This window comes from Rhinoderma darwinii, unplaced genomic scaffold, assembly GCF_050947455.1.
Source record: "Rhinoderma darwinii isolate aRhiDar2 unplaced genomic scaffold, aRhiDar2.hap1 Scaffold_4604, whole genome shotgun sequence".
Lineage (NCBI taxonomy): Eukaryota > Metazoa > Chordata > Amphibia > Anura > Rhinodermatidae > Rhinoderma > Rhinoderma darwinii.
In genome coordinates this window covers 14,595-86,683 of record NW_027464002.1, presented here as the reverse complement: position 1 = coordinate 86,683, position 72,089 = coordinate 14,595, and the positions used below count along the sequence as shown (strand labels likewise).

The window sequence follows — 72,089 nt, the reverse complement described above, 5'->3', positions numbered from 1 at the left end:
TGGGCAGGATGGGAGATGGATACTTTGTATTTACCTAACTGAGCACTGCAACATTGTATCCCTGGACACAGGAGGGGGAGGGGCCCTATGTTAGGGGAAGGGGTGCTTCTGTTTGTCCCCTCCCCCCCCCACATACAGGAAGCGCTGGGCAGTGGTCTCCTGTAGGGTTACACAGCAGGAGGGGACATGACGGGGTCTGATAAACAGGAGCAGGCGAAGGTCAGAGGTCACATCTGTCAATCATCACACACATCAAGCTGCTGCCTCCTAAGTCCGGGGTTGTGTTGTAACACAATATTGAGCTCTGCTACATCTAGTTACATTTCTGTAATGATCATCAGGGGGGGGGGGCTCAATCTTCTCCTCATTGGGTGCAGGAATTTCTTAATGATAATTCCAATTTGTGAATGAGACTACGGCCGGCTGTTCACGCAGATCTCCGACCAATCAGAATATCTCAACTGCTCCTCATCTTCCTCATCTCTTTTTATTTTAATCAAATAAATCTTTCCTGTTCCCTATGATCCTGATGATGATGATGACCAGCGCTGGACACGTGGCCACTTCTCCTGTTATCAGTACACAGGACCAGCGCTGGACTCGTGGCCACTTCTCCTGTTATCAGTACACAGGACCAGCGGTGGGCTCGTGGTCACTTCTCCTGTTATCAGTACACAGGACCAGCGCTGGACTCGTGGTCACTTCTGCTGTTATCAGTACACAGGACCAGCGCTGGACTCGTGGTCACTTCTGCTATTATCAGTACACAGGACCAGCGCTGGACTCGTGGCCACTTCTGCTGTTATCAGTACACAGGACCAGCGCTGGACTCGTGGTCACTTCTCTTGTTATCAGTACACAGTACCAGCGCTGGACTCAAGGTCACTTCTCCTGTTATCAGTACACAGGACCAGCGCTGGACTCGTGGTCACTTCTGCTGTTATCAGTACAGAGGACCAGCGCTGGACTCGTGGCCACTTCTCCTGTTATCAGTACACAGGACCAGCGCTGGACTCGTGGCCACTTCTCCTGTTATCAGTACACAGGACCAACGCTGGACTCGTGGCCACTTCTCCTGTTATCAGTACACAGGACCAACGCTGGACTCGTGGTCACTTCTGCTGTTATCAGTATACAGGACCAGCGCTGGACTCGTGGCCACTTCTCCTGTTATCAGTACACAGGACCAGCGCTGGACTCGTGGTCACATCTGCTGTTATCAGTACACAGGACCAGCGCTGGACTCGTGGTCACTTCACCTGTTATCAGTACACAGGACCAACGCTGGACTCGTGGTCACATCTGCTGTTATCAGTACACAGGACCAGCGCTGGACTCGTGGTCACTTCACCTGTTATCAGTACACAGGACCAGCGCTGGACTCGTGGTCACTTCTCCTGTTATCAGTACACAGGACCAGCGCTGGACTCGTGGCCACTTCTGCTGTTATCAGTACACAGGACCAGCGCTGGACTCGTGGTCACTTCTCTTGTTATCAGTACACAGGACCAGCGCTGGACTCGTGGTCACTTCTGCTGTTATCAGTACAGAGGACCAGCGCTGGACTCGTGGCCACTTCTCCTGTTATCAGTACACAGGACCAGCGCTGGACTCGTGGCCACTTCTCCTGTTATCAGTACACAGGACCAACGCTGGACTCGTGGTCACTTCTGCTGTTATCAGTATACAGGACCAGCGCTGGACTCGTGGTCACTTCTGCTGTTATCAGTACACAGGACCAGCACTGGACTCGTGGCCACTTCTGCTGTTATCGGTACACAGGACCAGCGCTGGACTCGGGGTCACTTCTCTTGTTATCAGTACACAGGACCAGCGCTGGACTCAAGGTCACTTCTCCTGTTATCAGTACACAGGACCAGCGCTGGACTCGTGGTCACTTCTGCTGTTATCAGTACACAGGACCAGCACTGGACTCATGGCCAGTTCTCCTATTGTTAGTACACAGGATCAGCGCTGGACTCGTGGTCACTTCTCTTGTTATTAGTACACAGGACCAGCACTGGACTCGTGGCCACTTCTGCTGTTATCGGTACACAGGACCAGTGCTAGACTCGTGGTCACTTCTCCTGTTATCAGTACACAGGACCAGCACTGGACTCGTGGTCACTTCTCCTGTTATCAGTACACAGGACAAGCGCTGGACTCATGGCCAGTTCTCCTATTGTTAGTACACAGGATCAGCGCTGGACTCGTGGTCACTTCTCTTGTTATTAGTACACAGGACCAGCGCTGGACTCGTGGCCACTTCTGCTGTTATCAGTACACAGGACCAGCGGTGGACTCGTGGCCACTTCTGCTGTTATCAGTACACAGGACCAGCGGTGGGCTCGTGGTCACTTCTCTTGTTATCAGTACACAGGACCAGCGCTGGACTCGTGGTCACTTCTCCTGTTATCAGTACACAGGACCAGCCCTGGACTCGTGGTCACTTCTGCTGTTATCAGTACACAGGACCAGCGCTGGACTCGTGGTCACTTCTGCTATTATCAGTACACAGGACCAGCGCTGGACTCGTGGCCACTTCTGCTGTTATCAGTACACAGGACCAGCGCTGGACTCGTGGTCACTTCTCTTGTTATCAGTACACAGGACCAGCGCTGGACTCAAGGTCACTTCTCCTGTTATCAGTACACAGGACCAGCGCTGGACTCGTGGTCACTTCTGCTGTTATCAGTACAGAGGACCAGCGCTGGACTCGTAGCCACTTCTCCTGTTATCAGTACACAGGACCAGCGCTGGACTCGTGGCCACTTCTCCTGTTATCAGTACACAGGACCAACGCTGGACTCGTGGCCACTTCTCCTGTTATCAGTACACAGGACCAACGCTGGACTCGTGGTCACTTCTGCTGTTATCAGTATACAGGACCAGCGCTGGACTCGTGGCCACTTCTCCTGTTATCAGTACACAGGACCAGCGCTGGACTCGTGGTCACATCTGCTGTTATCAGTACACAGGACCAGCGCTGGACTCGTGGTCACTTCACCTGTTATCAGTACACAGGACCAACGCTGGACTCGTGGTCACTTCTGCTGTTATCAGTACACAGGACCAGCGGTGGGCTCGTGGTCACTTCTCTTGTTATCAGTACACAGGACCAGCGCTGGACTCGTGGTCACTTCTCCTGTTATCAGTACACAGGACCAGCGCTGGACTCGTGGCCACTTCTGCTGTTATCAGTACACAGGACCAGCGCTGGACTCGTGGCCACTTCTCCTGTTATCAGTACACAGGACCAGCGCTGGACTCGAGGTCACTTCTCCTGTTATCAGTACACAGGACCAGCGCTGGACTCGTGGCCACTTCTCCTGTTATCAGTACACAGGACCAACGCTGGACTCGTGGTCACTTCTGCTGTTATCAGTATACAGGACCAGCGCTGGACTCGTGGCCACTCCTCCTGTTATCAGTACACAGGACCAGTGCTGGACTCGTGGTCACTTCTGCTGTTATCAGTACACAGGACCAGCGCGGGACTCGTGGCCACTTCTCCTGTTATCAGTACACAGGACCAGCACTGGACTCGTGGTCACTTCTGATGTTATGAGTACACAGAACCAGCACTGGACTCGTGGTCACTTTTCCTGTTATCAGTACACAGGACCATCGCTGGACTCGTGGTCACTTCTGCTGTTATCATTACACAGGACCAGCGCTGGACTCGTGGTCACTTCTGCTGTTATCAGTACAGAGGACCAGCGCTGGACTCGTGGCCACTTCTCCTGTTATCAGTACACAGGACCAGCGCTGGACTCGTGGCCACTTCTCCTGTTATCAGTACACAGGACCAATGCTGGACTCGTGGCCACTTCTCCTGTTATCAGTACACAGGACCAACGCTGGACTCGTGGCCACTTCTCCTGTTATCAGTACACAGGACCAGCGCTGGACTCGTGGCCACTTCTCCTGTTATCAGTACACAGGACCAATGCTGGACTCGTGGCCACTTCTCCTGTTATCAGTACACAGGACCAGCGCTGGACTCGTGGCCACTTCTGCTGTTATCAGTACACAGGACCAGCGCTGGACTCGTGGTCACTTCTCGTTATCAGTACACAGGACCAGCGCTGGACTCGTGGTCACTTCTGCTGTTATCAGTACAGAGGACCAGCGCTGGACTCGTGGCCACTTCTCCTGTTATCAGTACACAGGACCAGCGCTGGACTCGTGGCCACTTCTCCTGTTATCAGTACACAGGACCAACGCTGGACTCGTGGTCACTTCTGCTGTTATCAGTATACAGGACCAGCGCTGGACTCGTGGTCACTTCTGCTGTTATCAGTACACAGGACCAGCACTGGACTCGTGGCCACTTCTGCTGTTATCGGTACACAGGACCAGCGCTGGACTCGGGGTCACTTCTCTTGTTATCAGTACACAGGACCAGCGCTGGACTCAAGGTCACTTCTCCTGTTATCAGTACACAGGACCAGCGCTGGACTCGTGGTCACTTCTGCTGTTATCAGTACACAGGACCAGCACTGGACTCATGGCCAGTTCTCCTATTGTTAGTACACAGGATCAGCGCTGGACTCGTGGTCACTTCTCTTGTTATTAGTACACAGGACCAGCACTGGACTCGTGGTCACTTCTGCTGTTATCGGTACACAGGACCAGTGCTAGACTCGTGGTCACTTCTCCTGTTATCAGTACACAGGACCAGCACTGGACTCGTGGTCACTTCTCCTGTTATCAGTACACAGGACCAGCGCTGGACTCATGGCCAGTTCTCCTATTGTTAGTACACAGGATCAGCGCTGGACTCGTGGTCACTTCTCTTGTTATTAGTACACAGGACCAGCGCTGGACTCGTGGTCACTTCTCCTGTTATCAGTACACAGGACCAGCACTGGACTCGTGGCCACTTCTGCTGTTATCAGTACACAGGACCAGCGGTGGACTCGTGGCCACTTCTGCTGTTATCAGTACACAGGACCAGCGGTGGGCTCGTGGTCACTTCTCTTGTTATCAGTACACAGGACCAGCGGTGGACTCGTGGCCACTTCTGCTGTTATCAGTACACAGGACCAGCGGTGGGCTCGTGGTCACTTCTCTTGTTATCAGTACACAGGACCAGCCCTGGACTCGTGGTCACTTCTGCTGTTATCAGTACACAGGACCAGCGCTGGACTCGTGGTCACTTCTGCTATTATCAGTACACAGGACCAGCGCTGGACTCGTGGCCACTTCTGCTGTTATCAGTACACAGGACCAGCGCTGGACTCGTGGTCACTTCTCTTGTTATCAGTACACAGGACCAGCGCTGGACTCAAGGTCACTTCTCCTGTTATCAGTACACAGGACCAGCGCTGGACTCGTGGCCACTTCTCCTGTTATCAGTACACAGGACCAACGCTGGACTCGTGGCCACTTCTGCTGTTATCAGTACACAGGACCAGTGCTGGACTCGTGGCCACTTCTCCTGTTATCAGTACACAGGACCAGCGCTGGACTCGTGGTCACATCTGCTGTTATCAGTATACAGGACCAGCGCTGGACTCGTGGTCACTTCACCTGTTATCAGTACACAGGGCTGACGATGGACTCGTGGTCACTTCTGATGTTATCAGTACACAGGACCAGCGCTGGACTCGTGGCCACTTCTCCTGTTATCAGTACACAGGACCAGCGCTGGACTCGTGGCCACTTCTGCTGTTATCAGTACACAGGACCAGCGCTGGACTCGTGGTCACTTCTGCTGTTATCAGTACACAGGACCATCGCTGGACTCGTGGCCACTTCTGCTGCTATCAGTACACAGGACCAGTACTGGACTCGTGGTCACTTCTGCTGTTATCATTACACAGGACCAACGCTGGACTCGTGGTCACTTCTGCTGTTATCAGTACAGAGGACCAGCGCTGGACTCGTGGCCACTTCTCCTGTTATCAGTACACAGGACCAACGTTGGACTCGTGGCCACTTCTCCTGTTATCAGTACACAGGACTAGTGCTGGACTCGTGGTCACTTCTGCTGTTATCAGTACACAGGACCAGTGCTGGACTCGTGGCCACTTCTCCTGTTGTCAGTACACAGGACCAGTGCTGGACTCGTGGCCACTTCTCCTGTTATCAGTACACGGGACCAGCGCTGGACTCGTGGCCACTTCTCCTGTTGTCAGTACAGAGGACCAGCGCTGGACTCGTCGTCACTTCTGCTGTTATCAGTACACAGGACCAGCTCTGGACTCGTGGTCACTTCTCCTGCTATCAGTACACAGGACCAGTGCTGGACTCGTGGCCACTTCTCCTGTTATCAGTACACAGGACCAGCGCTGGACTCGTGGCCACTTCTGCTGTTATCAGTACACAGGACCAGCGCTGGACTCGTGGTCACTTCTGCTGTTATCAGTACACAGGACCATCGCTGGAATAGTGGCCACTTCTGCTGCTATCAGTACACAGGACCAGTACTGGACTCGTGGTCACTTCTGCTGTTATCATTACACAGGACCAACGCTGGACTCGTGGTCACTTCTGCTGTTATCAGTACAGAGGACCAGCGCTGGACTCGTGGCCACTTCTCCTGTTATCAGTACACAGGACCAGTGCTGGACTTGTGGCCACTTCTCCTGTTATCAGTACACAGGACCAACGCTGGACTCGTGGCCACTTCTCCTGTTATCAGTACACAGGGCCGACGATGGACTCGTGGTCACTTCTGATGTTATCAGTACACAGGACCAGCGCTGGACTCGTGGCCACTTCTCCTGTTATCAGTACACAGGACCAGCGCTGGAATCGTGGTCACTTCTGCTGTTATCAGTACACAGGACCAGCGGTGGACTCGTGGTCACTTCTCCTTTTATCAGTACACAGGACCAGCGCTGGACTCGTGGTCACTTCTGATGTTATGAGTACACAGAACCAGCACTAGACTCGTGGTCACTTCTCCTGTTATCAGTACACAGGACCAATGCTGGACTCGTGGTCACTTCTCCTGTTATCAGTACACAGGACCATCGCTGGACTCGTGGTCACTTCTGCTGTTATCAGTACACAGGACCAGTGCTGGACTCGTGGCCACTTCTCCTGTTATCAGTACACAGGACCAGCGCTGGACTCGTGGCCACTTCTGCTGTTATCAGTACACAGGACCAGCGCTGGACTCGTGGTCACTTCTGCTGTTATCAGTACACAGGACCATCGCTGGACTCGTGGCCACTTCTGCTGCTATCAGTACACAGGACCAGTACTGGACTCGTGGTCACTTCTGCTGTTATCAGTACACAGGACCAGTGCTGGACTCGTGGCCACTTCTCCTGTTATCAGTACACAGGACCAGCGCTGGACTCGTGGCCACTTCTCCTGTTGTCAGTACAGAGGACCAGCGCTGGACTCGTCGTCACTTCTGCTGTTATCAGTACACAGGACCAGCTCTGGACTCGTGGTCACTTCTCCTGCTATCAGTACACAGGACCAGTGCTGGACTCGTGGCAACTTCTCCTGTTATCAGTACACAGGACCAGCGCTGGACTCGTGGTCACTTCACCTGTTATCAGTACACAGGGCTGACGATGGACTCGTGGTCACTTCTGATGTTATCAGTACACAGGACCAGCGCTGGACTCGTGGCCACTTCTCCTGTTATCAGTACACAGGACCAGCGCTGGACTCGTGGCCACTTCTGCTGTTATCAGTACACAGGACCAGCGCTGGACTCGTGGTCACTTCTGCTGTTATCAGTACACAGGACCATCGCTGGACTCGTGGCCACTTCTGCTGCTATCAGTACACAGGACCAGTACTGGACTCGTGGTCACTTCTGCTGTTATCATTACACAGGACCAACGCTGGACTCGTGGTCACTTCTGCTGTTATCAGTACAGAGGACCAGCGCTGGACTCGTGGCCACTTCTCCTGTTATCAGTACACAGGACCAACGTTGGACTCGTGGCCACTTCTCCTGTTATCAGTACACAGGACTAGTGCTGGACTCGTGGTCACTTCTGCTGTTATCAGTACACAGGACCAGTGCTGGACTCGTGGCCACTTCTCCTGTTGTCAGTACACAGGACCAGTGCTGGACTCGTGGCCACTTCTCCTGTTATCAGTACACGGGACCAGCGCTGGACTCGTGGCCACTTCTCCTGTTGTCAGTACAGAGGACCAGCGCTGGACTCGTCGTCACTTCTGCTGTTATCAGTACACAGGACCAGCTCTGGACTCGTGGTCACTTCTCCTGCTATCAGTACACAGGACCAGTGCTGGACTCGTGGCCACTTCTCCTGTTATCAGTACACAGGACCAGCGCTGGACTCGTGGCCACTTCTGCTGTTATCAGTACACAGGACCAGCGCTGGACTCGTGGTCACTTCTGCTGTTATCAGTACACAGGACCATCGCTGGAATAGTGGCCACTTCTGCTGCTATCAGTACACAGGACCAGTACTGGACTCGTGGTCACTTCTGCTGTTATCATTACACAGGACCAACGCTGGACTCGTGGTCACTTCTGCTGTTATCAGTACAGAGGACCAGCGCTGGACTCGTGGCCACTTCTCCTGTTATCAGTACACAGGACCAGTGCTGGACTTGTGGCCACTTCTCCTGTTATCAGTACACAGGACCAACGCTGGACTCGTGGCCACTTCTCCTGTTATCAGTACACAGGGCCGACGATGGACTCGTGGTCACTTCTGATGTTATCAGTACACAGGACCAGCGCTGGACTCGTGGCCACTTCTCCTGTTATCAGTACACAGGACCAGCGCTGGAATCGTGGTCACTTCTGCTGTTATCAGTACACAGGACCAGCGGTGGACTCGTGGTCACTTCTCCTTTTATCAGTACACAGGACCAGCGCTGGACTCGTGGTCACTTCTGATGTTATGAGTACACAGAACCAGCACTAGACTCGTGGTCACTTCTCCTGTTATCAGTACACAGGACCAATGCTGGACTCGTGGTCACTTCTCCTGTTATCAGTACACAGGACCATCGCTGGACTCGTGGTCACTTCTGCTGTTATCAGTACACAGGACCAGTGCTGGACTCGTGGCCACTTCTCCTGTTATCAGTACACAGGACCAGCGCTGGACTCGTGGCCACTTCTGCTGTTATCAGTACACAGGACCAGCGCTGGACTCGTGGTCACTTCTGCTGTTATCAGTACACAGGACCATCGCTGGACTCGTGGCCACTTCTGCTGCTATCAGTACACAGGACCAGTACTGGACTCGTGGTCACTTCTGCTGTTATCAGTACACAGGACCAGTGCTGGACTCGTGGCCACTTCTCCTGTTATCAGTACACAGGACCAGCGCTGGACTCGTGGCCACTTCTCCTGTTGTCAGTACAGAGGACCAGCGCTGGACTCGTCGTCACTTCTGCTGTTATCAGTACACAGGACCAGCTCTGGACTCGTGGTCACTTCTCCTGCTATCAGTACACAGGACCAGTGCTGGACTCGTGGCAACTTCTCCTGTTATCAGTACACAGGACCAGCGCTGGACTCGTGGCCACTTCTGCTGTTATCAGTACACAGGACCAGCGCTGGACTCGTGGTCACTTCTGCTGTTATCAGTACACAGGACCATCGCTGGAATCGTGGCCACTTCTGCTGCTATCAGTACACAGGACCAGTACTGGACTCGTGGTCACTTCTGCTGTTATCATTACACAGGACCAACGCTGGACTCGTGGTCACTTCTGCTGTTATCAGTACAGAGGACCAGCGCTGGACTCGTGGCCACTTCTCCTGTTATCAGTACACAGGACCAGCGCTGGACTTGTGGCCACTTCTCCTGTTATCAGTACACAGGACCAACGCTGGACTCGTGGCTACTTCTCCTGTTATCAGTACACAGGGCCGACGATGGACTCGTGGTCACTTCTGATGATATCAGTACACAGGACCAGCGCTGGACTCGTGGCCACTTCTCCTGTTATCAGTACACAGGACCAGCGCTGGAATCGTGGTCACTTCTGCTGTTATCAGTACACAGGACCAGCGGTGGACTCGTGGTCACTTCTCCTTTTATCAGTACACAGGACCAGCGCTGGACTCGTGGTCACTTCTGATGTTATGAGTACACAGAACCAGCACTAGACTCGTGGTCACTTCTCCTGTTATCAGTACACAGGACCAATGCTGGACTCGTGGTCACTTCTCCTGTTATCAGTACACAGGACCATCGCTGGACTCGTGGTCACTTCTGCTGTTATCAGTACACAGGACCATCGCTGGAATCGTGGCCACTTCTCCTGCTATCAGTACACAGGACCAGTACTGGACTCGTGGTCACTTCTGCTGTTATCATTACACAGGACCAACGCTGGACTCGTGGTCACTTCTGCTGTTATCAGTACAGAGGACCAGCGCTGGACTCGTGGCCACTTCTCCTGTTATCAGTACACAGGACCAGCGGTGGGCTCGTGGTCACTTCTCCTGTTATCAGTACACAGGACCAGCGCTGGACTCGTGGTCACTTCTGCTGTTATCAGTACACAGGACCAGCGCTGGACTCGTGGTAACTTCTGCTATTATCAGTACACAGGACCAGCGCTGGACTCGTGGCCACTTCTGCTGTTATCAGTACACAGGACCAGCGCTGGACTCGTGGTCACTTCTCTTGTTATCAGTACACAGTACCAGCGCTGGACTCAAGGTCACTTCTCCTGTTATCAGTACACAGGACCAGCGCTGGACTCGTGGTCACTTCTGCTGTTATCAGTACAGAGGACCAGCGCTGGACTCGTGGCCACTTCTCCTGTTATCAGTACACAGGACCAGCGCTGGACTCGTGGCCACTTCTCCTGTTATCAGTACACAGGACCAACGCTGGACTCGTGGCCACTTCTCCTGTTATCAGTACACAGGACCAACGCTGGACTCGTGGTCACTTCTGCTGTTATCAGTATACAGGACCAGCGCTGGACTCGTGGCCACTTCTCCTGTTATCAGTACACAGGACCAGCGCTGGACTCGTGGTCACATCTGCTGTTATCAGTACACAGGACCAGCGCTGGACTCGTGGTCACTTCACCTGTTATCAGTACACAGGACCAACGCTGGACTCGTGGTCACATCTGCTGTTATCAGTACACAGGACCAGCGCTGGACTCGTGGTCACTTCACCTGTTATCAGTACACAGGACCAGCGCTGGACTCGTGGTCACTTCTCCTGTTATCAGTACACAGGACCAGCGCTGGACTCGTGGCCACTTCTGCTGTTATCAGTACACAGGACCAGCGCTGGACTCGTGGTCACTTCTCTTGTTATCAGTACACAGGACCAGCGCTGGACTCGTGGTCACTTCTGCTGTTATCAGTACAGAGGACCAGCGCTGGACTCGTGGCCACTTCTCCTGTTATCAGTACACAGGACCAGCGCTGGACTCGTGGCCACTTCTCCTGTTATCAGTACACAGGACCAACGCTGGACTCGTGGTCACTTCTGCTGTTATCAGTATACAGGACCAGCGCTGGACTCGTGGTCACTTCTGCTGTTATCAGTACACAGGACCAGCACTGGACTCGTGGCCACTTCTGCTGTTATCGGTACACAGGACCAGCGCTGGACTCGGGGTCACTTCTCTTGTTATCAGTACACAGGACCAGCGCTGGACTCAAGGTCACTTCTCCTGTTATCAGTACACAGGACCAGCGCTGGACTCGTGGTCACTTCTGCTGTTATCAGTACACAGGACCAGCACTGGACTCATGGCCAGTTCTCCTGTTATCAGTACACAGGACCATCGCTGGACTCGTGGCCACTTCTGCTGCTATCAGTACACAGGACCAGTACTGGACTCGTGGTCACTTCTGCTGTTATCAGTACACAGGACCAGTGCTGGACTCGTGGCCACTTCTCCTGTTATCAGTACACAGGACCAGCGCTGGACTCGTGGCCACTTCTCCTGTTGTCAGTACAGAGGACCAGCGCTGGACTCGTCGTCACTTCTGCTGTTATCAGTACACAGGACCAGCTCTGGACTCGTGGTCACTTCTCCTGCTATCAGTACACAGGACCAGTGCTGGACTCGTGGCAACTTCTCCTGTTATCAGTACACAGGACCAGCGCTGGACTCGTGGCCACTTCTCCTGTTATCAGTACACAGGACCAGCGCTGGAATCGTGGTCACTTCTGCTGTTATCAGTACACAGGACCAGCGGTGGACTCGTGGTCACTTCTCCTTTTATCAGTACACAGGACCAGCGCTGGACTCGTGGTCACTTCTGATGTTATGAGTACACAGAACCAGCACTAGACTCGTGGTCACTTCTCCTGTTATCAGTACACAGGACCAATGCTGGACTCGTGGTCACTTCTCCTGTTATCAGTACACAGGACCATCGCTGGACTCGTGGTCACTTCTGCTGTTATCAGTACACAGGACCAGTACTGGACTCGTGGTCACTTCTGCTGTTATCATTACACAGGACCAACGCTGGACTCGTGGTCACTTCTGCTGTTATCAGTACAGAGGACCAGCGCTGGACTCGTGGCCACTTCTCCTGTTATCAGTACACAGGACCAGCGCTGGACTCATGGCCAGTTCTCCTATTGTTAGTACACAGGATCAGCGCTGGACTCGTGGTCACTTCTCTTGTTATTAGTACACAGGACCAGCGCTGGACTCAAGGTCACTTCTCCTGTTATCAGTACACAGGACCAGCGCTGGACTCGTGGCCACTTCTCCTGTTATCAGTACACAGGACCAACGCTGGACTCGTGGCCACTTCTGCTGTTATCAGTACACAGGACCAGTGCTGGACTCGTGGCCACTTCTCCTGTTATCAGTACACAGGACCAGCGCTGGACTCGTGGTCACATCTGCTGTTATCAGTATACAGGACCAGCGCTGGACTCGTGGTCACTTCACCTGTTATCAGTACACAGGGCTGACGATGGACTCGTGGTCACTTCTGATGTTATCAGTACACAGGACCAGCGCTGGACTCGTGGCCACTTCTCCTGTTATCAGTACACAGGACCAGCGCTGGACTCGTGGCCACTTCTGCTGTTATCAGTACACAGGACCAGCGCTGGACTCGTGGTCACTTCTGCTGTTATCAGTACACAGGACCATCGCTGGACTCGTGGCCACTTCTGCTGCTATCAGTACACAGGACCAGTACTGGACTCGTGGTCACTTCTGCTGTTATCATTACACAGGACCAACGCTGGACTCGTGGTCACTTCTGCTGTTATCAGTACAGAGGACCAGCGCTGGACTCGTGGCCACTTCTCCTGTTATCAGTACACAGGACCAACGTTGGACTCGTGGCCACTTCTCCTGTTATCAGTACACAGGACTAGTGCTGGACTCGTGGTCACTTCTGCTGTTATCAGTACACAGGACCAGTGCTGGACTCGTGGCCACTTCTCCTGTTGTCAGTACACAGGACCAGTGCTGGACTCGTGGCCACTTCTCCTGTTATCAGTACACGGGACCAGCGCTGGACTCGTGGCCACTTCTCCTGTTGTCAGTACAGAGGACCAGCGCTGGACTCGTCGTCACTTCTGCTGTTATCAGTACACAGGACCAGCTCTGGACTCGTGGTCACTTCTCCTGCTATCAGTACACAGGACCAGTGCTGGACTCGTGGCCACTTCTCCTGTTATCAGTACACAGGACCAGCGCTGGACTCGTGGCCACTTCTGCTGTTATCAGTACACAGGACCAGCGCTGGACTCGTGGTCACTTCTGCTGTTATCAGTACACAGGACCATCGCTGGAATAGTGGCCACTTCTGCTGCTATCAGTACACAGGACCAGTACTGGACTCGTGGTCACTTCTGCTGTTATCATTACACAGGACCAACGCTGGACTCGTGGTCACTTCTGCTGTTATCAGTACAGAGGACCAGCGCTGGACTCGTGGCCACTTCTCCTGTTATCAGTACACAGGACCAGTGCTGGACTTGTGGCCACTTCTCCTGTTATCAGTACACAGGACCAACGCTGGACTCGTGGCCACTTCTCCTGTTATCAGTACACAGGGCCGACGATGGACTCGTGGTCACTTCTGATGTTATCAGTACACAGGACCAGCGCTGGACTCGTGGCCACTTCTCCTGTTATCAGTACACAGGACCAGCGCTGGAATCGTGGTCACTTCTGCTGTTATCAGTACACAGGACCAGCGGTGGACTCGTGGTCACTTCTCCTTTTATCAGTACACAGGACCAGCGCTGGACTCGTGGTCACTTCTGATGTTATGAGTACACAGAACCAGCACTAGACTCGTGGTCACTTCTCCTGTTATCAGTACACAGGACCAATGCTGGACTCGTGGTCACTTCTCCTGTTATCAGTACACAGGACCATCGCTGGACTCGTGGTCACTTCTGCTGTTATCAGTACACAGGACCAGTGCTGGACTCGTGGCCACTTCTCCTGTTATCAGTACACAGGACCAGCGCTGGACTCGTGGCCACTTCTGCTGTTATCAGTACACAGGACCAGCGCTGGACTCGTGGTCACTTCTGCTGTTATCAGTACACAGGACCATCGCTGGACTCGTGGCCACTTCTGCTGCTATCAGTACACAGGACCAGTACTGGACTCGTGGTCACTTCTGCTGTTATCAGTACACAGGACCAGTGCTGGACTCGTGGCCACTTCTCCTGTTATCAGTACACAGGACCAGCGCTGGACTCGTGGCCACTTCTCCTGTTGTCAGTACAGAGGACCAGCGCTGGACTCGTCGTCACTTCTGCTGTTATCAGTACACAGGACCAGCTCTGGACTCGTGGTCACTTCTCCTGCTATCAGTACACAGGACCAGTGCTGGACTCGTGGCAACTTCTCCTGTTATCAGTACACAGGACCAGCGCTGGACTCGTGGCCACTTCTGCTGTTATCAGTACACAGGACCAGCGCTGGACTCGTGGTCACTTCTGCTGTTATCAGTACACAGGACCATCGCTGGAATCGTGGCCACTTCTGCTGCTATCAGTAGACAGGACCAGTACTGGACTCGTGGTCACTTCTGCTGTTATCATTACACAGGACCAACGCTGGACTCGTGGTCACTTCTGCTGTTATCAGTACAGAGGACCAGCGCTGGACTCGTGGCCACTTCTCCTGTTATCAGTACACAGGACCAGCGCTGGACTTGTGGCCACTTCTCCTGTTATCAGTACACAGGACCAACGCTGGACTCGTGGCTACTTCTCCTGTTATCAGTACACAGGGCCGACGATGGACTCGTGGTCACTTCTGATGATATCAGTACACAGGACCAGCGCTGGACTCGTGGCCACTTCTCCTGTTATCAGTACACAGGACCAGCGCTGGAATCGTGGTCACTTCTGCTGTTATCAGTACACAGGACCAGCGGTGGACTCGTGGTCACTTCTCCTTTTATCAGTACACAGGACCAGCGCTGGACTCGTGGTCACTTCTGATGTTATGAGTACACAGAACCAGCACTAGACTCGTGGTCACTTCTCCTGTTATCAGTACACAGGACCAATGCTGGACTCGTGGTCACTTCTCCTGTTATCAGTACACAGGACCATCGCTGGACTCGTGGTCACTTCTGCTGTTATCAGTACACAGGACCATCGCTGGAATCGTGGCCACTTCTCCTGCTATCAGTACACAGGACCAGTACTGGACTCGTGGTCACTTCTGCTGTTATCATTACACAGGACCAACGCTGGACTCGTGGTCACTTCTGCTGTTATCAGTACAGAGGACCAGCGCTGGACTCGTGGCCACTTCTCCTGTTATCAGTACACAGGACCAGCGGTGGGCTCGTGGTCACTTCTCCTGTTATCAGTACACAGGACCAGCGCTGGACTCGTGGTCACTTCTGCTGTTATCAGTACACAGGACCAGCGCTGGACTCGTGGTCACTTCTGCTATTATCAGTACACAGGACCAGCGCTGGACTCGTGGCCACTTCTGCTGTTATCAGTACACAGGACCAGCGCTGGACTCGTGGTCACTTCTCTTGTTATCAGTACACAGTACCAGCGCTGGACTCAAGGTCACTTCTCCTGTTATCAGTACACAGGACCAGCGCTGGACTCGTGGTCACTTCTGCTGTTATCAGTACAGAGGACCAGCGCTGGACTCGTGGCCACTTCTCCTGTTATCAGTACACAGGACCAGCGCTGGACTCGTGGCCACTTCTCCTGTTATCAGTACACAGGACCAACGCTGGACTCGTGGCCACTTCTCCTGTTATCAGTACACAGGACCAACGCTGGACTCGTGGTCACTTCTGCTGTTATCAGTATACAGGACCAGCGCTGGACTCGTGGCCACTTCTCCTGTTATCAGTACACAGGACCAGCGCTGGACTCGTGGTCACATCTGCTGTTATCAGTACACAGGACCAGCGCTGGACTCGTGGTTACTTCACCTGTTATCAGTACACAGGACCAACGCTGGACTCGTGGTCACATCTGCTGTTATCAGTACACAGGACCAGCGCTGGACTCGTGGTCACTTCACCTGTTATCAGTACACAGGACCAGCGCTGGACTCGTGGTCACTTCTCCTGTTATCAGTACACAGGACCAGCGCTGGACTCGTGGCCACTTCTGCTGTTATCAGTACACAGGACCAGCGCTGGACTCGTGGTCACTTCTCTTGTTATCAGTACACAGGACCAGCGCTGGACTCGTGGTCACTTCTGCTGTTATCAGTACAGAGGACCAGCGCTGGACTCGTGGCCACTTCTCCTGTTATCAGTACACAGGACCAGCGCTGGACTCGTGGCCACTTCTCCTGTTATCAGTACACAGGACCAACGCTGGACTCGTGGTCACTTCTGCTGTTATCAGTATACAGGACCAGCGCTGGACTCGTGGTCACTTCTGCTGTTATCAGTACACAGGACCAGCACTGGACTCGTGGCCACTTCTGCTGTTATCGGTACACAGGACCAGCGCTGGACTCGGGGTCACTTCTCTTGTTATCAGTACACAGGACCAGCGCTGGACTCAAGGTCACTTCTCCTGTTATCAGTACACAGGACCAGCGCTGGACTCGTGGTCACTTCTGCTGTTATCAGTACACAGGACCAGCACTGGACTCATGGCCAGTTCTCCTATTGTTAGTACACAGGATCAGCGCTGGACTCGTGGTCACTTCTCTTGTTATTAGTACACAGGACCAGCACTGGACTCGTGGCCACTTCTGCTGTTATCGGTACACAGGACCAGTGCTAGACTCGTGGTCACTTCTCCTGTTATCAGTACACAGGACCAGCACTGGACTCGTGGTCACTTCTCCTGTTATCAGTACACAGGACAAGCGCTGGACTCATGGCCAGTTCTCCTATTGTTAGTACACAGGATCAGCGCTGGACTCGTGGTCACTTCTCTTGTTATTAGTACACAGGACCAGCGCTGGACTCGTGGCCACTTCTGCTGTTATCAGTACACAGGACCAGCGGTGGACTCGTGGCCACTTCTGCTGTTATCAGTACACAGGACCAGCGGTGGGCTCGTGGTCACTTCTCTTGTTATCAGTACACAGGACCAGCGCTGGACTCGTGGTCACTTCTCCTGTTATCAGTACACAGGACCAGCCCTGGACTCGTGGTCACTTCTGCTGTTATCAGTACACAGGACCAGCGCTGGACTCGTGGTCACTTCTGCTATTATCAGTACACAGGACCAGCGCTGGACTCGTGGCCACTTCTGCTGTTATCAGTACACAGGACCAGCGCTGGACTCGTGGTCACTTCTCTTGTTATCAGTACACAGGACCAGCGCTGGACTCAAGGTCACTTCTCCTGTTATCAGTACACAGGACCAGCGCTGGACTCGTGGTCACTTCTGCTGTTATCAGTACAGAGGACCAGCGCTGGACTCGTAGCCACTTCTCCTGTTATCAGTACACAGGACCAGCGCTGGACTCGTGGCCACTTCTCCTGTTATCAGTACACAGGACCAACGCTGGACTCGTGGCCACTTCTCCTGTTATCAGTACACAGGACCAACGCTGGACTCGTGGCCACTTCTCCTGTTATCAGTACACAGGACCAGCGCTGGACTCGTGGTCACTTCACCTGTTATCAGTACACAGGACCAACGCTGGACTCGTGGTCACTTCTGCTGTTATCAGTACACAGGACCAGCGGTGGGCTCGTGGTCACTTCTCTTGTTATCAGTACACAGGACCAGCGCTGGACTCGTGGTCACTTCTCCTGTTATCAGTACACAGGACCAGCGCTGGACTCGTGGCCACTTCTGCTGTTATCAGTACACAGGACCAGCGCTGGACTCGTGGCCACTTCTCCTGTTATCAGTACACAGGACCAGCGCTGGACTCGAGGTCACTTCTCCTGTTATCAGTACACAGGACCAGCGCTGGACTCGTGGCCACTTCTCCTGTTATCAGTACACAGGACCAACGCTGGACTCGTGGTCACTTCTGCTGTTATCAGTATACAGGACCAGCGCTGGACTCGTGGCCACTCCTCCTGTTATCAGTACACAGGACCAGTGCTGGACTCGTGGTCACTTCTGCTGTTATCAGTACACAGGACCAGCGCTGGACTCGTGGTCACTTCACCTATTATCAGTACACAGGACAAACGCTGGACTCGTGGTCACTTCTGCTGTTATCAGTACACAGGACCAGCGCGGGACTCGTGGCCACTTCTCCTGTTATCAGTACACAGGACCAGCACTGGACTCGTGGTCACTTCTGATGTTATGAGTACACAGAACCAGCACTGGACTCGTGGTCACTTTTCCTGTTATCAGTACACAGGACCATCGCTGGACTCGTGGTCACTTCTGCTGTTATCATTACACAGGACCAGCGCTGGACTCGTGGTCACTTCTGCTGTTATCAGTACAGAGGACCAGCGCTGGACTCGTGGCCACTTCTCCTGTTATCAGTACACAGGACCAGCGCTGGACTCGTGGCCACTTCTCCTGTTATCAGTACACAGGACCAATGCTGGACTCGTGGCCACTTCTCCTGTTATCAGTACACAGGACCAACGCTGGACTCGTGGCCACTTCTCCTGTTATCAGTACACAGGACCAGCGCTGGACTCGTGGCCACTTCTCCTGTTATCAGTACACAGGACCAATGCTGGACTCGTGGCCACTTCTCCTGTTATCAGTACACAGGACCAGCGCTGGACTCGTGGCCACTTCTGCTGTTATCAGTACACAGGACCAGCGCTGGACTCGTGGTCACTTCTCTTGTTATCAGTACACAGGACCAGCGCTGGACTCGTGGTCACTTCTGCTGTTATCAGTACAGAGGACCAGCGCTGGACTCGTGGCCACTTCTCCTGTTATCAGTACACAGGACCAGCGCTGGACTCGTGGCCACTTCTCCTGTTATCAGTACACAGGACCAACGCTGGACTCGTGGTCACTTCTGCTGTTATCAGTATACAGGACCAGCGCTGGACTCGTGGTCACTTCTGCTGTTATCAGTACACAGGACCAGCACTGGACTCGTGGCCACTTCTGCTGTTATCGGTACACAGGACCAGCGCTGGACTCGGGGTCACTTCTCTTGTTATCAGTACACAGGACCAGCGCTGGACTCAAGGTCACTTCTCCTGTTATCAGTACACAGGACCAGCGCTGGACTCGTGGTCACTTCTGCTGTTATCAGTACACAGGACCAGCACTGGACTCATGGCCAGTTCTCCTATTGTTAGTACACAGGATCAGCGCTGGACTCGTGGTCACTTCTCTTGTTATTAGTACACAGGACCAGCACTGGACTCGTGGTCACTTCTGCTGTTATCGGTACACAGGACCAGTGCTAGACTCGTGGTCACTTCTCCTGTTATCAGTACACAGGACCAGCACTGGACTCGTGGTCACTTCTCCTGTTATCAGTACACAGGACCAGCGCTGGACTCATGGCCAGTTCTCCTATTGTTAGTACACAGGATCAGCGCTGGACTCGTGGTCACTTCTCTTGTTATTAGTACACAGGACCAGCGCTGGACTCGTGGTCACTTCTCCTGTTATCAGTACACAGGACCAGCACTGGACTCGTGGCCACTTCTGCTGTTATCAGTACACAGGACCAGCGGTGGACTCGTGGCCACTTCTGCTGTTATCAGTACACAGGACCAGCGGTGGGCTCGTGGTCACTTCTCTTGTTATCAGTACACAGGACCAGCGGTGGACTCGTGGCCACTTCTGCTGTTATCAGTACACAGGACCAGCGGTGGGCTCGTGGTCACTTCTCTTGTTATCAGTACACAGGACCAGCCCTGGACTCGTGGTCACTTCTGCTGTTATCAGTACACAGGACCAGCGCTGGACTCGTGGTCACTTCTGCTATTATCAGTACACAGGACCAGCGCTGGACTCGTGGCCACTTCTGCTGTTATCAGTACACAGGACCAGCGCTGGACTCGTGGTCACTTCTCTTGTTATCAGTACACAGGACCAGCGCTGGACTCAAGGTCACTTCTCCTGTTATCAGTACACAGGACCAGCGCTGGACTCGTGGCCACTTCTCCTGTTATCAGTACACAGGACCAACGCTGGACTCGTGGCCACTTCTGCTGTTATCAGTACACAGGACCAGTGCTGGACTCGTGGCCACTTCTCCTGTTATCAGTACACAGGACCAGCGCTGGACTCGTGGTCACATCTGCTGTTATCAGTATACAGGACCAGCGCTGGACTCGTGGTCACTTCACCTGTTATCAGTACACAGGGCTGACGATGGACTCGTGGTCACTTCTGATGTTATCAGTACACAGGACCAGCGCTGGACTCGTGGCCACTTCTCCTGTTATCAGTACACAGGACCAGCGCTGGACTCGTGGCCACTTCTGCTGTTATCAGTACACAGGACCAGCGCTGGACTCGTGGTCACTTCTGCTGTTATCAGTACACAGGACCATCGCTGGACTCGTGGCCACTTCTGCTGCTATCAGTACACAGGACCAGTACTGGACTCGTGGTCACTTCTGCTGTTATCATTACACAGGACCAACGCTGGACTCGTGGTCACTTCTGCTGTTATCAGTACAGAGGACCAGCGCTGGACTCGTGGCCACTTCTCCTGTTATCAGTACACAGGACCAACGTTGGACTCGTGGCCACTTCTCCTGTTATCAGTACACAGGACTAGTGCTGGACTCGTGGTCACTTCTGCTGTTATCAGTACACAGGACCAGTGCTGGACTCGTGGCCACTTCTCCTGTTGTCAGTACACAGGACCAGTGCTGGACTCGTGGCCACTTCTCCTGTTATCAGTACACGGGACCAGCGCTGGACTCGTGGCCACTTCTCCTGTTGTCAGTACAGAGGACCAGCGCTGGACTCGTCGTCACTTCTGCTGTTATCAGTACACAGGACCAGCTCTGGACTCGTGGTCACTTCTCCTGCTATCAGTACACAGGACCAGTGCTGGACTCGTGGCCACTTCTCCTGTTATCAGTACACAGGACCAGCGCTGGACTCGTGGCCACTTCTGCTGTTATCAGTACACAGGACCAGCGCTGGACTCGTGGTCACTTCTGCTGTTATCAGTACACAGGACCATCGCTGGAATAGTGGCCACTTCTGCTGCTATCAGTACACAGGACCAGTACTGGACTCGTGGTCACTTCTGCTGTTATCATTACACAGGACCAACGCTGGACTCGTGGTCACTTCTGCTGTTATCAGTACAGAGGACCAGCGCTGGACTCGTGGCCACTTCTCCTGTTATCAGTACACAGGACCAGCGCTGGACTTGTGGCCACTTCTCCTGTTATCAGTACACAGGACCAACGCTGGACTCGTGGCCACTTCTCCTGTTATCAGTACACAGGGCCGACGATGGACTCGTGGTCACTTCTGATGTTATCAGTACACAGGACCAGCGCTGGACTCGTGGCCACTTCTCCTGTTATCAGTACACAGGACCAGCGCTGGAATCGTGGTCACTTCTGCTGTTATCAGTACACAGGACCAGCGGTGGACTCGTGGTCACTTCTCCTTTTATCAGTACACAGGACCAGCGCTGGACTCGTGGTCACTTCTGATGTTATGAGTACACAGAACCAGCACTAGACTCGTGGTCACTTCTCCTGTTATCAGTACACAGGACCAATGCTGGACTCGTGGTCACTTCTCCTGTTATCAGTACACAGGACCATCGCTGGACTCGTGGTCACTTCTGCTGTTATCAGTACACAGGACCAGTGCTGGACTCGTGGCCACTTCTCCTGTTATCAGTACACAGGACCAGCGCTGGACTCGTGGCCACTTCTGCTGTTATCAGTACACAGGACCAGCGCTGGACTCGTGGTCACTTCTGCTGTTATCAGTACACAGGACCATCGCTGGACTCGTGGCCACTTCTGCTGCTATCAGTACACAGGACCAGTACTGGACTCGTGGTCACTTCTGCTGTTATCAGTACACAGGACCAGTGCTGGACTCGTGGCCACTTCTCCTGTTATCAGTACACAGGACCAGCGCTGGACTCGTGGCCACTTCTCCTGTTGTCAGTACAGAGGACCAGCGCTGGACTCGTCGTCACTTCTGCTGTTATCAGTACACAGGACCAGCTCTGGACTCGTGGTCACTTCTCCTGCTATCAGTACACAGGACCAGTGCTGGACTCGTGGCAACTTCTCCTGTTATCAGTACACAGGACCAGCGCTGGACTCGTGGCCACTTCTGCTGTTATCAGTACACAGGACCATCGCTGGAATCGTGGCCACTTCTGCTGCTATCAGTACACAGGACCAGTACTGGACTCGTGGTCACTTCTGCTGTTATCATTACACAGGACCAACGCTGGACTCGTGGTCACTTCTGCTGTTATCAGTACAGAGGACCAGCGCTGGACTCGTGGCCACTTCTCCTGTTATCAGTACACAGGACCAGCGCTGGACTTGTGGCCACTTCTCCTGTTATCAGTACACAGGACCAACGCTGGACTCGTGGCTACTTCTCCGGTTATCAGTACACAGGGCCGACGATGGACTCGTGGTCACTTCTGATGATATCAGTACACAGGACCAGCGCTGGACTCGTGGCCACTTCTCCTGTTATCAGTACACAGGACCAGCGCTGGAATCGTGGTCACTTCTGCTGTTATCAGTACACAGGACCAGCGGTGGACTCGTGGTCACTTCTCCTTTTATCAGTACACAGGACCAGCGCTGGACTCGTGGTCACTTCTGATGTTATGAGTACACAGAACCAGCACTAGACTCGTGGTCACTTCTCCTGTTATCAGTACACAGGACCAATGCTGGACTCGTGGTCACTTCTCCTGTTATCAGTACACAGGACCATCGCTGGACTCGTGGTCACTTCTGCTGTTATCAGTACACAGGACCATCGCTGGAATCGTGGCCACTTCTCCTGCTATCAGTACACAGGACCAGTACTGGACTCGTGGTCACTTCTGCTGTTATCATTACACAGGACCAACGCTGGACTCGTGGTCACTTCTGCTGTTATCAGTACAGAGGACCAGCGCTGGACTCGTGGCCACTTCTCCTGTTATCAGTACACAGGACCAGCGCTGGACTTGTGGCCACTTCTCCTGTTATCAGTACACAGGACCAACGCTGGACTCGTGGCCACTTCTCCTGTTATCAGTACACAGGGCCGACGATGGACTCGTGGTCACTTCTGATGTTATCAGTACACAGGACCAGCGCTGGACTCGTGGCCACTTCTCCTGTTATCAGTACACAGGACCAGCGCTGGAATCGTGGTCACTTCTGCTGTTATCAGTACACAGGACCAGCGGTGGACTCGTGGTCACTTCTCCTTTTATCAGTACACAGGACCAGCGCTGGACTCGTGGTCACTTCTGATGTTATGAGTACACAGAACCAGCACTAGACTCGTGGTCACTTCTCCTGTTATCAGTACACAGGACCAATGCTGGACTCGTGGTCACTTCTCCTGTTATCAGTACACAGGACCATCGCTGGACTCGTGGTCACTTCTGCTGTTATCAGTACACAGGACCAGTGCTGGACTCGTGGCCACTTCTCCTGTTATCAGTACACAGGACCAGCGCTGGACTCGTGGCCACTTCTGCTGTTATCAGTACACAGGACCAGCGCTGGACTCGTGGTCACTTCTGCTGTTATCAGTACACAGGACCATCGCTGGACTCGTGGCCACTTCTGCTGCTATCAGTACACAGGACCAGTACTGGACTCGTGGTCACTTCTGCTGTTATCATTACACAGGACCAACGCTGGACTCGTGGTCACTTCTGCTGTTATCAGTACAGAGGACCAGCGCTGGACTCGTGGCCACTTCTCCTGTTATCAGTACACAGGACCAGCGCTGGACTTGTGGCCACTTCTCCTGTTATCAGTACACAGGACCAACGCTGGACTCGTGGCCACTTCTCCTGTTATCAGTACACAGGACTAGTGCTGGACTCGTGGTCACTTCTGCTGTTATCAGTACACAGGACCAGTGCTGGACTCGTGGCCACTTCTCCTGTTGTCAGTACACAGGACCAGTGCTGGACTCGTGGCCACTTCTCCTGTTATCAGTACACAGGACCAGCGCTGGACTCGTGGCCACTTCTCCTGTTGTCAGTACAGAGGACCAGCGCTGGACTCGTCGTCACTTCTGCTGTTATCAGTACACAGGACCAGCTCTGGACTCGTGGTCACTTCTCCTGCTATCAGTACACAGGACCAGTGCTGGACTCGTGGCAACTTCTCCTGTTATCAGTACACAGGACCAGCGCTGGACTCGTGGCCACTTCTGCTGTTATCAGTACACAGGACCAGCGCTGGACTCGTGGTCACTTCTGCTGCTATCAGTACACAGGACCAGTACTGGACTCGTGGTCACTTCTGCTGTTATCATTACACAGGACCAACGCTGGACTCGTGGTCACTTCTGCTGTTATCAGTACAGAGGACCAGCGCTGGACTCGTGGCCTCTTCTCCTGTTATCAGTACACAGGACCAGCGCTGGACTTGTGGCCACTTCTCCTGTTATCAGTACACAGGACCAACGCTGGACTCGTGGCTACTTCTCCTGTTATCAGTACACAGGGCCGACGATGGACTCGTGGTCACTTCTGATGATATCAGTACACAGGACCAGCGCTGGACTCGTGGCCACTTCTCCTGTTATCAGTACACAGGACCAGCGCTGGAATCGTGGTCACTTCTGCTGTTATCAGTACACAGGACCAGCGGTGGACTCGTGGTCACTTCTCCTTTTATCAGTACACAGGACCAGCGCTGGACTCGTGGTCACTTCTGATGTTATGAGTACACAGAACCAGCACTAGACTCGTGGTCACTTCTCCTGTTATCAGTACACAGGACCAATGCTGGACTCGTGGTCACTTCTCCTGTTATCAGTACACAGGACCATCGCTGGACTCGTGGTCACTTCTGCTGTTATCATTACACAGGACCAGCGCTGGACTCGTGGTCACTTCTGCTGTTATCAGTACAGAGGACCAGCGCTGGACTCGTGGCCACTTCTCCTGTTATCAGTACACAGGACCAGCGCTGGACTCGTGGCCACTTCTCCTGTTATCAGTACACAGGACCAACGCTGGACTCGTGGCCACTTCTCCTATCAGTACACAGGACCAGCGCTGGACTCGTGGTCACTTCTCCTGTTATCAGTACACAGGACCAGCACTGGACTCATGGTCACTTCTGCTGTTATCAGTACACAGGACCAGCACTGGACTCATGGTCACTTCTCTTGTTATCAGTACACAGGACCAGCGCTGGACTCGTGGTCACTTCTCTTGTTATCAGTACACAGGACCAGCGCTGGACTCATGGTCACTTCTGCTGTTATCAGTACACAGGACCAGCGCTGGACTCGTGGCCACTTCTGCTGTTATCAGTACACAGGACCAGCACTGGACTCGTGGCCACTTCTGCTGTTATTAGTATACAGGACTAGCGCTGGACTCGTGGTCACCTATTCTGTTGTCCGTACACACGACCAGCGCTGGACTCGTGGCCACTTCTCCTGTTATCAGTACACAGGACTAGTGCTGGACTCGTGGTCACTTCTGCTGTTATCAGTACACAGGACCAGTGCTGGACTCGTGGCCACTTCTCCTGTTGTCAGTACACAGGACCAGTGCTGGACTCGTGGCCACTTCTCTTATTATCAGTACACAGGACCAGCGCTGGACTCGTGGCCACTTCTCCTGCTATCAGTACACAGGACCAGTGCTGGACTCGTGGCTACTTCTCCTGTTATCAGTACACAGGACCAGCGCTGGACTCGTGGTCACTTCTCCTGTTATCAGTACACAGGACCAGCGCTGGACTCGTGGCCACTTCTGCTGTTATCAGTACACAGGACCAGCGCTGGACTCGTGGCCACTTCTGCTCTTATCAGTACACAGGACCAGCGCTGGACTCGTGGCCACTTCTGCTGTTATCAGTACACAGGACCAGCACTGGACTCGTGGCCACTTCTGCTGTTATTAGTATACAGGACTAGCGCTGGACTCGTGGTAACTTCTCCTGTTATCAGTACACAGGACCAGCGCTGGACTCGTGGTCACCTATTCTGTTGTCCGTACACAGGACCAGCGCTGGACTCGTGGCCACTTCTCCTGTTATCAGTACACAGGACTAGTGCTGGACTCGTGGTCACTTCTGCTGTTATCAGTACACAGGACCAGTGCTGGACTCGTGGCCACTTCTCCTGTTGTCAGTACACAGGACCAGTGCTGGACTCGTGGCCACTTCTCTTGTTATCAGTACACAGGACCAGCGCTGGACTCGTGGCCACTTCTCCTGCTATCAGTACACAGGACCAGTGCTGGACTCGTGGCCACTTCTCCTGTTGTCAGTACACAGGACCAGTGCTGGACTCGTGGCCACTTCTCTTGTTATCAGTACACAGGACCAGCGCTGGACTCGTGGTCACTTCTCCTGTTATTAGTACACAGGACCAGCGCTGGACTCGTGGCCACTTCTGCTGCTATCAGTACACAGGACCAGCACTGGACTCGTGGCCACTTCTCCTGTTATCAGTACACAGGACCAGCGCTGGACTCGTGACCACTTCTGCTGTTATCAGTACACAGGACCAGCTCTGGACTCGTGGTCACTTCTCCTGTTATTAGTACACAGGACCAGCGCTGGACTCGTGGTCACTTCTCCTGTTATCAGTACACAGGACCAGCGCTGGACTCGTGGCCACTTCTGCTGTTATCAGTACACAGGACCAGCGGTGGACTCGTGGCCACTTCTCCTGTTATCAGTACACAGGACCAGCACTGGACTCGTGGCCACTTCTCCTGTTATCAGTACACAGGACCGGCGCTGGACTCGTGACCACTTCTGCTGTTATCAGTACACAGGACCAGCTCTGGACTCGTGGTCACTTCTCCTGTTATTAGTACACAGGACCAGCGCTGGACTCGTGGTCACTTCTCCTGTTATCAGTACACAGGACCAGTGCTGTACTCGTGGCCACTTCTCTTGTTATCAGTACACAGGACCGGCGCTGGACTCATGGCCACTTCTCCTGTTATCAGTACACAGGACCAGCGCTGGACTCGTGGCCACTTCTCTTGTTATCAGTACACAGGACCAGCGCTGGACTCATGGCCACTTCTCCTGTTATCAGTACACAGGACCAGCACTGGACTCGTGGCCACTTCTCCTGTTATCAGTACACAGGACCGGCGCTGGACTCGTGGCCACTACTCCTGTTATTAGCATGTGACTTATGTTCCTCCAGAATGTCCCGTGTTCTCTTTGGTCTTCTGGCTCTCAATGTTGTGTTCTTGGTTTCTGTGATCGTCTTCATCTTGTTTGTCGTCCCTTCCTCTCTGTTTGTATTTTCCAATAATCCGTGGGAACCAGTTAATAACAATCGTGAGGAACTTTCCAGCAGATGGAGCAGACTTTGGAGGGTAGGAAACAGTTTATTTATTCAATTTCATTGTTTATTTAGCGCTAAATATTCTGCATCGCTGTACAGAGATTGTCACCATCCACATCAGTCCCAGGAGATCACAAGCTAATTTCCTACCAGAGTTGCGGGAGGAACCGGGAGAACCCAGGGGAAATCCATGAGAACATACAAACTCAATTCAGATGCTGCCCTTGTCCGGAATCAAATCCAGAAAGTCAGTGCTATTGACCACTGCACTGACCACTTTGCTGACCACTGAGCCCCCCGCACTGACCACTGTGCTGACCACTGAGCCCCCCGCACTGACCACTGAGCCCCCGCACTGACCACTGTGCTGACCACTGAGCCTCCGCACTGACCACTGTTCTGACCACTGAGCCCCCGTGCTGACCACTGAGCCCCCGCACTGACCACTGTGCTGACCACTGAGCCTTCCGCACTGACCACTGTTCTGACCACTGAGCACTCCGCACTGACCACTGTGCTGACCACTGAGCCCTCCGCACTGACCACTGAGCCCTCCGCACTGACCACTGTGCTGACCACTGAGCCCCCCGAACTGACCACTGTGCTGACCACTGAGCCCCCGCACTGACCACTGTGCTGACCACTGAGCCCCCCGCACTGACCACTGTGCTGACCACTGAGCCCCCGCACTGACCACTGAGCCCTCCGCACTGACCACTGTGCTGACCACTGAGCCCCTGTGCTGACCATTGTACAGACCACTCAGCCCCCGCGCTGCCCCAATTGTCGTGTTCCCAACGTGACTCGGGCCAGATCATCAATTTTTACCTGCCCAGATAGATGGACATTTCTAGTCACATTTTGGGGACATCATTCAGTGACAATGACCGCACTAATGTGACTTCCCTGCAGTATGTAGTCATCAATACTTTTCTCAGAGAGGGGCACATGGGGCAGATTTATCGGGGTCTTCTCATATGACATTGATAAATCTGCCCCCGTGTGTTCTGCTCTATGGTCCCTCCCAAAGATACTGGAATAAAAATCAACCTCGTGAAGCTCAATCCAATAAAACTCTTAGATACAGCGGGAGACGCCGGGGAGTTCTTCTTCTTCTCATCGGTCACATCCAGCGCCGCAGAAGGTGACGGCGCCATCAAAACAACTGGTAACAATTTCTGAAATAAAAAAGTGACCTTCTCTCGGTCCGTCTCGGTGACGTTTGGCGGAGTTGTCTTTCTTGTGCCTGACACGTGGAGCGCGCTCCTTCCTGGGCATGGTTCTTATTAGCTGCTCCCTGTGCTCATTTGTTTACTCTCCAGGGGAAGAAGAAGGAGGAAGGAGGCTGCAGATTCCAGAGCTTGTCCCGGAGTGCAGGACCCCCTCACCCTTCATTCCCGGGCCCAGTCTCGCTCTTTGTGGGACACAACAAGGATGGATCCTCATCAGGCTCCACAGAAGGCTCCTTCTTTATAGCGAGTGTACAGGAAGAATGTGAGCGTGCCGGGGCAGGATGTACGGAGACGGGTGCCGGGGCAGGATGTACGGAGACGGGTGACGGGCAGGATGTGGAACACTCGCTCCGGAGCTCCCTCGCAGGCACTTCTCTCGCTTCCACCCGCCTTTCTACAGATATTTTTGATTATTTAGTATTGTTTTGAACCTTGGCTGGAACTCAGCGAGAAGCTTTTTCATGACGGTGTCCGGTGAGGTGAGTGATCGGGGCTTCTTCTCGGATACACGGGGAAGAGGTTTGGGACTCGGGCTCGTTGTATACGGGTGACGGGAGGTTGGATAAGACCCAGCGGGCGACGAATGTTTTCCTGGTGGTTGATGTTTAACACATGGGAATTAGTGGCAGAGAAATGACTTGTTTCCCACACGGACATCAAAGCCATCGAGTCCCCGCGGATTCTCTGCAGAAGAAGAATGTTCTGATTATATAAAGCAGATGATTCGGAAACTGACCCGAGGCTAAAACAGAATCAGCTGCAAAGAAAGGACGTCAAAAGGTTTATAGAAATGAAAACTTCTACAACTTTCTAATAGATTTTCTGCTTGAATTCCTCACCATTTCCAAGATCTCTGCTAGCTGTCAGTGAATGAGAACACTCTTATTTACATTCGGAGGCTGCAAACCCATGCATACCTAGTCCTGCTCATACAGCTGAGGGTTTGTTACAAGTGTATTCAGTCTAGACCATGCTCTGTGGGCTAAACGCATCAGCAACAGCAGATCTCTCTGGTAGTTTGTAACAATGTATCAGTCTGCACTCCAGGCTGTTTAGCTCACAGAGCATTGTCTAGACTGACACAATTGTAACAAACCCTCAGCTGTATGAGCAGGACTACGTATGCATGGGTTTGCAGCCTCCGAGTGTAAATAAGAGTGTTCTCATTCACTGACAGCTTGCAGAGATCTTGAAATGGTGAGGACTTGAATCACAAGGTCTTTTAGGAAGTTGTAGAAGTTTTTATTTCTAATCAAGTTAATTTTTTTTCATATGACCAGATGCAATGTCCGGGACGTCGGTGTCGTCTCCCCCTTCACGCTGTGTTTACAGAGTCTGGGAGACGGCGCGTTTCACTGACTGAGGGGGAAATGCGTCACTCGCAGGGTCTGCTGGGGTTTGGCGGTTGCTGTTGAGCTGCACGTTGTAGTTATATGGAGATTATTCTAACATGGAAAAGATCCGCAAACTTCTCTACACAGCAAAAAGGGGGGATGACCGGCGTGCACCAGCCCCATGGAGATTAAGGACATTATTTTGGCCTCCGTTGGGTAAATGGCGCCCTATAGATACGTTTGGCGTATACGGCGACCACTTTTCCTTGTAAATACAGCAAACGTGATGTGAACAGAACCTGAGGACATCTTCTCCGTCCTTCCCGTCGTGTTCCCCATACAGAATCCTGCCGACACCTAACATCAGAGTTCTGTGGAGGTCACAGTGATTGGGGCGATCACCCGTCCTGCGGCCCGATCACTGATCATCCCCTCACCATCATCCAGTGTATCCCGAGGGTGAATCATAAATCAGGGAAGTGACTCCCCGGCACTGACCCCCCCCCCCCCCCAGTCGTCATCTCCTCGCACTGCGATCGTCACCCCGGCCACAAGATCATTCCGTTATAATTACAGACACATGACGAATATGAACGTCTTGTGATCCTCGTAGTGCGGATGATGGGGGTGACTGTCCTGCGTCCACTTTATAACGGAGACGCGGCACTCGGACTGATGGAGCTCGGAGAAGACGCAACTCTGAAGTCAGAACAAACAGAAACCCGGCACTGACATTTACCACGTGAACATTTTTATGATTTGCTGATTCCGTTTTGACAATCCACAAATATCGCAACGTTTCGGGGAATATCCGACCTTCAAACCTTCTGACAAGTGCAGAAAATACAAAGCGGACGTCACGTCATTAATAAAAAAACGAACCTACAAAACGTAATGACGTGACGTCCGCTTTGTATTTTCTGCACTTGTCAGAAGGTTTGAAGGTCGGATATTCCCCGAAACGTTGCGATATTTGTGGATTGTCAAAACGGAATCAGCAAATCATAAAAATGTTCACGTGGTAAATGTCAGTGCCGGGTTTCTGTTTGTTCTGTGTCCACAACATTCATCAGTCATAGAAGGAGGGCGCAGCGCAATGTGAACCAAACCCAACCCAGACCGCCTATACAATTCCTATTACATGTGCCCCATAACAGGGATAGCTACAGTGCCCCCATAACAGGGATCGCTACAGTGCCCCATAACAGGGATCGCTACAGTGCCCCATAACAGGGATAGCTACAGTGCCCCATAACAGGGATAGCTACAGTGCCCCCATAACAGGGATAGCTACAGTGCCCCATAACAGGGATAGCTACAGTGCCCCCATAACAGGGATAGCTACAGTGCCCCCATAACAGGGATCGCTACAGTGCCCCATAACAGGGATAGCTACAGTGCCCCCATAACAGGGATCGCTACAGTGCCCCATAACAGGGATCGCTACAGTGCCCCATAACAGGGATAGCTACAGTGCCCCATAACAGGGATAGCTACAGTGCCCCATAACAGGGATCGCTACAGTGCCCCCATAACAGGGATCGCTACAGTGCCCCCATAACAGGGATCGCTACAGTGCCCCCATAACAGGGATAGCTACAGTGCCCCCATAACAGGGATAGCTACAGTGCCCCATAACAGGGATCGCTACAGTGCCCCATAACAGGGATCGCTACAGTGCCCCCATAACAGGGATAGCTACAGTGCCCCATAACAGGGATCGCTACAGTGCCCCATAACAGGGATCGCTACAGTGCCCCCATAACAGGGATAGCTACAGTGCCCCCATAACAGGGATCGCTACAGTGCCCCATAACAGGGATAGCTACAGTGCCCCCATAACAGGGATCGCTACAGTGCCCCATAACAGGGATCGCTACAGTGCCCCCATAACAGGGATAGCTACAGTGCCCCATAACAGGGATAGCTACAGTGCCCCATAACAGGGATAGCTACAGTGCCCCCATAACAGGGATAGCTACAGTGCCCCCATAACAGTGACAGAAGTCACAGAGAGGGTCCTTGTCCTTACTACACTACCCCATAACGGAGTCACAGCTCAGCAGAGAGTATCACACATGATAGGATTAGATACAGTGCTCAGCAGACAGTATCACACATGATAGGATTAGATACAGTGCTCAGCAGACAGTATCACACATGATAGGATTAGATACACAGCTCAGCAGACAGTATCACACATGATAGGATTAGATACACAGCTCAGCAGACAGTATCACACATGATAGGACTAGATACACAGCTCAGCAGACAGTATCACACATGATAGGATTAGATACACAGCTCAGCAGACAGAATCCCACATGACAGGATTAGATACACAGCTCAGCAGACAGTATCACACATGATAGGATTAGATACATAGCACAGCAGACAGTATCACACATGATAGGATTAGATACACAGCTCAGCAGACAGTATCACACATGATAGGATTAGATACAGGGCCCAGCAGACAGTATCACACATGATAGGATTAGATACACAGCTCAGCAGACAGTATCACACATGATAGGATTAGATACACGGCTCAGCAGACAGTATCACACATGATGGGCTTAGATACACAGCTCAGCAGACAGTATCACACATGATAGGATTAGATACACAGCTCAGCAGACAGTATCACACATGATAGGATTAGATACACAGCTCAGCAGACAGTATCACACATGATAGGATTAGATACACAGCTCAGCAGACCGTATCACACATGATGGGATTAGATACACAGCTCAGCAGACAGTATCACACATGATAGGATTAGATACACAGCTCAGCAGACAGTATCACACATGATGGGCTTAGATACACAGCTCAGCAGACAGTATCACACATGATAGGATTAGATACACGGCTCAGCAGACAGTATCACACATGATGGGCTTAGATACACAGCTCAGCAGACAGTATCACACATGATAGGATTAGATACACAGCTCAGCAGACAGTATCACACATGATGGGCTTAGATACACAGCTCAGCACAGTATCACACATGATGGGATTAGATACACAGCACAGCAGACAGTATCACACATGATGGGCTTAGATACACAGCTCAGCAGACAGTATCACACATGATAGGATTAGATACACAGCTCAGCAGACAGTATCACACATGATAGGATTAGATACACAGCTCAGCAGACAGTATCACACATGATAGGATTAGATACACAGCTCAGCAGACAGTATCACACATGATAGGATTAGATACACGGCTCAGCAGACAGTATCACACATGATGGGCTTAGATACACAGCTCAGCAGACAGTATCACACATGATAGGATTAGATACACAGCTCAGCAGACAGTATCACACATGATAGGATTAGATACACAGCTCAGCAGACAGTATCACACATGATAGGATTAGATACACAGCTCAGCAGACAGTATCACACATGATAGGATTAGATACACCGCTCAGCAGACAGTATCACACATGATAGGATTAGATACACAGCTCAGCATACAGTATCACACATGATATGATTAGATACACAGCTCAGCAGACAGTATCACACATGATAGGATTAGATACACAGCTCAGCAGACAGTATCACACATGATAGGATTAGATACACAGCTCAGCAGACAGTATCACACATGATAGGATTAGATACACAGCTCAGCAGACAGTATCACACATGATAGGATTAGATACACAGCTCAGCAGACAGTATCACACATGATGGAATTAGATACACCGCTCAGCAGACAGTATCACACATGATAGGATTAGATACAGTGGCTCAGCAGACAGTATCACACATGATAGGATTAGATACACAGCTCAGCAGACAGTATCACACATGATAGGATTAGATACACGGCTCAGCAGACAGTATCACACATGATGGGCTTAGATACACAGCTCAGCAGACAGTATCACACATGATAGGATTAGATACACAGCTCAGCAGACAGTATCACACATGATGGGCTTAGATACACAGCTCAGCACAGTATCACACATGATAGGATTAGATACACAGCTCAGCAGACAGTATCACACATGATAGGATTAGATACACGGCTCAGCAGACAGTATCACACATGATAGGATTAGATACACAGCTCAGCAGACAGTATCACACATGATAGGATTAGATACACCGCTCAGCAGACAGTATCACACATGATAGGATTAGATACACGGCTCAGCAGACAGTATCACACATGATAGGATTAGATACACAGCTCAGCAGACAGTATCACACATGATAGGATTGGATACAGTGGCTCAGCAGACAGTATCACACATGATAGGATTAGATACACAGCTCAGCAGACAGTATCACACATGATAGGATTGGATACACAGCTCAGCAGACAGTATCACACATGATAGGATTAGATACACAGCTCAGCAGACAGTATCACACATGATAGGATTAGATACACAGCTCAGCAGACAGTATCACACATGATAGGATTAGATACACAGCTCAGCAGACAGTATCACACATGATAGGATTGGATACACAGCTCAGCAGACAGTATCACACATGATAGGATTAGATACAGCAGCTCAGCAGACAGTATCACACATGATAGGATTAGATACACAGCTCAGCAGACAGTATCACACATGATAGGATTAGATACACGGCTCAGCAGGCAGTATCACACATGATAGGATTAGATACACCGCTCAGCAGACAGTATCACACATGATAGGATTAGATACACAGCTCAGCAGACAGTATCACACATGATAGGATTAGATACACAGCTCAGCAGACAGTATCACACATGATAGGATTAGATACACAGCTCAGCAGACAGTATCACACATGATAGGATTAGATACACAGCTCAGCAGACAGTATCACACATGATGGGATTAGATACACAGCTCAGCAGACAGTATCACACATGATAGGATTAGATACACAGCTCAGCACACAGTATCACACATGATAGGATTAGATACACCGCTCAGCAGACAGTATCACACATGATGGGATTAGATACACCGCTCAGCAGACAGTATCACACATGATAGGATTAGATACACAGCTCAGCAGGCAGTATCACACATGATAGGATTAGATACATGCACACATTGGGCAGCATTTGGCGGTGTCTTGGGCCGGGTTCGCTCCCTCGGTCTCCGCTCCTTTGTTGCATGACTTTGGCGCGGTCTCTGACCCGGTCGTATCCATCATCATCATCTTCGCTCAGTCATTATATTCTCTAGGTTTTATTATCACCAGTGAAGGAAACATTTTCTTGTAAAGAGGAACCCGGGGTCACGAGGTGCCGGCTAATAACATTACAAGGAGTTTACAAGACGTGAACCGTCTCCAGGTCACCGCCAGACTGAGCAGCGCAGGAGGAGATCACACAGGCCGCACTGATACATTGTAACAAAGCATCAGGACAGAAGAGATATGTGATTACCACACAGAGGATTTCCTGCACTGATACATTGTAACAAAGACTCATCTGTGGAGGGTTTGTCAGTCCATGAGCTTAGGTGCAAATCAAACACTTTGTCCAAGTAGTTATCTCCAGGCTGAGAAACACCGGGGGGGTATATATATAGGGTATAGAGTCCTGTATATGGTGCAGTCTATGTATATATAGAGAGGATATAGGGTCCTGTGTATGGTGCAGTCTATGTATATATAGAATGTATAGATTCTTGTATATGGTGCAGTCTATCTACATATAGAAGTTATGGAGTCCTGTATATGGTGCAGTCTATGTATATAGAAAGAGGATATAGGGTCCTGTATATGGTGCAGTCTGTGTATATATAGAAGGTATACAGTCCTGTATATGGTGCAGTCTATCTATATAGAAGGTATACAGTCCTGTATATGGTCAATTTATGTATATATAGAAGGTATATAGTCCTGTATATGGTGCAGCCCGTGTGTGTGTGTGTGTGTATGTATGTATATATATATATATATATATATGGTATAGAGTCCTTTATTTCGTGCAGCCTATGTATATATAGGGTATAAAGTCCTTATATGGTTCAGTCTATGTATATATAGAATGTATATACTCCTGAATATGGTGTAGTCTATGTATATAAAGAAGGTATAGAGACCTGTATATGGTGCAGTCTATATATATAGAGGGTATAGAGTCTTGTATATGGTACAGTCTATGTGTATATATAGAGGGTATAGAGTCCTGTATATGGTGCAGTCTATGTATTTAGAGGGTATAGAGTCTTGTATATGGTACAGTCTATGTGTATATATAGAGGGTATAGAGTCCTGTATATGGTGCAGTCTATGTATATAAAGAGGATATAGAGTCCTGTATATGGTGCAGTCTATGTATATAAAGAGGATATAGAGTCCTGTATATGGTGCAGTCTATGTATATATAGAGGGTATAGAGTCCTGTATATGGTGCAGTCTATGTATATATAGAGGGTATAGAGTCCTGTATATGGTGCAGTCTATGTATATAAAGAGGGTATAGAGTCCTATATATGGTGCAGTCTATGTATATATAGAAGGTATAGAGTCCTGTATATGGCGCATTCTATGTATATAAAGAGGGTATAGATTCCTGTATATGCTGCAATCTATGTATATATAGAGGGTATAGAGTCCTGTATATGGTGCAGTCTATGCATATAGATAGGATATAGGGCCCAGTATATGGTGCATTCCATATATATATATATATGTATAGGGTATAGAGTCCTGTATATGGTGCAGTCTATCTACGTATAGACGTATGGAGTCCTGTATATGGTGCCGTCTATGTATATATAGAGAGGATATATGGTCCTGTGTATGGTGCAGTCTATGTATATATAGAATGTATAGATTCTTGTATATGGTGCAGTCTATCTACATATAGAAGTTATGGAGTCCTGTATATGGTGCAGTCTATGTATATATAGAGAGGATATAGGGTCCTGTGTATGGTGCAGTCTATGTATATATAGAATGTATAGATTCCTGTATATGGTGCAGTCTATCTACATATAGAAGTTATGGAGTCCTGTATATGGTGCAGTCTATGTATATATAGAGAGGATATAGGGTCCTGTGTATGGTGCAGTCTATCTATATTGAAGGTATACAGTCCTGTATATGGTGCAATTTCTGTGTATATATAGAAGGCATACAGTCCTGTATATGGTGCAGTCTATGTATATATAGGGTATAGAGTCCTGTATATGGTGCAGTCTATCTATATAGAAGGTATACAGTCCTGTATATGGTCAATTTATGTGTATATATAGAAGGTATATAGTCCTGTATATGGTGCAGCCCATGTATATGTGTGAGTGTGTGTATATATATTTATATATATATATATGGTATAGAGTCCTTTATTTCGTGCAGCCTATGTATATATAGGGTATAAAGTCCTTTATATGGTGCAGTCAATGTATATATAGAAGTATAGAGTCCTGTATATGGTGCAGTCTAAGTATATATAGAAGGTATAGAGTCCTGTATATGGTGCAGTCTATGTATATATAGAATGTATATACTCCTGTATATGGTGTAGTCTATGTATGTAAAGTAGGTATAGAGACCTGTATATGGTGCAGTCTATGTATATATAGAGGGTATAGAGTCCTGTATATGGTGCAGTCTATGTATATAGAGGGTATAGAGTCTTGTATATGGTACAGTCTATGTGTATATATAGAGGGTATAGAGTCCTGTATATGGTGCAGTCTATGTATATAAAGAGGGTATAGAGTCCTGTATATGGTGCAGTCTATGTATATATAGAGGGTATAGAGTCCTGTATATGGTGCAGTCTGTATATAAAGAGGGTATAGAGTCCTGTATATGGTGCAGTCTATGTATATATAGAGGGTATAGAGTCCTGTATATGGTGCAGTCTTTGTATATATAGAGGGTATAGAGTCCTGTACTTGGTGCAGTCTATGTGTATATATATATATAGAGAGAGAGAGGGTATAGAGTACTGTATACGGTGCAGTCTATGTTTATATAGAGGGTATAGAGTCCTGTATATGGTGCAGTCTTTGTATATATAGAGGGTATATAGTCCTGTATATGGTGCAGTCTATGTATATATAGAAGGTATAAAGTCCTGTATATGGTGCAGTCTATGTATATATAGAGGGTATAGAGTCCTGCATATGGTGCAGTCTATGTATAAATAGAGGGTATACAGTCCTGTATATGGTGCAGTCTATGTATATATAGAGGGTATAGAGTACGGTATATGGTGCAGTCTATGTATATATAGAAGGTATAGAGTCCTGTATATGGTGTAGTCTATGTATATATAGAAGGTATAGAGTCCTGTATATGGTGCAGTCTATGTATATATAGAGGGTATAGAGTCCTGTATATGGTACAGTCTATGTATATATAGAAGGTATAGAGTCCTGTATATGGTGCAGTCTATGTATATATAGAAGGTATAGAGTCCTGTATGTGGTGCAGTCTATGTATATATGGAGTGTATAGAGTCCTGTATATGGTACAGTCTATGTATATAGAGGGTATAGATTCTTGTATATGGTACAGTCTTTGTATATATAGAGGGTATAGAGTCCTGTACTTGGTGCAGTCTATGTGTATATATATATAGAGAGAGAGAGGGTATAGAGTACTGTATACGGTGCAGTCTATGTTTATATAGAGGGTATAGAGTCCTGTATATGGTGCAGTCTTTGTATATATAGAGGGTATATAGTCCTGTACTTGGTGCAGTCTATGTGTATATATATATAGAGAGAGAGAGGGTATAGAGTACTGTATACGGTGCAGTCTATGTTTATATAGAGGGTATAGAGTCCTGTATATGGTGCAGTCTTTGTATATATAGAGGGTATATAGTCCTGTATATGGTGCAGTCTATGTATATATAGAAGGTATAAAGTCCTGTATATGGTGCAGTCTATGTATATATAGAGGGTATAGAGTCCTGCATATGGTGCAGTCTATGTATAAATAGAGGGTATACAGTCCTGTATATGGTGCAGTCTATGTATATATAGGAGGTATAGAGTACGGTATATGGTGTAGTCTATGTATATATAGACGGTATAGAGTCCTGTATATGGTGCAGTCTATGTATATATAGAGGCTATAAAGTCCTGTGTATAGTGGAGTCTATGTATATATAGAAGATATAGATTCCTGTATATGGTGCAGTCTATGTATATATAGAAGGTATAGAGTCCTGTATATGGTGCAGTCTATGTATATATAGAGGGTATGGTGCAGTCTATGTATATATAGAAGGTATAGAGTCCTGTTTATGGTGCAGTCTTTGTATATATAGAGGGTATGGTGCAGTCTATGTATATATAGAAGGTATAGAGTCCTGTATATGGTGCAGTCTATGTATATATAGACGTATAGAGTCCTGTATATGGTACAGTCTATGTATATATAAAAGGTATAGAGTCCTGTGTATGGTGCAGTCTATGTATATATAGAGGGTATAAAGTCCTGTATATGGTGCAGTCTATGTATATATAGAAGGTATAGAGTCCTGTATATGGTGTAGTCTATGTATATATAGAAGGTATAGAGTCCTGTATATGGTGCAGTCTATGTATATATAGAGGGTATAGAGTCCTGTATATGGTACAGTCTATGTATATATAGAAGGTATAGAGTCCTGTATATGGTGCAGTCTATGTATATATAGAAGGTATAGAGTCCTGTATGTGGTGCAGTCTATGTATATATGGAGTGTATAGAGTCCTGTATATGGTACAGTCTATGTATATAGAGGGTATAGATTCTTGTATATGGTACAGTCTATGTATATATAGAAGGTATTGATTCCTGTGTATGTTGCAGTCTATGTATATATATATAGAAGGTATAGACTCCGGTATATGGTGCAGTCTATGTATATATAGAGGGTATAGATTCCTGTATATGGTGCAGTCTATGTATATATAAGGTATAGAGTCCTGCATATGGTGCAGTCTATGTCTATATAGAGGGTATAAAGTCCTGTATATGGTGCAGTCCATGTATATATAGAGAGTATAGAGTCCTGTATATGGTGCAGTCTAAGTATATATAGAAGGTATAGAGTCCTGTATATGGTGAAGTCTATGTATATATAGAGTGTATACAGTCCTGTATATGATTCAGTTTATGTATATATAGAGGGTATACAGTCCTGTATATGGTGCAGTCTAAGTATATATATATAGAAGGTATAGAGTCCTGTATATGGTGCAGTCTATGTCTATATAGAGGGTATAAAGTCCTATATATGGTGCAGTCCATGTATATATAGAGGGTATATAGTCCTGTATATGGTGCAATCTATGTATATATAGAGGTATCGAGTCCTGTATATGGTGAAGTCTATGTATATATAGAAGGTAAAGAGTCCTGTATATGATGCAGTTTATGTATATATAGAGGGTATACAGTCCTGTATATGGTACAGTCTATGTGTATATAGATGGTACTGTATATGGTGTAGTCTATGTATATATAGAAGGTATACAGTCCTGTATATGGTGCAGTCTTTGTATATATAGAGGGTATGGTGCAGTCTATGTATATATAGAAGGTATAGAGTCCTGTGTATGGTGCAGTCTATGTATATATATAGTGTATAGAGTCCTGTATATGGTGTAGTCTATGTATATATAGATGGTATAGAGTCCTGTATATGGTGCAGTCTATGTATATATAGAAGGTATAGAGTCCTGTATATGGTGCAGTCTATGTATATATAGAAGGTATAGAGTCCTGTATATGGTGCAGTCTATGTATATATATAGAGTGTATACAGTCCTGTATATGGTGCAGTCTATGTATATATAGAAGGTATAGAGCCCTGTATATGGTGCAGTCTATGTATATATAGAAGGTATAGAGCCCTGTATATGGTGCAGTCTATGTATATATAGAAGGTATAGAGCCCTGTATATGGTGCAGTCTATGTATATATATATATATAGTGCATAGAGTCCTGTATATGGTGCAGTCTATGTATATATATATATATAGAGTGTATACAGTCCTGTATATGGTGTAGTCTATGTATATATAGATGGTATAGAGTCCTGTATATGGTGCAGTCTATGTATATATATAGAGTGTATACAGTCCTGTATATGGTGCAGTCTATGTATATATAGAAGGTATAGAGCCCTGTATATAGTGCAGTCTATGTATATATAGAAGGTATAGAGCCCTGTATATGGTGCAGTCTATGTATATATAGAAGGTATAGAGTCCTGTATATGGTGCAGTCTATGTATATATATAGTGCATAGAGTCCTGTATATGGTGCAGTCTATGTATATATATATATATATATATATATATAGAAGGTATAGAGTCCTGTATATGGTGCAGTCTATGTATATATAGAATGTATAGAGTCCTGTATATGGTGCAGTCTATGTATATATAGAGGGTATAGAGTCCTGTATATGGTGCAGTCTATGTATATATATATATATATATATATATATATATATATAGAAGGTATAGAGTCCTGTATATGGTGCAGTCTATGTATATATAGAGGGTATAGAGTCCTGTATATGGTGCAGTCTATGTATATATATATATATATATATATATATATATATATATATATATAGAAGGTATAGAGTCCTGTATATGGTGCAGTCTATGTATATATAGAGGGTATAGAGTCCTGTATATGGTGCAGTCTATGTATATATATATATATATATATATATATATATATATATATAGAAGGTATAGAGTCCTGTATATGGTGCAGTCTATGTATATATAGAGGGTATAGAGTCCTGTATATGGTGCAGTCTATGTATATATATATATATAGAAGGTATAGAGTCCTGTATATGGTGCAGTCTGTGTATATATAGAAGGTATAGAGTCCTGTATATGGTGCAGTCTATGTATATATAGAGTGTATACAGTCCTGTATATGGTGCGGTCTCAGTTGCTCCTGTGTCAGGTCATGGCTGCGCAGCAGTGAAGGGGTTCCCTCTAGTTTGGGAGATGATTCCCTTATATGTGCACCTTCGGATATCGGAGCTGTCTCCAGTCTGACAGTTTGATTTGGAGAAATCCCAAAAATTAGAACAGAGGCGTTCAGAAAAGAGACCGCTCCAAGATAAACAAGACGGGGAAATCCTCTCACATCAAAGCCCCGAGATTCCATGTTTATTTCTGTCACTAGTCACAGCGCAATCTCCCAGCGCTGACATGAAACTGTGCAGAACGGTCCAGCTGGAGAAGAGCCGCGGTGTGGGAATAATCACAGGACGGATCTTATGAGGGAATCTCCGCTGAGGGTCTGAGTAGGGTCATGTTCCCACAGGGAGGTTATACCGGCGGACTTAGTGTGAAGCGCGGTTATATAAAACACGCGGCGTCTGCGCACAGAACACGCAACATCTCCGCACAGAACACGCGGCATCTCCACACAGAACACACAACATCTCCACACAGAACACGCAACATCTCCACACAGAACACACAACATCTCCACACAGAACACACAGCATCTCCACACAGAACACACAACATCTCCACACAGAACACGCGGCATCTCCACACAGAACACACAACATCTCCACACAGAACACACAACATCTCCGCACAGAACACGCAACATCTCCACACAGAACACGCAACATCTCCACACAGAACACACAACATCTCCACACAGAACACACAACATCTCCACACAGAACACGCAACATCTCCACACAGAACACACAACATCTCCACACAGAACACACAGCATCTCCACACAGAACACACAACATCTCCACACAGAACACACAACATCTCCACACAGAACACGCTGCATCTCCACACAGAACACACAACATCTCCACACAGAACACACAGCATCTCCGCACAGAACACGCAACATCTCCACACAGAACACACAACATCTCCACACAGAACACACAACATCTCCACACAGAACACACAACATCTCCACACAGAACACGCGGCATCTCCACACAGAACACACAACATCTCCACACAGAACACACAACATCTCCGCACAGAACACGCAACATCTCCACACAGAACACGCAACATCTCCACACAGAACACACAACATCTCCACACAGAACACACAACATCTCCACACAGAACACGCAACATCTCCACACAGAACACACAACATCTCCACACAGAACACACAGCATCTCCACACAGAACACACAACATCTCCACACAGAACACACAACATCTCCACACAGAACACGCTGCATCTCCACACAGAACACACAACATCTCCACACAGAACACACAGCATCTCCGCACAGAACACGCAACATCTCCACACAGAACACGCGGCATCTCCACACAGAACACACAGCATCTCCACACAGAACACACAACATCTCCACACAGAACACACAGCATCTCCACACAGAACACACAGCATCTCCACACAGAACACACAACATCTCCACACAGAACACACAACATCTCCACACAGAACACGCAACATCTCCACACAGAACACACAACATCTCCACACAGAACACACAGCATCTCCACACAGAACACACAACATCTCCACACAGAACACGCAACATCTCCACACAGAACACACAACATCTCCACACAGAACACACAGCATCTCCACACAGAACACACAACATCTCCACACAGAACACACAACATCTCCACACAGAACACACAGCATCTCCGCACAGAACACGCAACATCTCCACACAGAACACGCGGCATCTCCACACAGAACACACAGCATCTCCACACAGAACACACAACATCTCCACACAGAACACACAGCATCTCCACACAGAACACACAGCATCTCCACACAGAACACACAACATCTCCACACAGAACACACAACATCTCCACACAGAACACGCAACATCTCCACACAGAACACACAACATCTCCACACAGAACACACAGCATCTCCACACAGAACACACAACATCTCCACACAGAACACACAACATCTCCACACAGAACACACAGCATCTCCACACAGAACACGCAACATCTCCACACAGAACACACAACATCTCCACACAGAACACACAACATCTCCACACAGAACACACAACATCTCCACACAGAACACGCAACATCTCCACACAGAACACACAACATCTCCACACAGAACACACAGCATCTCCACACAGAACACACAACATCTCCACACAGAACACACAACATCTCCACACAGAACACGCAACATCTCCACACAGAACACGCGGCATCTCCACACAGAACACACAACATCTCCACACAGAACACACAACATCTCCACACAGAACACGCAACATCTCCTCACAGAACACACATCATCTCCACACAGAACACACAGCATCTCCACACAGAACACACAACATCTCCACACAGAACACGCGGCATCTCCACACAGAACACGCAACATCTCCACACAGAACACACAGCATCTCCACACAGAACACACAACATCTCCACACAGAACACACAACATCTCCACACAGAACACGCAACATCTCCACACAGAACACGCGGCATCTCCACACAGAACACACAACATCTCCACACAGAACACACAACATCTCCACACAGAACACACAGCATCTCCACACAGAACACGCGGCATCTCACAGAACATGCGGCGTCTGCGCACAGAACACGCGACATCTCCGCACAGAACACACAACATCTCCACACAGAACACACGGCATCTCCACACAGAACACACAACATCTCCACACAGAACACACAACATCTCCGCACAGAACACACAGCATCTCCACACAGAACACGCAACATCTCCACACAGAACACGCAGCATCTCCACACAGAACACACAGCATCTCCACACAGAACACACAACATCTCCACACAGAACACACAACATCTCCACACAGAACACACAGCATCTCCACACAGAACACGTGGCATCTCCACACAGAACACACAGCATCTCCACACAGAACACGTGGCATCTCCACACAGAACACGCGGCATCTCCACACAGAACACGCAACATCTTCTCACAGAACACACAACATCTCCACACAGAACACACAACATCTCCACACAGAACACACAACATCTCCACACAGAACACACAACATCTCCACACAGAACACGCGGCATCTCCACACAGAACACGTGGCATCTCCACACAGAACACACAACATCTCTACAAAGAACACGCGGCATCTCCACACAGAACACACAACATCTCCACACAGAACACACAACATCTCCACACAGAACACGCTGCATCTCCACACAGAACACACAACATCTCCACACAGAACACACAGCATCTCCACACAGAACACGTGGCATCTCCACACAGAACACACAACATCTCTACAAAGAACACACAACATCTCCACACAGAACACACAACATCTTCTCACAGAACACACAACATCTCCACACAGAACACGCGGCATCTCCACACAGAACACACAACATCTCCACAAAGAACACGCGGCATCTCCACACAGAACACACAACATCTCCACACAGAACACACAACATCTCCACACAGAACACACAACATCTCCACACAGAACACACAGCATCTCCACACAGAACACACAGCATCTCCACACAGAACACACAGCATCTCCACACAGAACACACAACATCTCCACACAGAACACACAACATCTCCACACAGAACACGCGGCATCTCCACACAGAACACACAACATCTCCACACAGAACACACAACATCTCCACACAGAACACACAGCATCTCCACACAGAACACACAACATCTCCACACAGAACACACAACATCTCCACACAGAACACACAGCATCTCCACACAGAACACGCAGCATCTCCACACAGAACACACAACATCTCCACACAGAACACACAGCATCTCCACACAGAACACGCAACATCTCCACACAGAACACACAACATCTCCACACAGAACACGCAGCATCTCCACACAGAACACGCTGCATCTCCACACAGAACACACAACATCTCCACACAGAACACACAACATCTCCACACAGAACACGCGGCATCTCCACACAGAACACACAGCATCTCCACACAGAACACGCTGCATCTCCACACAGAACACACAGCATCTCCACACAGAACACACAGCATCTCCACACAGAACACACAGCATCTCCACACAGAACACACAACATCTCCACACAGAACACACAACATCTCCACACAGAACACACAACATCTCCACACAGAACACACAACATCTCCACACAGAACACACAACATCTCCACACAGAACACACAGCATCTCCACACAGAACACGCAGCATCTCCACACAGAACACGCTGCATCTCCACACAGAACACACAACATCTCCACACAGAACACACAACATCTCCACACAGAACACGCGGCATCTCCACACAGAACACACAGCATCTCCACACAGAACACACAGCATCTCCACACAGAACACACAACATCTCCACACAGAACACGCGGCATCTCCACACAGAACACACGGCATCTCCACACAGAACACGCTGCATCTCCACACAGAACACACAACATCTCCACACAGAACACGCGGCATCTCCACACAGAACACACAGCATCTCCGCACAGAACACACAGCATCTCCACACAGAACACACAACATCTCCACACAGAACACACAGCATCTCCACACAGAACACACAGCATCGCCGCACAGAACACACAACATCTCCACACAGAACACACAACATCTCCACACAGAACACACAGCATCTCCACACAGAACACACAACATCTCCACACAGAACACACAGCATCTCCACACAGAACACACAGCATCTCCACACAGAACACACAACATCTCCACACAGAACACACAACATCTCCACACAGAACACACAACATCTCCACACAGAACACACAGCATCTCCGCACAGAACACGCAGCATCTCCGCACAGAACACACGGCATCTCCACACAGAACACACAACATCTCCACACAGAACACACAACATCTCCACACAGAACACACAGCATCTCCACACAGAACACACAACATCTCCACACAGAACACACGGCATCTCCACACAGAACACACAGCATCTCCACACAGAACACACAGCATCTCCACACAGAACACACAACATCTCCACACAGAACACACAGCATCTCCGCACAGAACACACAGCATCTCCACACAGAACACACAACATCTCCACACAGAACACACAACATCTCCACACAGAACACACAGCATCTCCACACAGAACACACAACATCTCCACACAGAACACACAGCATCTCCACACAGAACACACAGCATCTCCACACAGAACACACAACATCTCCACACAGAACACACAACATCTCCACACAGAACACACAACATCTCCACACAGAACACACAGCATCTCCGCACAGAACACGCAGCATCTCCGCACAGAACACACGGCATCTCCACACAGAACACACAACATCTCCACACAGAACACACAACATCTCCACACAGAACACACAGCATCTCCACACAGAACACACAACATCTCCACACAGAACACACGGCATCTCCACACAGAACACACAGCATCTCCACACAGAACACACAGCATCTCCACACAGAACACACAACATCTCCACACAGAACACACAGCATCTCCACACAGAACACACAACATCTCCACACAGAACACACAGCATCTCCACACAGAACACACAGCATCTCCACACAGAACACGCAGCATCTCCACACAGAACACACAACATCTCCACACAGAACACACAGCATCTCCACACAGAACACACAGCATCTCCGCACAGAACACGCAGCATCTCCGCACAGAACACACGGCATCTCCACACAGAACACACAACATCTCCACACAGAACACACAACATCTCCACACAGAACACACAGCATCTCCACACAGAACACACAACATCTCCACACAGAACACACGGCATCTCCACACAGAACACACAGCATCTCCACACAGAACACACAGCATCTCCACACAGAACACACAACATCTCCACACAGAACACACAGCATCTCCACACAGAACACACAACATCTCCACACAGAACACACAGCATCTCCACACAGAACACACAGCATCTCCACACAGAACACGCAGCATCTCCACACAGAACACACAACATCTCCACACAGAACACACAGCATCTCCACACAGAACACACAGCATCTCCACACAGAACACACAACATCTCCTCACAGAACACGCAGCATCTCCACACAGAACACACGGCATCTCCACACAGAACACGCGGCATCTCCACACAGAACACACAGCATCTCCACACAGAACACACAACATCTCCACACAGAACACACAACATCTCCACACAGAACACACAGCATCTCCGCACAGAACACACAACATCTCCACACAGAACACGCAGCATCTCCACACAGAACACACAACATCTCCACACAGAACACGCAGCATCTCCACACAGAACACACAGCATCTCCACACAGAACACACAACATCTCCACACAGAACACACAGCATCTCCACACAGAACACACAGCATCTCCACACAGAACACACAACATCTCCACACAGAACACACAGCATCTCCACACAGAACACACAACATCTCCACACAGAACACACAACATCTCCACACAGAACACACAACATCTCCACACAGAACACACGGCATCTCCACACAGAACACGCGGCATCTCCACACAGAACACACGGCATCTCCACACAGAACACGCAGCATCTCCACACAGAACACACGGCATCTCCACACAGAACACGCAGCATCTCCACACAGAACACGCGGCATCTCCACACAGAACACACAACATCTCCACACAGAACACACAACATCTCCACACAGAACACGCGGCATCTCCACACAGAACACACAACATCTCCACACAGAACACGCAACATCTCCACACAGAACACGCGGCATCTCCACACAGAACACACAACATCTCCACACAGAACACGCAGCATCTCCACACAGAACACACAACATCTCCACATAGAACACACAGCATCTCCACACAGAACACACAACATCTCCACACAGAACACACAACATCTCCACACAGAACACGCAACATCTCCACACAGAACACACAACATCTCCACACAGAACACACAACATCTCCACACAGAACACACAGCATCTCCACACAGAACACACAACATCTCCGCACAGAACACACAGCATCTCCGCACAGAACACGCAGCATCTCCACACAGAACACGCGGCATCTCCACACAGAACACGCAACATCTCCACACAGAACACACAACATCTCCACACAGAACACACAACATCTCCACACAGAACACACAACATCTCCACACAGAACACACAGCATCTCCACACAGAACACACAGCATCTCCGCACAGAACACTCGGCATCTCCACACAGAACACACAGCATCTCCACACAGAACACACAGCATCTCCACACAGAACACACAGCATCTCCGCACAGAACACACAACATCTCCACACAGAACACGCGGCATCTCCACACAGAACACGCGGCATCTCCACACAGAACACACAGCATCTCCGCACAGAACACGCAGCATCTCCACACAGAACACACAGCATCTCCACACAGAACACGCAACATCTCCACACAGAACACACAACATCTCCACACAGAACACGCGGCATCTCCACACAGAACACACAACATCTCCACACAGAACACACAGCATCTCCACACAGAACACACAACATCTCCACACAGAACACACAACATCTCCACACAGAACACACAACATCTCCACACAGAACACACAGCATCTCCACACAGAACACACGGCATCTCCACACAGAACACGCGGCATCTCCACACAGAACACGCAACATCTCCACACAGAACACACAGCATCTCCACACAGAACACACGGCATCTCCACACAGAACACGCGGCATCTCCACACAGAACACACAGCATCTCCACACAGAACACACAGCATCTCCACACAGAACACACGGCATCTCCACACAGAACACACGGCATCTCCACACAGAACACGCTGCATCTCCACACAGAACACACAGCATCTCCGCACAGAACACACAACATCTCCACACAGAACACACAGCATCTCCACACAGAACACACAACATCTCCACACAGAACACACAGCATCTCCACACAGAACACACAACATCTCCACACAGAACACTCGGCATCTCCACACAGAACACACAACATCTCCACACAGAACACTCGGCATCTCCACACAGAACACACAACATCTCCACACAGAACACGCAGCATCTCCACACAGAACACACAACATCTCCACACAGAACACACAACATCTCCACACAGAACACACAACATCTCCACACAGAACACTCGGCATCTCCACACAGAACACACAACATCTCCACACAGAACACACAGCATCTCCGCACAGAACACACAGCATCTCCACACAGAACACACAACATCTCCACACAGAACACACAACATCTCCACACAGAACACGCTGCATCTCCACACAGAACACACAACATCTCCACACAGAACACACAGCATCTCCACACAGAACACGCTGCATCTCCGCACAGAACACGCAACATCTCCACACAGAACACACAACATCTCCACACAGAACACACAGCATCTCCACACAGAACACACAGCATCTCCACACAGAACACACAGCATCTCCACACAGAACACACAGCATCTCCACACAGAACACACAGCATCTCCGCACAGAACACGCAGCATCTCCGCACAGAACACACGGCATCTCCACACAGAACACACAACATCTCCACACAGAACACGCGGCATCTCCTCACAGAACACACAGCATCTCCACACAGAACACACAACATCTCCACACAGAACACGCAACATCTCCACACAGAACACGCAACATCTCCACACAGAACACACAACATCTCCACACAGAACACACAACATCTCCACACAGAACACACAGCATCTCCACACAGAACACACAACATCTCCACACAGAACACACAGCATCTCCACACAGAACACACAGCATCTCCACACAGAACACACAGCATCTCCACACAGAACACACAACATCTCCACACAGAACACACAACATCTCCACACAGAACACACAGCATCTCCACACAGAACACACAACATCTCCACACAGAACACACAGCATCTCCACACAGAACACACAACATCTCCACACAGAACACACAACATCTCCACACAGAACACACAGCATCTCCACACAGAACACACAACATCTCCACACAGAACACACAGCATCTCCACACAGAACACGCAACATCTCCACACAGAACACACAACATCTCCACACAGAACACGCAACATCTCCACACAGAACACGCTGCATCTCCACACAGAACACACAACATCTCCACACAGAACACGCAACATCTCCACACAGAACACACAACATCTCCACACAGAACACGCAACATCTCCACACAGAACACACAACATCTCCGCACAGAACACGCGGCATCTCCACACAGAACACACAACATCTCCACACAGAACACACAACATCTCCACACAGAACACACAACATCTCCACACAGAACACGCAACATCTCCACACAGAACACACAGCATCTCCACACAGAACACACGGCATCTCCGCACAGAACACGCGGCATCTCCGCACAGAACACGCGGCATCTCCACACAGAACACACAGCATCTCCACACAGAACACACGGCATCTCCACACAGAACACACAGCATCTCCACACAGAACACACAACATCTCCACACAGAACACGCGGCATCTCCACACAGAACACACAGCATCTCCACACAGAACACACAACATCTCCACACAGAACACACAACATCTCCACACAGAACACACAACATCTCCACACAGAACACACAACATCTCCACACAGAACACACAACATCTCCACACAGAACACACGGCATCTCCACACAGAACACGCAGCATCTCCACACAGAACACACAACATCTCCACACAGAACACGCAGCATCTCCACACAGAACACACAACATCTCCACACAGAACACGCAACATCTCCACACAGAACACACAACATCTCCACACAGAACACGCGGCACGACTTTTCTGTGATTATTTCCGCATCGTGGGCCAAGGATTCGCAGAATGTCATTTCCTTCGCTGCTACTGTAAATGCTGCGGAATATCCGCCAGAAGTTCTGCAGTGTTTCCATTGTGTGTGAACCCGGCCTGATCCTCAGCGGTACTGATCCGGAGTTACAAATTACTCTAATCACACCAAGAGCTGCAGTCACAATTCTGCTGTAACATCTAGTCTTAGGGTATGTTCACACAGCTTATTTTCAGCAACGAAAAACGGCGCCTAAAAAAAAGCCCTTTAAAAAAAGAGCATGTCACCTCCTGAGCCGTTTTTGGAGTCGTTTTATTGGGTCAATAGAAAAACAGCTCAAAAAACGTCCGTAAAAAACGCCCGATGCATAAAAACGGCTGAAATTTAGAGGCTTTCCCTTGAGAACAGCTCCGTATGTTACAGACGTATGTTTAGCGTGTGGATATCCCCTTATACTCCAGTCACATGAAGAGCTGCAAACACAATATTACTTGTATCCTGCTCGCGCTCAGCCTGCAGGACCTCACGTCTCTGCTGCCCCCTGCTGGTTTAGTGTCCAGGAGCACACTCTGCTGTGTATGGTGGGAGTTGTAGTTCCTCCGCCCGTCACTGTATAGTAGGTTTGTGGTAGAATATTCTACATCTCACACAATACAATGCAGCGCAGAGCATTACTTCATGTGTATAGGTGAACACTGTTTGCATATGATTTGTTGCAGCTCTGGATGTAAGTTGAGTAGAAGACATGATCTAATGCTCCACATTGCAGGTTTGTCCGCTGAATAGTCCAGTGAAAGAAAACCTGAGAAATCCCGTAACGGGAAAGTTATTAACCCCCGAATCCCCCACGTGCAAAAGTAATTGCCCCTTTACCCTAATAGCGCGTCTGCTCCGCCCTCGGCCGCCGTTCACACAGCTGACAAACACGCGGCTGATCGCAGGAGAAAACCGAATCTGGCGTTATTAGCGCTGACTTCCGAAGCGTTTTTATGGGGCGTTTTTTGATGCAGCAGCGTGGAAATACGTAGAAATGAAATGGCTGGGAAGCCGCTCGCTGGCGCAGTATCCGCGTTCTACACTCCGATATACGCCTGGAAATAAAGCGGTGCGCACGTGGCGTCATGTCTGCTCTGTGGGGGATTATTAGACGCATGTGGTTGTGGCGCCGCTCGTCTCACGCTGCTCTCTGCTCTTTTGCAGGTTATACATGAACAGTCCTTATGCCCAATATGAGCTGGAGCTTCTTAACCCGTCTCCTAGAAGAAATCCACAATCACTCCACCTTCGTGGGGAAGGTATGGCTCAGCGTCCTCATCGTCTTCCGGATAGTCCTGACCGCGGTGGGCGGAGAATCCATCTACTCGGATGAGCAGAGTAAGTTCACGTGTAACACCAAGCAGCCGGGCTGCGATAACGTCTGCTACGACGCCTTCGCTCCGCTCTCCCACGTGCGCTTCTGGGTCTTCCAGATCATCATGATTTCTGCTCCATCCGTCATGTATCTCGGCTACGCCATTCACAGGATCGCCCGCGTCTCCGAGGAAGACAGACGGAAATACACCCTCAAGAAGAAGAAGAAATCCAGGTGGAGGACGGGTGAGGAGGCAGAAGATCCAGACGATGAGGAAGAGGAGCCCATGATCTACGAGGCCCCGGCGGAACCCCAGAAAGTGGAGAGTAAGAAGCACGACGGGCGGCGGCGCATCCAGGAGGAGGGTCTCATGAGGGTCTACGTGTCCCAGCTGCTGGCCAGGGCCGTGTTTGAGGTCGGCTTCTTGGCCGGACAATACTTCTTGTATGGCTTCCAGGTTCTCCCGTCCTTTAAGTGCAGCACGGCGCCGTGTCCTCACACCGTGGACTGCTTCGTGTCCAGACCCACGGAGAAGACCATATTCCTCCTCATCATGTACGTGGTCAGCTGCCTGTGCCTGCTGCTCAATATCTGTGAGATGTTCCACCTCGGCATCGGCACCATCAGAGACGCCATCCGTAGCAGAAGGACTATCAGCGCCCGACAGCCGCCGTATAACTACTCCTACCCAAAGAACATCACTTCCCCCCCGGAATACAATATGGTGGTCCGATCCGACAAGTCCACCAAACTCCCAAACAGCGCGATGGCGCATGAGCAGAACCTGGCCAACGTGGCCCAAGAGCATCAATGTACGGGCCCCGATGACCCCCTGCCCCCGGACCTCACCTCTTTACATAAACACTTGCGGGTGGCCCAGGAGCAGCTAGACATCGCCTTCCAGTCCTATAATTCTCAGGTCAATGGTCCCACGTCCAGGACCAGCAGCCCAGCGTCCGGGGGGACCGTGGTGGAGCAGAACCGGGTCAACACCGCCCATGAAAAGCAAGGAGCCAAACCCAAAGCTGCGTCCGATAAAGGAAGCACCAGCAGCAAAGACGGGAAAACCTCGGTCTGGATCTGACCCGATCATACAGTGCACGGAACCGGGAGGGAATCCTCCAATCACTGCCAAAGCTGAGCACAACAAACCCCGTAACACGGTCTTGTCTAATACATTTACAGATCTAGAATTCTACCCGTAAAATACTGGAGGGGTCAGAACTTCCTACCCGGGGATGGGGGGTGACGGATCCCCCCAAGATATCATGGACTAGATCATTATAAAAGACGAGCTGTGAAGACCCCCGCTCAGTACTCAGGAGACCCCCGCTCAGTACCCAGAAGACCCCCGCTCAGTACCCAGAAGACCCCCGCTCAGTACCTAGAAGACCTACGCTCAGTATCCAGAAGACCCCCGCCTAGTACCCAGAAGACCCCCGCTCAGTACCCAGAAGACCCCCGCTCAGTACCCAGAAGACCCCCGCTCAGTATCCAGAAGACCCCTGCCTAGTACCCAGTAGACCCCCACCTAGTACCCAGTAGACCCCCGCCTAGTACCCAGAAGACCCCCGCCTAGTACCCAGTAGACCCCCGCCTAGTACCCAGAAGACCACCGCTCAGTACCCAGAAGACCCCCGCTCAGTACCCAGAAGACCCCCGTCTAGTACCCAGAAGACCCCCGCTCAGTACCCAGAAGACCCCCGCTCAGTACCCAGAAGACCCCCGCTCAGTACCCAGAAGACCCCCGCTCAGTACCCAGAAGACCCCCTGCTCAGTATCCAGAAGACCCCCGCCTAGTACCCAGAAGACCCCCGCTCAGTATCCAGAAGACCCCCGCCTAGTACCCAGAAGACCCCCGCTCAGTACCCAGGAGACCCCCAAAACAATCTGCACAGAGACTCATGGGGTGAAGACCGGGAAATTTCTGTTTTTATTGTAACTTTTATTTGTACAAATTTATTTCTTTTTTTATATAAAAAAAAATCAAAGAAACCAGAAACTTCCTCCTCATTCCTGGGGTGTCGGGGACTCGGGGTCCTCAGGAGCTCCATGTCCAGTCCCAGAGACCCCCCACCCTGATAACCCTACACAACGAGGAAGAGCGAGACCCCCGAGACCAACACAGAACAGGCCGGAGTAGTGAAAGCCCCATCCTCCGCCTACACGTGAAGTACCCCAAAGCCAAGCACCCGGAAAATCAGTATCACACATGATGGGATTAGATACACAGCTCAGCAGACAGTATCACACATGATAGGATTAGATACACGGCTCAGCAAACAGTATCACACATGATAGGATTAGATACACAGCTCAGCAGACAGTATCACACATGATAGGATTAGATACACAGCTCAGCAGACAGTATCACACATGACAGGATTAGATACACAGCTCAGCAGACAGTATCACAGATGACAGGATTAGATACAGGGCTCAGCAGACAGTATCACACATGATAGGATTAGATACACAGCTCAGCAGACAGTATCACACATGACAGGATTAGATACACAGCTCAGCAGGCAGTATCACACATGATAGGATTAGATACACAGCTCAGCAGACAGTATCACACATGATAGGATTAGATACACAGCTCAGCAGACAGTATCACACAGGATAGGATTAGATACACAGCTCAGCAGACAGTATCACACATGATAGGATTAGATACACGGCTCAGCAGAGGGTATCACACATGATAGGATTAGATACACAGCTCAGCAGACAGTATCACACATGATAGGATTAGATACACAGCTCAGCAGACAGTATCACACATGATAGGATTAGATACACAGCTCAGCAGACAGTATCACACGTGATAGGATTAGATACACTGATCAGCAGACAGTATCACACATGACAGGATTAGATACACAGCTCAGCAGACAGTATCACACATGATAGGATTAGATACACCAGCTCAGCAGACAGTATCACACATGACAGGATTAGATACACAGCTCAGCAGACAGTATCACACATGACAGGATTAGATACACAGCTCAGCAGACAGTATCACAGATGACAGGATTAGATACAGGGCTCAGCAGACAGTATCACACATGATAGGATTAGATACACAGCTCAGCAGACAGTATCACACATGACAGGATTAGATACACAGCTCAGCAGACAGTATCACACATGATAGGATTAGATACACAGCTCAGCAGACAGTATCACACATGATAGGATTAGATACACTGATCAGCAGACAGTATCACACATGACAGGATTAGATACACAGCTCAGCAGACAGTATCACACATGATAGGATTAGATACACCAGCTCAGCAGACAGTATCACACATGACAGGATTAGATACACAGCTCAGCAGACAGTATCACAGATGACAGGATTAGATACAGGGCTCAGCAGACAGTATCACACATGATAGGATTAGATACACAGCTCAGCAGACAGTATCACACATGACAGGATTAGATACACAGCTCAGCAGGCAGTATCACACATGATAGGATTAGATACACAGCTCAGCAGACAGTATCACACATGATAGGATTAGATACACAGCTCAGCAGACAGTATCACACAGGATAGGATTAGATACACAGCTCAGCAGACAGTATCACACATGATAGGATTAGATACACGGCTCAGCAGAGGGTATCACACATGATAGGATTAGATACACAGCTCAGCAGACAGTATCACACATGATAGGATTAGATACACAGCTCAGCAGACAGTATCACACATGATAGGATTAGATACACAGCTCAGCAGACAGTATCACACATGATAGGATTAGATACACTGATCAGCAGACAGTATCACACATGACAGGATTAGATACACAGCTCAGCAGACAGTATCACACATGATAGGATTAGATACACCAGCTCAGCAGACAGTATCACACATGACAGGATTAGATACACCAGCTCAGCAGACAGTATCACACATGATAGGATTAGATACACAGCTCAGCAGACAGTATCACACATGATAGGATTAGATATACAGCTCAGCAGACAGTATCACACATGATAGGATTAGATACACAGCTCAGCAGACAGTATCACACATGACAGGATTAGATACACAGCTCAGCAGACAGTATCACACATGATAGGATTAGATACACAGCTCAGCAGACAGTATCACACATGATAGGATTAGATACACAGCTCAGCAGACAGTATCACACATGATAGGATTAGATACACAGCTCAGCAGACAGTATCACACATGATAGGATTAGATACACAGCTCAGCAGACAATATCACACATGATGGGATTAGATACACAGCACAGCAGACAGTATCACACATGATAGGATTAGATACACAGCTCAGCAGACAATATCACACGATGGGATTAGATACACAGCTCAGCAGACAGTATCACACATGACAGGATTAGATACAGTGGCTCAGCAGACAGTATCACACATGATGGGCTTAGATACACAGCTCAGCAGACAGTATCACACATGACAGGATTAGATACACAGCTCAGCAGACAGTATCACACAGGATAGGATTAGATACACAGCTCAGCAGACAGTATCACACATGATGGGCTTAGATACACAGCTCAGCAGACAGTATCACACATGATAGGATTAGATACACAGCTCAGCGGACAGTATCACACATGATAGGATTAGGTACACTGGCTCAGCAGACAGTATCACACATGATAGGATTAGATACACAGCTCAGCAGACAGTATCACACATGATAGGATTATATACACAGCTCAGCAGACAGTATCACACATGATAGGATTAGATACACAGCTCAGCGGACAGTATCACACATGATAGGATTATATACACAGCTCAGCAGACAGTATCACACATGATAGGATTAGATACAGCAGCTCAGCAGACAGTACCACACATGATAGGATTAGATACACAGCTCAGCAGACAGTATCACACATGATAGGATTAGATACAGCAGCTCAGCAGTCAGTATCACACATGATAGGATTAGGTACACTGGCTCAGCAGACAGTATCACACATGATAGGATTATATACACAGCTCAGCAGACAGTATCACACATGATAGGATTAGATACAGAGCTCAGCAGACAGTATCACACATGATAGGATTAGATACACAGCTCAGCAGACAGTATCACACATGAGAGGATTAGATACACAGCTCAGCAGACAGTATCACACATGACAGGATTAGATACAGGGCTCAGCAGACAGTATCACACATGACAGGATTAGATACATAGCTCAGCAGACAGTATCACACATGACAGGATTAGATACACAGCTCAGCAGACAGTATCACACATGACAGGATTAGATACACCAGCTCAGCAGACAGTATCACACATGATAGGATTAGATACACAGCTCAGCAGACAGTATCACACATGATAGGATTAGATATACAGCTCAGCAGACAGTATCACACATGATAGGATTAGATACACAGCTCAGCAGACAGTATCACACATGATAGGATTAGGTACACAGCTCAGCAGACAGTATCACACATGATAGGATTAGATACACAGCTCAGCAGACAGTATCACACATGATAGGATTAGATACACAGCTCAGCAGACAGTATCACACATGACAGGATTAGATACACAGCTCAGCAGACAGTATCACACATGATAGGATTAGATACACAGCTCAGCAGACAGTATCACACATGATAGGATTAGATACACAGCTCAGCAGACAGTATCACACATGATGGGATTAGATACACAGCACAGCAGACAGTATCACACATGATAGGATTAGATACACAGCTCAGCAGACAATATCACACATGATGGGATTAGATACACCGCTCAGCAGACAGTATCACACATGACAGGATTAGATACACAGCTCAGCAGACAGTATCATACATGACAGGATTAGATACACCAGCTCAGCAGACAGTATCACACATGACAGGATTAGATACACAGCTCAGCAGACAGTATCACACATAGGATTAGATACACAGCTCAGCAGACAGTATCACACATGACAGGATTAGATACACCAGCTCAGCAGACAGTATCACACATGACAGGATTAGATACACAGCTCAGCAGACAGTATCACACATGATAGGATTAGATACACAGCTCAGCAGGCAGTATCACACATGACAGGATTAGATACACAGCTCAGCAGACAGTATCACACAGGATAGGATTATATACACAGCTCAGCAGACAGTATCACACATGATGGGCTTAGATACACAGCTCAGCAGACAGTATCACACATGATAGGATTAGATACACAGCTCAGCAGACAGTATCACACATGATAGGATTATATACACAGCTCAGCAGACAGTATCACACATGACAGGATTAGATACAGGGCTCAGCAGACAGTATCACACATGACAGGATTAGATACATAGCTCAGCAGACAGTATCACACATGACAGGATTAGATACACAGCTCAGCAGACAGTATCACACATGACAGGATTAGATACAGGGCTCAGCAGACAGTATCACACATGACAGGATTAGATACATAGCTCAGCAGACAGTATCACACATGATAGGATTAGATACACAGCTCAGCAGACAGTATCACACATGATAGGATTAGATACACCAGCTCAGCAGACAGTATCACACATGACAGGATTAGATACACAGCTCAGCAGACAGTATCACACATGATAGGATTAGATACACAGCTCAGCAGGCAGTATCACACATGACAGGATTAGATACACAGCTCAGCAGACAGTATCACACAGGATAGGATTAGATACACAGCTCAGCAGACAGTATCACACATGATGGGCTTAGATACACAGCTCAGCAGACAGTATCACACATGATAGGATTAGATACACAGCTCAGCGGACAGTATCACACATGATAGGATTAGGTACACTGGCTCAGCAGACAGTATCACACATGATAGGATTAGATACAGGGCTCAGCAGACAGTATCACACATGACAGGATTAGATACATAGCTCAGCAGACAGTATCACACATGACAGGATTAGATACACAGCTCAGTAGACAGTATCACACATGATAGGATTAGATACAGGGCTCAGCAGACAGTATCACACATGACAGGATTAGATACATAGCTCAGCAGACAGTATCACACATGATAGAATTAGATACACAGCTCAGCAGGCAGTATCACACATGATAGGATTAGATACACAGCTCAGCAGACAGTATCACACATGACAGGATTAGATACAGGGCTCAGCAGACAGTATCACACATGATAGGATTAGATACACAGCTCATCAGCCAGTATCACACATGATAGGATTAGATACACAGCTCAGCAGACAGTATCACACATGATAGGATTAGATACACAGCTCAGCAGACAGTATCACACATGATAGGATTAGATACACAGCTCAGCAGACAGTATCACACATGATAGGATTAGATACACAGCTCAGCAGACAGTATCACACATGATAGGATTAGATACACAGCTCAGCAGACAGTATCACACATGATAGTATTAGATACACAGCTCAGCAGACCGTATCACACATGATGGGATTAGATACACAGCTCAGCAGACAGTATCACACATGATAGGATTAGATACACAGCTCAGCAGACAGTATCACACATGATAGGATTAGATACACCGCTCAGCAGACAGTATCACACATGATAGGATTAGATACACAGCTCAGCAGACCGTATCACACATGATGGGATTAGATACACAGCTCAGCAGACAGTATCACACATGATAGGATTAGATACACAGCTCAGCAGACAGTATCACACATGATGGGATTAGATACAGGGCTCAGCAGACAGTATCACACATGATAGGATTAGATACATGGCTCAGCAGACAGTATCACACATAATAGGATTAGATACACAGCTCAGCAGACAATATCACACATGATGGGATTAGATACACAGCTCAGCAGACAGTATCACACATGATGGGATTAGATACACAGCTCAGCAGACAGTATCACACATGATAGGATTAGATACACAGCTCAGCAGACAATATCACACATGATAGGATTAGATACAGCGGCTCAGCAGACAGTATCACACATGATAGGATTAGACACAGGGCTCAGCAGACAGTATCACACATGATAGGATTAGATACACAGCTCAGCAGACAGTATCACACATGATAGGATTAGATACACGGCTCAGCAGACAGTATCACGCATGACAGGATTAGATACACAGCTCAGCAGACAGTATCACACATGACAGGATTAGATACACAGCTCAGCAGACAGTATCACACATGATAGGATTAGATACAGTGGCTCAGCAGACAGTATCACACATAATAGGATTAGATACACAGCTCAGCAGACAGTATCACACATGATAGGATTAGATACACAGCTCAGCAGACAGTATCACACATGACAGGATTAGATACACAGCTCAGCAGACAGTATCACACATGATAGGATTAGATACACAGCTCAGCAGACAGTATCACACATGATAGGATTAGATACACAGCTCAGCAGACAGTATCACACATGATGGGATTAGATACACAGCACAGCAGACAGTATCACACAAGATAGGATTAGATACACAGCTCAGCAGACAATATCACACATGACGGGATTAGATACACCGCTCAGCAGACAGTATCACACATGACAGGATTAGATACACAGCTCAGCAGACAGTATCATACATGACAGGATTAGATACACCAGCTCAGCAGACAGTATCACACATGACAGGATTAGATACACAGCTCAGCAGACAGTATCACACATAGGATTAGATACACAGCTCAGCAGACAGTATCACACATGACAGGATTAGATACACCAGCTCAGCAGACAGTATCACACATGACAGGATTAGATACACAGCTCAGCAGACAGTATCACACATGATAGGATTAGATACACAGCTCAGCAGGCAGTATCACACATGACAGGATTAGATACACAGCTCAGCAGACAGTATCACACAGGATAGGATTAGATACACAGCTCAGCAGACAGTATCACACATGATAGGATTAGATACACAGCTCAGCAGACAGTATCACACATGACAGGATTAGATACACAGCTCAGCAGACAGTATCACAGATGACAGGATTAGATACAGGGCTCAGCAGACAGTATCACACATGATAGGATTAGATACACAGCTCAGCAGACAGTATCACACATGACAGGATTAGATACACAGCTCAGCAGGCAGTATCACACATGATAGGATTAGATACACAGCTCAGCAGACAGTATCACACATGATAGGATTAGATACACAGCTCAGCAGACAGTATCACACAGGATAGGATTAGATACACAGCTCAGCAGACAGTATCACACATGATAGGATTAGATACACGGCTCAGCAGAGGGTATCACACATGATAGGATTAGATACACAGCTCAGCAGACAGTATCACACATGATAGGATTAGATACACAGCTCAGCAGACAGTATCACACATGATAGGATTAGATACACAGCTCAGCAGACAGTATCACACATGATAGGATTAGATACACTGATCAGCAGACAGTATCACACATGACAGGATTAGATACACAGCTCAGCAGACAGTATCACACATGATAGGATTAGATACACCAGCTCAGCAGACAGTATCACACATGACAGGATTAGATACACAGCTCAGCAGACAGTATCACACATGACAGGATTAGATACACAGCTCAGCAGACAGTATCACAGATGACAGGATTAGATACAGGGCTCAGCAGACAGTATCACACATGATAGGATTAGATACACAGCTCAGCAGACAGTATCACACATGACAGGATTAGATACACAGCTCAGCAGACAGTATCACACATGATAGGATTAGATACACAGCTCAGCAGACAGTATCACACATGATAGGATTAGATACACTGATCAGCAGACAGTATCACACATGACAGGATTAGATACACAGCTCAGCAGACAGTATCACACATGATAGGATTAGATACACCAGCTCAGCAGACAGTATCACACATGACAGGATTAGATACACAGCTCAGCAGACAGTATCACACATGACAGGATTAGATACACAGCTCAGCAGACAGTATCACAGATGACAGGATTAGATACAGGGCTCAGCAGACAGTATCACACATGATAGGATTAGATACACAGCTCAGCAGACAGTATCACACATGACAGGATTAGATACACAGCTCAGCAGGCAGTATCACACATGATAGGATTAGATACACAGCTCAGCAGACAGTATCACACATGATAGGATTAGATACACAGCTCAGCAGACAGTATCACACAGGATAGGATTAGATACACAGCTCAGCAGACAGTATCACACATGATAGGATTAGATACACGGCTCAGCAGAGGGTATCACACATGATAGGATTAGATACACAGCTCAGCAGACAGTATCACACATGATAGGATTAGATACACAGCTCAGCAGACAGTATCACACATGATAGGATTAGATACACAGCTCAGCAGACAGTATCACACATGATAGGATTAGATACACTGATCAGCAGACAGTATCACACATGACAGGATTAGATACACAGCTCAGCAGACAGTATCACACATGATAGGATTAGATACACCAGCTCAGCAGACAGTATCACACATGACAGGATTAGATACACCAGCTCAGCAGACAGTATCACACATGATAGGATTAGATACACAGCTCAGCAGACAGTATCACACATGATAGGATTAGATATACAGCTCAGCAGACAGTATCACACATGATAGGATTAGATACACAGCTCAGCAGACAGTATCACACATGACAGGATTAGATACACAGCTCAGCAGACAGTATCACACATGATAGGATTAGATACACAGCTCAGCAGACAGTATCACACATGATAGGATTAGATACACAGCTCAGCAGACAGTATCACACATGATGGGATTAGATACACAGCACAGCAGACAGTATCACACATGATAGGATTAGATACACAGCTCAGCAGACAATATCACACATGATGGGATTAGATACACCGCTCAGCAGACAGTATCACACATGACAGGATTAGATACACAGCTCAGCAGACAGTATCACACATGACAGGATTAGATACAGTGGCTCAGCAGACAGTATCACACATGATGGGCTTAGATACACAGCTCAGCAGACAGTATCACACATGACAGGATTAGATACACAGCTCAGCAGACAGTATCACACAGGATAGGATTAGATACACAGCTCAGCAGACAGTATCACACATGATGGGCTTAGATACACAGCTCAGCAGACAGTATCACACATGATAGGATTAGATACACAGCTCAGCGGACAGTATCACACATGATAGGATTAGGTACACTGGCTCAGCAGACAGTATCACACATGATAGGATTAGATACACAGCTCAGCAGACAGTATCACACATGATAGGATTATATACACAGCTCAGCAGACAGTATCACACATGATAGGATTAGATACAGAGCTCAGCAGACAGTATCACACATGATAGGATTAGATACACAGCTCAGCAGACAGTATCACACATGATAGGATTAGATACACAGCTCAGCAGACAGTATCACACATGATAGGATTAGATACAGAGCTCAGCAGACAGTATCACACATGATAGGATTAGATACACAGCTCAGCAGACAGTATCACACATGATAGGATTATATACACAGCTCAGCAGACAGTATCACACATGATAGGATTAGATACAGAGCTCAGCAGACAGTATCACACATGATAGGATTAGATACACAGCTCAGCAGACAGTATCACACATGATAGGATTATATACACAGCTCAGCAGACAGTATCACACATGATAGGATTAGATACAGAGCTCAGCAGACAGTATCACACATGATAGGATTAGATACACAGCTCAGCAGACAGTATCACACATGAGAGGATTAGATACACAGCTCAGCAGACAGTATCACACATGACAGGATTAGATACAGTGGCTCAGCAGACAGTATCACACATGATAGGATTAGATACACAGCTCAGCAGGCAGTATCACACATGACAGGATTAGATACACAGCTCAGCAGACAGTATCACACAGGATAGGATTAGATACACAGCTCAGCAGACAGTATCACACATGATGGGCTTAGATACACAGCTCAGCAGACAGTATCACACATGATAGGATTAGATACACAGCTCAGCGGACAGTATCACACATGATAGGATTAGATACAGGGCTCAGCAGACAGTATCACACATGATAGGATTATATACACAGCTCAGAAGACAGTATCACACATGATAGGATTAGATACAGTGGCTCAGCAGACAGTATCACACATGATAGGATTAGATACAGAGCTCAGCAGACAGTATCACACATGATAGGATTAGATACACAGCTCAGCAGACAGTATCACACATGAGAGGATTAGATACACAGCTCAGCAGACAGTATCACACATGACAGGATTAGATACAGGGCTCAGCAGACAGTATCACACATGACAGGATTAGATACATAGCTCAGCAGACAGTATCACACATGACAGGATTAGATACACAGCTCAGCAGACAGTATCACACATGACAGGATTAGATACACCAGCTCAGCAGACAGTATCACACATGACAGGATTAGATACACAGCTCAGCAGACAGTATCACACATAGGATTAGATACACAGCTCAGCAGACAGTATCACACATGACAGGATTAGATACACCAGCTCAGCAGACAGTATCACACATGACAGGATTAGATACACAGCTCAGCAGACAGTATCACACATGATAGGATTAGATACACAGCTCAGCAGGCAGTATCACACATGACAGGATTAGATACACAGCTCAGCAGACAGTATCACACAGGATAGGATTAGATACACAGCTCAGCAGACAGTATCACACATGATGGGCTTAGATACACAGCTCAGCAGACAGTATCACACATGATAGGATTAGATACACAGCTCAGCGGACAGTATCACACATGATAGGATTAGATACACAGCTCAGCAGACAGTATCACACATGAGAGGATTAGATACACAGCTCAGCAGACAGTATCACACATGACAGGATTAGATACAGGGCTCAGCAGACAGTATCACACATGACAGGATTAGATACATAGCTCAGCAGACAGTATCACACATGACAGGATTAGATACACAGCTCAGCAGACAGTATCACACATGACAGGATTAGATACACCAGCTCAGCAGACAGTATCACACATGACAGGATTAGATACACAGCTCAGCAGACAGTATCACACATAGGATTAGATACACAGCTCAGCAGACAGTATCACACATGACAGGATTAGATACACCAGCTCAGCAGACAGTATCACACATGACAGGATTAGATACACAGCTCAGCAGACAGTATCACACATGATAGGATTAGATACACAGCTCAGCAGGCAGTATCACACATGACAGGATTAGATACACAGCTCAGCAGACAGTATCACACAGGATAGGATTAGATACACAGCTCAGCAGACAGTATCACACATGATGGGCTTAGATACACAGCTCAGCAGACAGTATCACACATGATAGGATTAGATACACAGCTCAGCGGACAGTATCACACATGAGAGGATTAGATACAGAGCTCAGCAGGCAGTATCACACATGATAGGATTAGATACAGTGGCTCAGCAGACAGTATCACACATGATAGGATTAGATACAGAGCTCAGCAGACAGTATCACACATGATAGGATTAGATACACAGCTCAGCAGACAGTATCACACATGAGAGGAGTAGATACACAGCTCAGCAGACAGTATCACACATGACAGGATTAGATACAGGGCTCAGCGCACAGTATCACACATGACAGGATTAGATACATAGCTCAGCAGACAGTATCACACATGACAGGATTAGATACACAGCTCAGCAGACAGTATCACACATGACAGGATTAGATACACCAGCTCAGCAGACAGTATCACACATGACAGGATTAGATACACAGCTCAGCAGACAGTATCACACATAGGATTAGATACACAGCTCAGCAGACAGTATCACACATGACAGGATTAGATACACCAGCTCAGCAGACAGTATCACACATGACAGGATTAGATACACAGCTCAGCAGACAGTATCACACATGATAGGATTAGATACACAGCTCAGCAGGCAGTATCACACATGACAGGATTAGATACACAGCTCAGTAGACAGTATCACACAGGATAGGATTAGATACACAGCTCAGCAGACAGTATCACACATGATGGGCTTAGATACACAGCTCAGCAGACAGTATCACACATTATAGGATTAGATACACAGCTCAGCGGACAGTATCACACATGATAGGATTAGGTACACTGGCTCAGCAGACAGTATCACACATGATAGGATTATATACACAGCTCAGCAGACAGTATCACACATGAGAGGATTAGATACACAGCTCAGCAGACAGTATCACACATGACAGGATTAGATACAGTGGCTCAGCAGACAGTATCACACATGATAGGATTAGATACACAGCTCAGCAGGCAGTATCACACATGACAGGATTAGATACACAGCTCAGCAGACAGTATCACACAGGATAGGATTAGATACACAGCTCAGCAGACAGTATCACACATGATGGGCTTAGATACACAGCTCAGCAGACAGTATCACACATGATAGGATTAGATACACAGCTCAGCGGACAGTATCACACATGATAGGATTAGGTACACTGGCTCAGCAGACAGTATCACACATGATAGGATTATATACACAGCTCAGCAGACAGTATCACACATGATAGGATTAGATACAGAGCTCAGCAGACAGTATCACACATGATAGGATTAGATACACAGCTCAGCAGACAGTATCACACATGAGAGGATTAGATACACAGCTCAGCAGACAGTATCACACATGACAGGATTAGATACAGGGCTCAGCAGACAGTATCACACATGACAGGATTAGATACATAGCTCAGCAGACAGTATCACACATGACAGGATTAGATACACCAGCTCAGCAGACAGTATCACACATGACAGGATTAGATACACAGCTCAGCAGACAGTATCACACATAGGATTAGATACACAGCTCAGCAGACAGTATCACACATGACAGGATTAGATACACCAGCTCAGCAGACAGTATCACACATGACAGGATTAGATACACAGCTCAGCAGACAGTATCACACATGATAGGATTAGATACACAGCTCAGCAAGCAGTATCACACATGACAGGATTAGATACACAGCTCAGCAGACAGTATCACACAGGATAGGATTAGATACACAGCTCAGCAGACAGTATCACACATGATGGGCTTAGATACACAGCTCAGCAGACAGTATCACACATGATAGGATTAGATACACAGCTCAGCGGACAGTATCACACATGATAGGATTAGGTACACTGGCTCAGCAGACAGTATCACACATGATAGGATTATATACACAGCTCAGCAGACAGTATCACACATGACAGGATTAGATACAGGGCTCAGCAGACAGTATCACACATGACAGGATTAGATACATAGCTCAGCAGACAGTATCACACATGACAGGATTAGATACACAGCTCAGCAGACAGTATCACACATGACAGGATTAGATACAGGGCTCAGCAGACAGTATCACACATGACAGGATTAGATACACAGCTCAGCAGACAGTATCACACATGATAGGATTAGATACACAGCTCAGCAGGCAGTATCACACATGACAGGATTAGATACACAGCTCAGCAGACAGTATCACACAGGATAGGATTAGATACACAGCTCAGCAGACAGTATCACACATGATGGGCTTAGATACACAGCTCAGCAGACAGTATCACACATGATAGGATTAGATACACAGCTCAGCAGACAGTATCACACATGGTAGGATTAGATACACAGCTCAGCAGACAGTATCACACATGATAGGATTAGATACACAGCTCAGCGGACAGTATCACACATGATAGGATTAGGTACACTGGCTCAGCAGACAGTATCACACATGATAGGATTAGATACAGGGCTCAGCAGACAGTATCACACATGACAGGATTAGATACATAGCTCAGCAGACAGTATCACACATGACAGGATTAGATACACAGCTCAGCAGACAGTATCACACATGACAGGATTAGATACACAGCTCAGTAGACAGTATCACACATGATAGGATTAGATACAGGGCTCAGCAGACAGTATCACACATGACAGGATTAGATACATAGCTCAGCAGACAGTATCACACATGATAGAATTAGATACACAGCTCAGCAGGCAGTATCACACATGATAGGATTAGATACACAGCTCAGCAGACAGTATCACACATGACAGGATTAGATACAGGGCTCAGCAGACAGTATCACACATGATAGGATTAGATACACAGCTCATCAGACAGTATCACACATGATAGGATTAGATACACAGCTCAGCAGACAGTATCACACATGATAGGATTAGATACACAGCTCAGCAGACAGTATCACACATGATAGGATTAGATACACAGCTCAGCAGACAGTATCACACATGATAGGATTAGATACACAGCTCAGCAGACAGTATCACACATGATAGGATTAGATACACAGCTCAGCAGACAGTATCACACATGATAGTATTAGATACACAGCTCAGCAGACCGTATCACACATGATGTGATTAGATACACAGCTCAGCAGACAGTATCACACATGATAGGATTAGATACACAGCTCAGCAGACAGTATCACACATGATAGGATTAGATACACCGCTCAGCAGACAGTATCACACATGATAGGATTAGATACACAGCTCAGCAGACCGTATCACACATGATGGGATTAGATACACAGCTCAGCAGACAGTATCACACATGATAGGATTAGATACACAGCTCAGCAGACAGTATCACACATGATGGGATTAGATACAGGGCTCAGCAGACAGTATCACACATGATAGGATTAGATACATGGCTCAGCAGACAGTATCACACATAATAGGATTAGATACACAGCTCAGCAGACAGTATCACACATGATGGGATTAGATACACCAGCTCAGCAGACAGTATCACACATAATAGGATTAGATACACAGCTCAGCAGACAATATCACACATGATGGGATTAGATACACAGCTCAGCAGACAGTATCACACATGATGGGATTAGATACACAGCTCAGCAGACAGTATCACACATGATAGGATTAGATACACAGCTCAGCAGACAATATCACACATGATAGGATTAGATACACAGCTCAGCAGACAGTATCACACATGATAGGATTAGATACACAGCTCAGCAGACAGTATCACACATGATAGGATTAGATACACAGCTCAGCAGACAGTATCACACATGATAGGATTAGATACACAGCTCAGCAGACAGTATCACACATGACAGGATTAGATACACAGCTCAGCAGACAGTATCACACATGATAGGATTAGATACACCAGCTCAGCAGACAGTATCACACATGACAGGATTAGATACACCAGCTCAGCAGACAGTATCACACATGATAGGATTAGATACACAGCTCAGCAGACAGTATCACACATGACAGGATTAGATACACAGCTCAGCAGACAGTATCACACATGATAGGATTAGATACAGAGCTCAGCAGACAGTATCACACATGATAGGATTAGATACACAGCTCAGCAGACAGTATCACACATGATAGGATTAGATACACAGCTCAGCAGACAGTATCACACATGATGGGATTAGATACACAGCACAGCAGACAGTATCACACATGATAGGATTAGATACACAGCTCAGCAGACAATATCACACATGATGGGATTAGATACACCGCTCAGCAGACAGTATCACACATGACAGGATTAGATACACAGCTCAGCAGACAGTATCACACATGACAGGATTAGATACACCAGCTCAGCAGACAGTATCACACATGACAGGATTAGATACACAGCTCAGCAGACAGTATCACACATAGGATTAGATACACAGCTCAGCAGACAGTATCACACATGACAGGATTAGATACACCAGCTCAGCAGACAGTATCACACATGACAGGATTAGATACACAGCTCAGCAGACAGTATCACACATGATAGGATTAGATACACCAGCTCAGCAGACAGTATCACACATGACAGGATTAGATACACAGCTCAGCAGACAGTATCACACATGATAGGATTAGATACACAGCTCAGCAGGCAGTATCACACATGACAGGATTAGATACACAGCTCAGCAGACAATATCACACATGACAGGATTAGATACACAGCTCAGCAGACAGTATCACACAGGATAGGATTAGATACACAGCTCAGCAGACAGTATCACACATGATGGGCTTAGATACACAGCTCAGCAGACAGTATCACACATGATAGGATT

The 72,089-nt window shown here is 48.3% G+C and overlaps 1 protein-coding gene across 2 annotated transcripts; it reads left to right on the top strand.

Moving 5' to 3' along the window:
* Nucleotides 1–29,051: 29,051 nt before the first annotated feature.
* On the top strand, nucleotides 29,052–55,725 carry LOC142718082 (gap junction gamma-1 protein-like). 2 transcript variants are annotated; one of them, XM_075848745.1, is made up of 2 exons: nucleotides 29,052–29,499; nucleotides 53,580–55,725. In XM_075848745.1, the coding sequence occupies exon 2, from the start codon at nucleotides 53,600–53,602 to the stop codon at nucleotides 54,812–54,814; it is 1,215 nt and encodes a 404-aa protein (XP_075704860.1). In that variant the 5' UTR covers nucleotides 29,052–29,499; nucleotides 53,580–53,599; the 3' UTR covers nucleotides 54,815–55,725. The 2 variants fall into 2 exon arrangements, with proteins under 2 accessions (XP_075704860.1, XP_075704861.1); XM_075848746.1 differs by lacking the exon at nucleotides 29,052–29,499 and adding an exon at nucleotides 52,504–52,590.
* Nucleotides 55,726–72,089: the final 16,364 nt, after the last annotated feature.

Coding starts and splice junctions, on each gene's coding strand:
- LOC142718082 (XM_075848745.1), top strand. CDS start 53,600: ATGCCCAATATGAGCTGGAGCTTCTTAACCCGTCTCCTAGAAGAAATC.